We start from the raw sequence: 72,089 nt of genomic DNA, 5'->3' as shown, positions 1-72,089 counted from the left end.
GGTAATCGCCTTTCACTAGTCTGATGTTTGTGTTTCGTACTCATAAACCCACATCTCGTTTTGAGAATAACGTTTCTGACGATGTCATCGTGATCTTGATTTCGCAGCAAATTCAGATCTTTCGTTCATCGGTACCAACTTGTCTAGAACGGATCCACACATAGAATTCAAATCATTCAAAAGAGAGCTTTATTTTTCCCTAATCAGTCTACACTCATTTCACTTAATCGACGTTTTCGACAACCTATAAAGGCAACCAAGGAAGTGAGCCTCCAAAAAGTCCGCCGACGCCGCCACTATTACTGTTGCTTCTGTCGGAATGGAGGAGCGCTATATTTTAATATCCGAAACGCTGCGATGCAATCAATGTTCAATAGTGCCGAATGGCGGCTGCTTTCATGCACATTTTAATGAAATCGGATACATCAGTTGTTTTGGCGTAATACTCAACCGTTTGTCGGTAAATTAGCGACTAAGGCCTCCGATTAAATGTAAATGCGATTCTCGATTTAAAGTATGTTTTCTTCGGTAAACTTTTGTATGTTTTCCTTTAATCGAATATATCTGGCGTTCTCGGTGGGAAATGTGTTTTTTTCATCAGAAAACGCTTTTGTTGCCCAATATGTTTTCAACAACTGACGAAAGTAGTGTAATGGCGGCACATCTATCGAATATTTTGTTCATTGTCGGCACAATTAACTGAACGATATGTACCCTTGCGGTCACTTAGCTTTGAAGCTCTTACTGGAAGTTGAATCGAAATGAATGGAAATGGAAAATGAATGGAAATACTTTTTGAATATTCGAACGGAAGTAAGGCTCTATTGAGCGACATATCGTGGAAACATAGATTTTCTGATCTTGGCACATTGAACAATCGCCATTAACCTACCTGAATTGTATGTGTCTTACTCATGGAACCACATTTCGCCTCCAGTACTCCAGGATCTGACAATCGGCTAAAGTCTTGAGAATTTCGTCTCTGATAATGTCAAAGCGGTCCTGGATTTGCATGACATTCAGAACCATTAGCTCCAACTTGTTTATAACGGATCCACAAATAATTGCGTTTTGAAAAGAGGTTTATTTTTCCCTGATTAGTCCACAGTTATTTCGTTCTATCGACGTTTTCGACAGCCTGTGAAATCAATCGAGGAAGCAAGCCTCCAAACAGGCCGCCACCACTGATGCTACTGTTCCTTTTTTTATGGGAATGGAGGAGCGCTATGTTTTAATATCCGGAACGCTGTGATGCAATCAATGTTCAATAGTGCCGAATGGCGGCCGCTTTCATCTCCACTACGTCAGATGTTTTGGCATAATATTGCCCGAAAAACTCAACCTATTATCGTCAAATCAACGGATAAAGCCTCCGATTAAATGTATATACGATTCTCGATTGAAAGAATGTTTTCTTCGGTAAACTTTTGTATGTTTGCTCTAATTGAATGTATATGGAGTTCTCGATTGGAAATAAGTAATATGTTTTAAAAAACTGATGAATGTGGTTTAATGGCGGCGCATATATTGCTGCGGAATGGAGGAGCGCTATGTTTTAACATCCAAAACGCTGTGATGCAATCAATGTTCAATAGTGCCGAATGGCGAGTGCTTTCATCTACATTTTAATAAAATCTGATACTTAAGTTGCTTGGCGTAATATGCCCACGATTCTCGATTAAATGTATGTTTTCTTGAGTAAACTTTGATGTTTGTCTAATCAAATGTATATGGAATACTCGGTGGGAAAAATGTTTTTTTCTTTAAGAAATTGTAATGGCGGCACATCTTTCGAATCTACTGTTCATTGTCGGCACAATTGATTGAAATATATAAAACCTTGCGGTCATTTAGCTTTGATGCTTTTTCAGGAAGTTGGATCGAAATGTGTATGCACGGAAATCATTTTTGAATATTTGAACGGAAGCTAAGCTAGAGAAATGAGAGAAATGTCAGATCGGATCGTAAGTGTGCCATACACGCTCAATATAACTGTGTAAATGTATACCGAGAATTTGTAATCTTAAATCTTCCCGCTGAACCATTTAAATTTTTTTAAAGTACTACAGTCAATGGTCTTAATGATAATTTTGATCGTCATCTGTCATTTAGTTCGTTTACAGCACCATTAAAACAAGTTAATTTTTCTTGCTCGGCTATTTTTCATATGCATAATTCTATTGGTCAAAAATAATGTGTGAAATTTTGTGTTGGAAACGAAATTTCTTGTGCCGAAACGTAAAAAAAGTGGAAATACATTTGGTTACACGGGCGTATTAATGGTACGAGGCATTCAAAGACTCCCGACTCCCGACGATATGCCACATCAAGGACGACCTGATGACCCTACTGATGAAAAAATGGACAAAATAAAAGAAATCGTCATTTGACTTTGAGAGTGCCCGTGAATTGCATATCTCTCACGAGACCTTTCGTCATATTTTGGTTGATGATTCGGGCATGAGAAAAATTGCAGTACGACTGGTACTCAATTTTTATCAAAAATGTCATCGTTATCAAGTGGCTGAAGACATGCTTAAACGATCAAATTCTGATCCCACGTTCATCCAACGCATAACTACTGGTGATGAGACCATAATATAATTAAAGTTCGTCTACAAAAGTACAATATTGTTGCACAACAGTCAGATTTTTACAACATTTTGTTTCCTCGAGGTGTTTTTCGGAAAAACATTACATATGCGCGTTGTACTCATAAACCACCACCCCGTCTTCACCAATAATTTGTTTAATGCATCCTGGATCGAATTGGGTCTAGAAAATTAATTCTCTGAAGATGTCAACGCGATCCTGGTTTTGCAAGAAATTCATATCCACGGCACCAGCATGTCTAGAATCGATGTATGTAAAATGCATAATTGATAGCTTTCTGATGATTGATTCATTATTATCGGCCGTTTCTGTCATTTCATCGATGTTTTCGTCGTATTTTGACGACTAGTAACCGCAACTGAGAAAAAAGCTCATAATAGACCGCCACAGGTGCTACTGCCAGAATGATCAATCTGCCGACCGTTTTGTATCGTATACTTTTTTTTTAGTTTCGGTTTCGGTTTTTAAGATGAAGAAACAAACAAGAAGGTCAGCACTACGAACAATACGCATTCCATTTGATAATTAAACAGGACGATTATAGTTTTTTCGAGAGATGTAGCACATTCTGTGAGAAATGTCAACTACATCAGTCGTTTGATCGGTAGGTTTGAATTGACCTAACATGATATATCCTAAACCTCTTATAATTGTATTTACAGATATTGAATTTAGTCAAATCCGAAATGAGTTTCATAAAATAATTAATTCGTGATAATTCAACTGTTATTTTGCGCGAAGAAAAAAATCTCAGAAGGAAACGTGAATGATCAAAATTATTTAAGGGCGTATTCTTGTCTAGTAATTTGAAAAAAGCGAATCTTTTTTATCCAATTTAGACATTCAAGAAAACGCGAAAGATCTTTTCTAAAATCCTAATATTTACCGAGTTATAGCCATTTTTTTTATGCGGTATCTAATCTAGTACGACAAAACTTCTAACGCGTTTTTCTCGAAGCCAGTTTTTTCAAATTGCACACGATATCTCAAGTTTTACTGAACTGATTTATGCGAAATTTTGTGTGGATAAATCTTTATACATCTCTCTATCGAACGAACCAACAAAATAAATCAATTTTTTGATTTTATTATTTTTCAAAATTGAAATCGTTATAAAAAACATACATTTTTTTATCAGATTTGAGTCGTGTATATACCGTTGTGTTCGTCTCCACCCAAATTAGAATGATAGAATATTTTTAAGAATATTTAAATAAAAAGGAAGATTCGAAAAAATTGGTTGCGCATATATTTTGCAATGAAAATCATCAATCAGATAAATTTTACAGATCTGAACGATAACATACGATCTTTCTTAAAATATATTCGTTATTTTATTACCAACCAAAATATTCTAGAGAAATACTTTATATGACAGAACAAGGTTTGCCGGGTCAGCTATTGAAATATATATTATGGAATGATGGAACATAATTTTCATGCACAATATTTGCACACGCCAAAACATCATCCAACCATCCAACATCCAGATAGCAACCATTAGGCGGCGGCGGCGGCGTGGATCTTCAAAATTGCCTCTCTCAGGGTCAAGAGTTTATGTCATATTTTCCCAAATGGCCTTTTCAAGGCTAAAGGCGTATTATAAAAGATTGAAACCTCTAGAATTCAAGATAATATTATCATCACCGCCAAAACATCCCCGGCGAATGAACGTTCAAATACACAGCCTAAAAAAACAAACAACTAAAGAGAAGCCAAAAGAAATTGCGTAGAAATAAAATGAAAACTCAGAATCCAACGAAAATCCAGCAACACCATCGACAGCACCAGATAGGGGAGATGGGGGTAATACGGACATGTTAACAAGAACTTCAATTAGAGGCTGTCCACATACCACGTGGACAACTTTATGGGGGTAGGGGTTACGAAAATGTCCACACTTGTCCACGGTGAGGGGGGTAGGGGTATAGCTAATGTCCACTAGGAAATCGAAGAAAATACAATCACATCTATATTTGAAAATCTATTAATTCTGTTTTGATATTCAAGAATTTTCAAACTACCCGATCATTCTTGTTCTGCGTATTTAGCAATAAAATGTTTGAGCTGCCTGATGTTTTTTTCAAATACTTGGCAATGTGGTAGAATTCGTGGTTTTCGAAGATACTTAAAATGAAATTGCCACGGAAATAATTAATAATTTAGCAATTTGGTGTCAGAGAACGAATCATCAAGCAGATCTATAGATCTATAAGGTTGATCCCATGTATACGAGTCGTGGCAGTTCAACTCCGGGAATTGCAAAATAAAACCTAAGCTTACGTAATAGCTACCTTTTAACACAAAAGGTCGATTCCAACGATGCTATCAGGAGTGAAAGTAGCCTCGATAGTTCGACGCAGTTTAATCTTCATCGCAACTTTCTCGAGTTCCTCAACGCTTTGAGTTGAGTTTTTTTTTGGAAACAATAGAAAGTCGCAGTGACGATATCGGGACTCTAGGGTGGATGGGGCAAGTCTTATACGAAAAAACCTTTTTTTGAATAAAATCTCTCACAATAAGGGAGGAATGGGTCGGCACGTTGTTCTGATGCAAGATTAAGCTGTATCCGAACCACAAACGCCTCAAGACATCAGCAAAAAAAAATCTAGTAATTTTTTGGTGTAGGAGGTCGATATTTGCGTCGGTGCGTGAGATGGCCGTCATCATTCTCTTTGTTTTGTTCAAGGTTTGATGTCAGAGGATTTTTTTTCATTTCAAGATAAATCATGCAAAATGTGTACTCTAGCTGCAAACCATGACTTTGTACCAAAATTGTATAAAATTGTCGAAAAAATGATCAGAATGGTTGGATGATGTATATAGAGTAGGGTATAATAACTATCTTCGTTTATAAGATTGGAAATTTTTATTTTATTGTTTTGTTCATGAGCGAAACACACATAAATCACATAAATTATCGATTGGGGTTTAGACTGGTACATAAGCAGGGTAATCCAGAATCTTAAGCCACATTCCAATAAATCATGTAAAGGATTTCTGATTTCTATGGAATAATGCTTCATTTTGTTGGAATAACCAATCATCACGGTGGTTTCAATGCAGAAACGGCAGCGAATGATTCAGGAATACTTCCTTGAACTCCTGACTTCTCATTCATGTGAGCGGAAAAGTAATTCGAAACAGTCCTATTTGAGGAAGTTCTTCCCAAAATTATTTCCGTAATTTTTTTTTATTAATGAAGAAACAAAATCTAACATGAAACAAACTTGAAGCGGAATAAGGGTGCAATCGATGTATTTACTTGGTAATTTTTAATTTAAAAATATCCAAGAATGTCCACGTGGACAACAGGGGAAGGGGTCTGGTCAATGTCCACGAAGGGGGAGGGAGGAGACTATATGGAGAGCCCCTTATATCTTTGGAAATTAATGTTTCCCAAAACTCAAATGCAGTTTCTTGCAATTTAATATACTGTTTTTTGACCTAATCGGCCAAATGTTTTACAACAGACCGAAACGTACAACTTTTTTTTTTCGATGCGATGGAAATATGGTGAGGGGAATATGGACAGGTTTGTAATATACGAAGCGTAGAAGTTTATCGTTCGTGAGAGAAATAATTTTATTCAACCGAGGCCTGAACTCATCACGAATATCCGTTAAATGATGAAAAAAATTGAATTAATCCACTACTAGGTATTGTGCTTTTCTGCAGTATAAACGGACAGACCCTCAACTATTTTGCTATTAGTTCCAGTCAGTTTCTAGACAGCCCATCTTTGGCGATTTGATTTCCGTTTACAGACGCAGAACATTCTGTATGAATTGATTAAACATACTTTTTACAGTCCATCTCATTCCCACTGGCAACTGTCCGTTTGACCTCACCAGCGATATACCTAATATCGCTTCTCTGTTAACTCACAATCCGAAATATAACCATCAGCGAATTGAATTTTGATATTGAACCACTCAAAATGCCAAATATCGAAGCCGCTAAAATGACATTCACACGCGGAACCATTTATGATTTTCGGTTTTTGTTCCCCTTTCCCACTTTTGATCAATATTTCCCTCTCCCACTTTTGATCAATATTCATTCCCATAGGGTGGTTTAAATATTATTGAATAACATGAAGAAGGTATTCTCTTTAACAGAAATCTGAATTAAAATGTAACTATACTAATCAACCACTTGTTCATTTTACCCCCACTGTCCGTATTACCTGCATTTCCCCTACACTATTGAATAGTATATTTATTTTGAAACGAATGGCTGCCGGATATTCTGCTATTCAGCCTCGAAGCTGTCCGTTTAATCACCATGATACACCCCTATTCTGTATTTCGATGGATTAGCAAGATTTCGAACGACTTTATAAAATCCCATTCTGTATTCCGTTCGAGTTATTTTTTTGCAATTCGTTCGATTCGTTTATCTTCGAAATAATACGAACGAACGAAATAATGGTTTCAAATGAAAATGCATATCCGGCGGAATGCAGAATCGGGGTGATTAACTTGCATACAATTCATTCCGTTTTCACCATGAAGTGGTGTTCGTTATCAGGCCCAATGTAGACGAATTTCGTGCCAACTCGACCAGATGTTGGCATGACCCTCTCAGAAGCTAATGAAACTTTCTGGGTGTGAAGACCTTTCCTAATTAAGCAACTTGGCATGCTTAGTTTTCCGAAAATTTGTCTATATTAACATATGACCAAATAATTTTGACCATTCTTTTTGTAAAATTTTTTACTCGAAAATGGTAAGTTCTACCAAAAAGTCTGTCTAATCTATGGAAGAGTTTTAGGAAAATAACTGAATTTTCAAAAAAATACTGAAAAAATATTTTTTGAAATTCTACACTGAAAAAAATGAGTTAAAAAACTAAAAGTCGATTTTTTCAAAATGGTCATCTCTGATTTTGATGAAATGGTAGATAAATAAGTGCCCTACAACTCTTCCATACATTGCAACTTGTGCATATTGAAGCCAGAAAAAATTTCTAACAAAATTTTTTACAATATTTTATTGAAATTAAGTTTATTTCTTCTTTCGGTGCAGAAAGCCATCCCAAAATAAAAAAATAAATAATAATAATAAAAATGTTGAATGAGTGTTTTAGAGATCTTTATTTCAATACAAATATAATAAAACTTATGACATTTTTTGGCATTAAATTTATTTTTATTCATCCGATCTTATACCATGTAAATGTTAACTTATATTCTAAGAGATACAATCATCATATATTTCCTATTTTTTCACAGGGTCCTTTCCCGTGGGAGGTGGCAATGAAATGCCATTCTTCTTCTAGTCCGTAAACTTTTTTGAAATTACACAGACTGGCGAAATTCTTTTTGTTTTTGTAGTGTGCTGTCGATGGAGCGGACATGAAAGTCATTTAGTAAAATCGATTATTTTTCTGACAAATTCCATCAATTTTTCTATAAACAACTGCATAGCCACAGTGTCGTGTGTTAAAACTTCTGAAATAACTCTAAAGCTTACGTTTTCTAGTTTACCTTCTTTTTTGTAGTATATTTCAAATGAATAGTTGCTTGCGAGTTATTCCAGTGATAACCTTGTGCCGCATTTTGAATTATAAATGAATAATTCTCTGAAAAATTACTATTATTTTTCCTTGCGTCAAAGATTCTTTTTTTATTTCGCAAAAAATCAGACTGCTGTTTGTAAATAAAGTCATGCTCTATGAGTTTGTCTACTTTATCCAAGAAATACGGCACAAATTCAACGATTAGTTTTGAAATCGTTCATTGAAACCAGCCATTTGTTGAGAAACGATCTCTTCTTTTGCGCTGTCCTCTAATAGAAGAGTTGTTTCTTCATAAATTGATGATTTGGAAAGACAATCCAAACAACACTAGAGCTTTATGATTGAGCAGTTAAACAAAATGACAAATGTATGTAAAGGCAAGTGAACTTGAGGAACTATTCAATCACGCGAAAACAATATCGGGAACACAAAAAATTCATTGCTTTATTTCTGTAAATGAAAAAAAATCGCAGCTGAAAGGTTTTCAATTTCAGTAGATGACTCTAGAATCTTTAAAATGTTAGATAAAAAAAAATAGGAAAGACATGATGATTGTATCTCTTAGAATATAAGTTGACATGTACATGGTATAAGATCAGATGAATAAAAATGAATTTAATGTCTCAATATGTCATAAGTTTTATTACATTTGATTTGAAATAAAGATTTCTAAAACACTCATTCAACATTTTTATTATTATTTTTTTTGGTTGGCTTTTTGCACTGCAAAAAGAAATAAACTTAATTTCAATAAATAAAATATTGAAAACATTTTTGTTAGAATTTTTTTTTGCCTTAAATATGCACAAGTTGCAACGTATGGAAGATTTCTAGGGCACATATTCTACCATTTATCTACCATTTCATCAAAATCTGAGATGACCATTTTGAGAAAATCAACTTTTAGTTTTAAAAATGTTTTTTTTCAGTGTGGGATTTCAAAAAAATTCTTTTCGGTATTTGAAAATACCGAATTATTTTCCTAAATCTCTTGCATAGATCACTTTTTTTGCAGGAGTTTCCGAGTAAAAAAAATGGTCAAAAATATTTGGCCCTTTCCATATGTTAGTCTAGATAACTTTTCTGAAAACTAAGTATGCCAAGTTGCTTAATTAGGTTAGGTCTTCACGCCCAGAAAGTTTCATTAAGTTCTGAGAGTGTCATGCCAATCCCATAAACGAGTTGGCGTGAAATCCGTTTGTATCGACCTGCTGGTGACCGGTTCACCGTTCCGATCCATACTGTATGACAAAACTGAAATTTCAAATCACAAGACGAATGAAATCCAATATTGTCAAAACACAAGGTTGTATTTTCTAAATCAACGAATGGATGACCCTGCTTCAATACTTAACTTACTTGGAGCAGTGAAATTCGAGAGAAGAAATTTCAATCCAGGTTTAATACCACAAATAAAAGTTTCAATCTATATTGACTTAGAATAAGAATGGGAGAAATATGAAGTCGAAATCGCTCTCCAACCAATAGTTTGAAGTATCAATGCTGAACATAGTATTGCACGCGCCACAAAAGGAGATATTGAACATATAAACAAAACTAACCACTAGCATTTTCGTTGCATTCGTTTTCACCGGTTAATATATAATTATAGATGACTCGGGCCAGAACAAAAATATATTTGTAAGAAACGCCTCGCACTTGATGAGTGATTGAATGAAATCTAACGAAAACATCATCGCTCGCGCTTGTTTTGATCGATGATGACTAGAATGATTTTGATAAAACAAGTTAACGATGAGATGTATCTGAATTTTAAAGAGAGTTGAAAAATTGTTGATGTATTTGTTAAGAGTATCGTTTTGAGAGAGGAGTACTTACGATTCTCTGATTTTCTCCCATTCGTTGCATGTACGAGTGCACTGTTTCCCATTTTCCTTCTTCATTTCACATTTGCCAAACAAGTTGCCACTCCATCCACCAGAAGCGAACGGGAGGATACAGAAACTCGGAGAAAAACAAAACAGGTCGTTAAAATGAAATAGTAATATTGTATAAATGAGATAGAAAATGATTTTTTTTCTGGTTTTGCGCCGCTCGCAGACCTCGGACCTCCGCCAGCCGCCTTTTGTTGCAAGCCGAATCGTACCGCTTTCAGGGTCCGGAGTGTGGCGGTGTCTTTTGATATGTCGGCAAAGTTCAAACGGCACCGTTGTTTACATAATAGTGGTCTTTTGATACGGAAACAATAGACTGACAGGATGAAAGAAACCGCTCCAGTAACAGCTGTACGAAATCGCTCTCGCGCTCTGTCTGTCTCTTCCTCTCGGGTCTTGATTCGTTTTTTTTTCTTCTTCTCGTTATTGCCTTCTGTTGGATACTTCGCGTTTTGCTCGTTTTTCACCGTGAGTTCTACTTTTCCCCCCGTGATGATGATAGCCAAGAAACTCGTACTACGCCAGAAAACACGCACAAACCCGCAGGGTCGAGTTTGATGTTATTTATGTTATGAGAAGTTTCCTTTTGTGCCAATTGTGAAGAGCAGATGTGATGATAAAAAATGCATCTAAGTCGGAAGACAGTTTTGGTCTGCTTTTGGACATCAGGTGTATCACGATCGCGCTTAATAATTAATTGAATGATTAACCATTTTTAGTATTACTAAATCTCTGGTTCTTACTTGCATTGAATGAGTTGTGGTTGAGATTTCCGGATGTGAACTTATTTCTCATTTATTTCATAGTCAAGGGTAAGGTTCCACAAGAATGTGTCCAGGATATCATCATGGTTGTAGTCCTGAGTTTTATTCTACTATCTTCAATAACTTTGAACACACTTTGGAATTGTAAACCAACGTGAATCGTGAACGTTAACACCTTAACTCATAAATTTTTGCATTCACGAGCTACACCACCAATATAATGACATAAAATACATCGCGCTACATTTCCGCAATCAGCAAAATCCCCCATTATGCCACCCCATTATTAGGATTCAACATTTCAGTAATAGTATTTTTATTACGAATCTCCCATCGAATAACTTTCGCAGCGTGCGTAATAAAATAAAGCTTTTATCATTGGGCTTTGATGCGCACCGCCCGAATTCGATCATCAGCATTATGAGCTGCGCATAAAAACAAAGTGCATAAGCATGAAATTGATGCACCTTTTCGGACGAGGTTTCCAGCAGACTGCGAGAGACAGATACGACCGACGGAACGCTGTGATGATGATAGCTTATTCTAGCTCGTCCAGTTTCGATCTGGGAAGACCGTGGCGAGATCGCGCTCGCGCTAACGTAATGAAGTCAGCTCAAATCTTATATTTATTGACGCTGATGGATTGGATTATGGCAAAACATATTACGTTTTTATTATACTAAATATATTTTAAATGTTCATAATCTGGAGTGTAATGTGTTTTTGATGTAATTTTTATTCAAATTTAATGTTCTTATCGAGGAGCAAGATTTTCGCTTGCCGTCCTTTGTTCCACCGCTACGAGTGTTTCCCCGCAGCCCATGTTGTACAAGGCGTCCTGGGATGGGTACGATTTAAGAAGATAAAATACGGTAGTCAACCAGCCGTCTCATCGTAGATTAAGGCCATTATCATCAGGGGTTTAATGCGGACCACGAAATAACGACATCAACCTAATTTGGGATTTATGTGCGTCTGTTAATTTGATAGTAGCTCAATCAAAAAAGTTCTAGTAATTATCACTGTTTTCACACGTTTTCATTCATCCAGGTTGACATATTCATGATTCCCACCACATTCAACTGTTTGTGATAAAGATTTGTAAACCCAATTTAAACAAAAAATATCCTTGTAATAGCCATTCCATGCCAAATTCCATAGTGGTTCTCAGATTCTAGTGAAAATTGATTATTCGATATATTGATTATTCTTATATTGATTATCGCAAAACATTTGACCCGTATTTTTTTATTTTTTCATTAGAGTGACCATTTTCTTTTTAGGGTTGTCCGAAAAATCAACTTTTTCCTCTTTTTTCCAAAAATGACTTTTTTCAAAAATTCATAACTTTTGAACTACTAAACCGATTCAGATGATCGACATATCAAATTAAAGCCAACCACCTGTTTTTTTTGAAAAAATACTATACCTGCACAAAATCCTAATTCTGCTCTCGTTATTATTGATTGTATTAGTTTTTTATTGATTTCATAGTCTCGGGACCAAAGGCGCTATTTTTTTTCTGGAAAGCTGAGGATTTTTCACATAAAATATGTCGAAACCCGAGAGGTGTTTTTTTTCGTTTTTGAGTTATGATTTTTCAAAGTTAACCGGTGGTTGTATAAATCAATGTTTCCTCTTTTTTCCAACACAAAAATTCATAACTTTTGATCTACTGGACCGATTCAGATGATCGATACAAAAAATTAAAGCCAATTAGATAGTATTTTTTGAAAAATATTAGACTTGCGAAAAAAAATGGATTTCGATTTCGTAATTATTTAATTATAGGCGAAGTATATCTGTATTGGCAAATATCGTGTCGTAATTATTTGCATTCAATATGGAATATATATGGAAGAAACAGAACAATGTCAAATTCATAACGTAAAATAATGAAACTTCATTTGTTTCTATGAACGTGGAGTAGTGATAATGGCACATGGAAATATCACTTTTATCCGTCTTTTTCGATGTGATTTCACAAATATTCATTGCACACTATCACATTAGCCTTATATTCAGCGGGAACTCTAAAAAAAATGTACGTTTCTAATTGATAAATTACTTCCTGAAAATAGCATTTTCACATGGATGCGGTGGGTAATCAAAGATAAACACAACAACTGACGTTACTATTTAAGAAATAGTTATGGCAGCGCATGCTATGTCGCTCGTAACTCTACAATCTTCATTACCATCATTTTCCAGTACATTGGTTTACATGGTGTCGGGACCAAGGATGCTATATATTTTTATATTTTTTCTTGAAAGCTGAGGTTTTTACATAACATATCCAAAAATCAGAGATGTGTTATTTTTCGTTTTTATGTTATGATTTTTCAAAGTTAACATGTTTTCAGTCTTCGTTCAATATTTCTATGCGACTAAACTAGATGTATGCGACTAGAATTCAATAATTTGGCAGATGTGGGATTTTTTCAAAAAAGGCTAGCTAATTGGCTTCAATTTGATATATCGAACATCTGAATCGGTAGTTCGAAGGTAATAATTTTTTTGAAAAAAGTCATTTTTGGAAAGAAAGTGAAAAATGATTTTTTGGACCATCAGTTAACTTTGAGAAATCCTAACTCAACAACCTTTTTTTTCTCTCTGGTTTCGACGTATGTTATCTGAAAAATCCTCAGCTTTTCAGAAAAAATATAAAAAATACAGCGCCCTTAATCCCGAGACCATGAAAACAATAAAAAACGAATACAATCAGTAATAACAAGAACAAAGTTCAAATTTTCTGCAGGTATAGTATATTTTCAAAAAAGACCAGGTGATTGGTTATTTTGATATGTCGATCATCTGAATCGGTTTAGTAGTTCAAAAATTATGAATTTTTGAAAAAAGTCGAAAAAATTGATTTTTCGGACAATCCTAAAATGGAAATGGGCACCATACTTGAAGAACAAAAAAAATACGGGTCTAATGTTTTGCGATAAAGGACAAAACTATCACTTTTGACGAAAATCTGAGAACCACTATATCGGTTTGGCATGGAATGGCTGATAATGTCCTTCGGTAATTAATGAAGAAGGTTCAGAACAATATGTTTTGAGCATTCAAACATCATGTGGGCTATTATTTTTGTCGATCCTTTTACGATCAGGAACTGCCTTTTTGCATAGTATTCTCAGTAGTTATCCTCCATTATTATCATTTAAATCTTTTATATATGTCGACACCACATCTTCGGTGTCCCATTGTCATTATTAATGACAGTATCCCTTCTCTTTTACAGTAATGTGGTGCCGACATCAGAAAGTTCGAATTCACATTGTCACACAACATTGTCGCCTTTACACGATCATTATTATCTCCTCTATTCTGCACGTCGAATGTCGTGAGATGGATTAAGGGGGTATTTTAGTGTAGAGGTACGAATTTCGGACGTGGAGCTAACAAAAAAAAAAAAAAAAATAAAGAATATTTTTACTATTCATTATATCATTCTTTCATCTATCTTCTAACAATAAAATAGAAATTGAACCTCGGACAAGTCAAAAACATGTTTTTTTTGACAAAATGGTCGTTTGAAGAAAAAACGGCAGTTTTTAACGTTTTTTCTTACGTTTCCCGTTTTTTTTGAAAATAGTAAAATTTAGAAAATATGATTTTTTTTTATTGGTTCATGCGATAGAGAGATTAATAGAGGAACTGGTACAAATTCGGTACCCCGTGGGTAATTTGATACCCACACGGATCTCCGGCGGTAATGAGCGCACTCTGGTGGTGAATAAAAAAAAGTACTCTAGTAATGTAGTAACAAACGTCAGATGCCAAAAACCCAAAATATCTGTGTTTTTTTTTTAAATAAGCACTTAATTAAAAAGTTTTGTTGTTTTTGAAATCTCAAAAATTTTTCATGTGCGTCTGTTGAAAACTCATTAAAAATCGAATAGTGAGCCGATTTTAAATATTAAAGCTGATCCAGATCAATAAATTGATGTTCTTTAACGAATTCGAGTAAGTGTATCGAGATTTTAATCACAAATTTCATACATTTCATTCCAAAGTGAAAATTCGGTATGCGGGTAATTTGACACCCTAATGTAAACATAGTGTTGATGATACACTATGCTAAGTATTGCATGCCCATGCAGCAAAATTTTACTTTACTTTACTTTTTTAGTTAGAAATAAATCGAGATGAAATTTGTTCACTTTTTAATGAAAAAAGCCTTTTTTTTTGTTCCTCTTTGTTTTGTAAAATTGCATGCTTTTTCGTCAAAGCTGATTTAATTTACGTAAGATAGTGTACTTTACTTCTATTTTGTATGAAAATGTAAAAGAATACATTTTTCAGTGATTTCAGGACGATTCTTTAAATTTGAAAAAAAAAATAAAAAAATGGGGTGCCAAATTTATACCCAGGAATCTCGGGTATTTGAGTTGTTTCACTTCTATGCTCAAAGCTTCGAGCCAAATCAAGATTTTTGAAATCGGTTTGCGGGGAAATGTCCGCAAAAGATCCCTAGGTTTCGATGATTATTTTAACAATGAATTGAAAAAACTCGCTCTAAAAACAAATGCTCTCCTAGTATCTTGGATATTTTTCTTTCCGCTTGGAAGCTATCCGAGGTGGTGTATATCCTCAAACCGGATAAAGATTTCAGAAATCCGTCAAGCTATTGTCACCGTTGGTTCCGAGCGTAATTTGAGCTCCACCTAAGTTCGAAAAAATATATAATGAACTTCAATTTATTCCAAACCACCGGTTACCGGTGAACAGTCTTCCATGTTTCACAAAAAACACTGCGTCCGGAGAATAAACATGTCCACGCTGCTGTTCACAGTTTTGTGTTTGAGTACAAACATGATTTTTTTCGTACCTATGTTAGAAAATGTGACATGTTTGTATTCGTGGTATGTTTGGACAAACGATGTTTAATCCCAATGTTTCACATGATGTTCGAACATGGTGTACAGTTTCTCTTGCATTTTCACCCCGAGCACCGGCAGTGCGTAGAGTAGAAGAAGCGAATCGGACACCACACCACCCCCACTCAACGCGTGGTGTGTTGGTATGTTGACATGGGTAAAAATGCTTTCCTTTCATGACAATGGGTGCTTCATCAAAAATATTGGGCAAATAAAATAAACCTCTTTTTCTGTTCTGAACAAAATAAACATCGATTGATATGAGAGTATTTCACATTTGATATCATTATTTAGTGCACGCAACAATTTATATATTGAATTCATGTAACATTCGCTATTATTAGCTATTTGAACAAGTACTAAAACTGAATTATTCAGTATTCCACGAAGAAATGTTTTGGGATGACTAATTTCTTTCCGTGTATGAAAAGAAACGAAACGAAAGCAATGAATACTGCGACATCGGGTGATATGTTTGTACATGATGTTCTTGAATTATAAACATCGTGTTTGTTTTCACATGTCTATGTTTGTGTATCATTGTTCATGTTGGGGATAGACACTCAACACTAGCGAGAATCATGTTCGAATTAAAACAAAAACATGGAATTTTCACATCGCGTGGACATGTGTAAGTGTTTTTCGGAAGACTGCCGGTGAATATTCAACTCACAAACGGTTTCAGTCTCAGGTAAACAATACCCATCGAGATTCAATACACACCGCTAATGAACTTACTGCTATCGCACAAGGCTACCAACTAAGCAAAAAAAAATTCCCCACAAACACGAAAAACAGAAAGATCGGTAATGCAATGCTGGAAAATGATTTCAATTTCTTTAGAAAGTCGGTATTAAATAAATTGAGTTAATAGTATTTAAATGATACTGATGGTGGATAGAGATAATAAAAGATTATCCAGTGAAGAAAAAAAAGAAATTAAGCAACAATAGAAGATTTCTGTATTAAAATAAATATCAGACATACATCTATACATACGTAAACAGCAGGTTTGGTTAGGATGTGTACTACATGGGCTAAAAGGTCCCGGGATTTTTCAACAGATGTAACCCGAAGTATGATTCTCAAATTTGCGGAATCACTGAACAAGAACCTGAAGTTAAATGTAAACCTGAGTTAAATGTAAATGAGAAGTAAATCTATATATATATATATATATATATATATATATATATATATATATATATATATATATATATATATATATATATATATATATATATATAAATGGATTTCTATCTGTTTGATTCTTATGGACTCGGAAATAACTGAACCAATCGATATGAAAATGGGTATGTAGGGGTTTTTGGGGCCTGGGAAGTGTAGATTGTTGTTGGTTCCGTTTCCGATCCTGACTTCCCTAGTCCAGCCAATAATCTTCCGGATGAAATTCCGTCCGCAGTCTTCTATATCACACTCTAGAATTATCTGCCCAAGGTAAGATAGACAAACATACACCGTAAATCCAAAGAGTACGCTTTCGTGTTTATTTAAACCCTACATCCCTCTCTTTCTTTAAATAACAAGTTCAGTAGGTAAGATAATCCTTGAAATGGATAGGCTCAGATCTGTTTCTTTTCGACGTACTAGCTAGCTCATTAGAATCCGCAGGAATACCTATTATGCTTTCATCATTTATGGAATCGTCATTATTCACTGGTAGAGTCTCGGAAGAATTGTTCGATACATTAGTATGCGGCAGCTTCTTCAAATGTGCTGCACTTCTTCTAAATTCCTTCCCAGTCTCCTTTGAACGGATTACAACATCCGTGCCACTTTTTCTGACTACATCAAATTCTTCTGTACTAAAATCAGCATTCAACTTATTTTCTTTCCTCACACGTTTTGCCAATACCTGATCCCCTACCTCTATATCACTCTTTCGAGCTCTTCGCTTCTCTTCTGCATATACCCTTCCCTTCTCTTTTTCAACAACATCACGATCTCTCACTTCGTCATATTCTGGAGAGGTAGCAAGAATAGTTGGTAATTTTGTACGCATTCGGCGACCAAACATCAGTTCAGATGGCGATTTTCCTGTCGTTGTGTGATTAGCTGCGTGATACATGAGTAAATACTGTCGCAACTCTCGACGCCAATCCTTCCCAAGTTCTTGTGCTATGCGTAATCGCTTGAGAATGGACCGATTTTGCCGCTCCACTTCACCATTCATTTGTGGCCAATACGGAATTGAATGGACTAAACGTATACCATACTCATCACAAAAGTTGCGAAACTCGTCAGAACTGAATTGTGGTCCATTATCCGCTCTAAGACTTTCAGGAATGCCATATCTAGAGAAAATAATCATTAACTCGTCAATAGTTGACGTTGTAGATATGTCGTTCATCTCAATCACTTCGAGATATCGGCTGAAGTAATCGACACAAACGAGCAAGTATTCCCCTTCCGGGAGCGGTCCAAGAAAATCGACAGCAATTTGTTTCCAAGCCCGTGTAGGAAGCTGCTTTATTATCATTGGTTCAGGTGGGTTTGGAGTTGTCACTAAAGTACAGCCCCTGCATTCTTTCACAAAACTTTCTACGTGTTGGTCCATTTTAGGCCACCATACACTAGCGCGGAGATGACCTTTCATAACCCTGATGCCGGGATGACCCTCATGAGCCAGATGAAGAACTCGCTGTTGAAGTTGCTGAGGAATCACTATTCGGTCCCCTCTTAAAAGGATATCACCTAACCTACACAACTCTGTAAATATCATTCGGAATGCCAAAGGTAGATCTACAGTCATCCCAGCATCCAACGCCTCAATGATTCGTTGAATTTGAGGGTCATTTTTGCTCGCACTTTCGATCTCGTCCCATTTTAATGCAATCGCTGAAACTGCTGAATTAGCTACTTCACGAACCATGAGTTCTTCTTCATCATCAAACGCTCTCGGTTGAATCGTTGATAGTCTGGAAAACACATCAGCTATATTCATTGCTCCGGAGATGTGTATGATGTTATATTGGAAACTTTGCAAACGAAGTACCCATCGCTCAATTCGAGCAAATGGACGAGAAACAGGTGAAAATAAGAATGTCAATGCTTTACAATCAGTCAAAAGATTGAACGTTCTGCCAATCAAATAAGCATGGAATCGTTCGACCCCCCATACTAAAGCCAGCGCCTCCTTCTCGGTCTGACAATACCGTCGTTCTATGTCTGTCAAAGATTTCGAAGCAAATGCTATAACTCGTGACACGTTCATCTTATCTGTTTGAATCAGGACAGCCCCTAATGCATGTGGACTAGCGTCAGTCATGACTGATGTATCATCTTCGACTCGATAAAATCCGAGACATCTGGCGTTTCCAATGTGGGTCTTGATATCGTTGAATGCTTTTTCTTCAGCTTCCCCCCAGACAAATTTTATTCCTTTTTGTGTCAACTTTCTGAGAGGTTCATCAATGGTAGCTAAATTGGGAACAAATTTTCCCATGTAGTTGGCTAGACCCAAGAAGCTTCTAACCTCGCTGTCATTGTTCGGTCGACGGAAACTCATAACAACATCCCTTTTACCTTTTGAGGGTAGAATACCTGTGGAGCTTATATGATATCCTAGGAAATCAAATTCAGTTACTCGAAAATGACATTTCTCTTGATTTTAAACTACACCGTGTTGAGCTAGCCTTTTCAGTACCTGAAATCGGATAAATTTGGAAAAAAAAAACAAAATCCATGTATGTATAACAGAAGGTTCATGTTTATTCAAATGAAAATCAATTGTGCATTATACCTTATCCAATCGCGCATCGTGTTCCTCGATTGTTTTTCCTTCTACTCCTACGTCATCGAGATACCAGTAAGCGCCCTCACAATCCGCTAGGATACCGTCCATGGTACGTTGGAAGATCTCAGGTGCAGAGACCAAACCAAAAGGAAGGCGCTTGAATTGATAGAGTCCACGGTGCGTGATGAAAGTCATAATGTTTTTGGACTTCTCATCGAGCTCTAATAGAAAAAAAGCATCTTTTATATCCAGAGTACTCCACACATTTCCTCTGCCTATTTTAGCCAAAACATCTTCAACAATGGGCATAGGATGGCGTTCTCTGATCACTGCTTGATTAACACGACGTAAGTCCACGCATAGCCGAATTTCACCGTTAGCCTTATTTGCGACTACTAATGGGGATACCCAAGTGGCAGGGCCTTTCTTCTCCTCGTGCCAGCAAATCATCAAGCTTCCTGTTGTCTCCGTTCTCCTGGGCAATTGGAATTCTACGCAGTGGTTGATAAATTGGGTTGACTTTTGGGTCCATTTCTATGTGCACCAGAACGCCTTTAATTTTTTGAAATGGTGCGTTAATTCCACTGACCACTTGCTTCACCTCTAGCCCAATTTTCAGGACACCTAATTGTTTAGATGTAGCATCTCCAAGCAAATTTCGTTGTCCCTTCGCTGTAACGAAGAATTCCGCGTCGACATGGCGCTCATCTACTTCCACGGTTACCTCGAAAGTCCCAAGAATTTCTAGCGGTTCATCGCTACCGTATGCCTTAAGGATTTTCTTGCTTCCTTTCGTACATTTATGTATTATTACGTTGCTCACTTTCAACATCTCCCATGATTCGGCAGTAACCAAGTTCACATCTGAACCGGAATCGACGAACATAACAACAGGTACCCTTCCAATGCGACACTTAATTTCATTTGTTCTATTTCCAGTGTGGAAGGTGTAGTACACTTTCTTGTCAGGGCAATCATCGGAGACTTCCTTTTCATGAGATGTAGCTTCGACTTCAACATCAATAGCTCTTACCTTTGAAGTGTCTGTACGCTGATGCTGCATGTGCCGCTTACGGCAAACCTTCTCAAAATGTCCTACAATCTGACACCGACGACATTTTTGACCTTTTGCCGGGCAATTTTCGGCCTTTGAGATGTGTCCAAATTTTCCACATGCATAGCAGAGAGTTCTCGATTCATTTCCACTTCCGTTCGTAGATGTTTTACCAAAAAAACGGTTAATCACTCGATCTTGCTTTCGTTCAGCCTTGCCACTGACGAACCTTTGTACCTTTCGAACTACCAATGTTCCAGCGTCACCATGAGAGCTTGAGTTACTGGTCATTTCCTTCTCCTGTATCCGCACACTTTCTAAGGATTCACCTAAGGCCTCAATGTCTGCTACTGACTGATATTTTTCTAAAATTTTCCGACGAAGTTCTTGTGATGTGCATCCCTCAATGATGACGTCAGTCAACATAATCTCCTCCAAAACACATCGTACTTCTCGACTGTGTTTTTCCAAACCACAATCTGACAGTTGTTGTCCTTGTTTTATGTTTCGTAGCTTATGCCTCTCCAATACGTTCTGACGACGTGGCTTGAAATATGAATCGAGTTTGTTTACTGCGTGATTGTACCACGGCTTCTCGAGCAGCACCATCGGAAAAGCTTCAGTACCTTCCAGATTCCGAAATACTTTCTGAAGTTGAGGTCCCCCTAAATGCAACATCTTCGATCGCATGAGCTTTTGATCCGTAATTTGATACGAATCGCAATAACACTCAAGAGCAAGCTTCCATTCCATCCACTCCTTTGCCAATTTGCTACTTTCAATCTGTTCACAGCGGAACATGGACAAAGGTCGGCTTTCATCCATCTAAAAATATATATACAAATAAAAACGTACTCCGTTAAATGCATATTACGTTTCTCTATTTATTTATTTAATACATAAGTGAAGCTTTATGGTGGTTAGATTTTCTCTTCAACCAACTTCGTCACAACTATTCCGGGCCCCCTAGCCAAAAGTACGGTCCCTAAACATGAGTATGGCCAAGCCATAATAATTCCACTCTCGGGCCCCCTAGCCTCGAGTACGGCCCCCTAGCCGTGAGTATGGCCAAGCCATAATAATTCCATTCTCGGGCCCCCTAGCCACGAGTACGGCCCCCTAGCCGTAAGTATGGCCAAGCCATTATAATTCCACTCTCGGGCCCCCTAGCCACGAGTACGGCCCCCTAGCCGTATATATGGCCTAGCCATAAATATTTCACTTTCGGGCCCCCTAGCCACGAGCACGACCTCCTCGTATGATCTAACCAAAATCTTCGGGCTCCCTAGCCGCGATTCATGGTAAAATTACGGGCACCAGCTAATATTCGACGTCACGTTTGGTCACATATCATTTTCTTTGCTATAGCTAAAAGTTAAATCTCTTTCGCCGAAATCACTTTTCCATTTTCATTTGCACACCTCTAACACCTCTCACCGCGAGAAAACGCATAAAAAACTATTCAAGGAGCACCCATACACAAAAAAACAGCGCTCAGCCACGAAACCATACTCTTTTCCTCCCGATGCTCGTGCAAAAAAACGCCATTTTGTTCCGCTTCGAAAATCACCGAATGAAAAATTCAACACTTCGTCCAACTGCAAATCGAAATGCCTATTAATATTTACCATAATCACTGGTTCCCTCGCTCGTCGCCAATTGTAGATTGTTGTTGGTTCCGTTTCCGATCCTGACTTCCCTAGTCCAGCCAATAATCTTCCGGATGAAATTCCGTCCGCAGTCTTCTATATCACACTCTAGAATTATCTGCCCAAGGTTTTTCTTCATCGTTCAAGGTAAGATAGACAAACATACACCGTAAATCCAAAGAGTACGCTTTCGTGTTTATTTAAACCCTACAGGAAGGTTTTCATGATAGTTTGAGACCCCTCTCCCCTCTATAAGGGGGTGCTGCCATGCAAATGAAACACAAATTTCTACATTACTCGAGAAATTATCAAGCAAATGCAACCAAATTTGGCATGTGAAGGTTTTAGGGTGCAATAAATGTTTTTATGGTGGTTGGATACTCCTCCCCCCTCTCTTAGGTGGGGGGGAGGGGATTGGTTTCTGCCATACAAATGAAACACAAATTACTGCATTACTCGAGAATTAATCAAGCAAATGTAACGAAATTTGGCATGTGAAGGTTTCAGGGTGCAATAAATGTTTTTATGGTGGTTAGACACTCCACCTCCTTCTTTAAGGGGGAGCTGCCATACTAATGAAACACAAACTTCTGTATTACTCGAGAATTAATCAAGCAAACGAAACCAAAAGTTATTGATAACAGAAAACAAAATAACAAAATAACAAAAACAAAAACAGCATTTTCAATCAAAGCATTATAATTTAATTTTATATCCATAGTTCTGTTTCACAATCTTTCGCCATCTTTCACACCGCTTAAATATTCTATCCTCCCAGAACATGTTTTCTTCCTCGTCGAAAACTGCTGCAAGCCATACATGTGAGAAACAGTTTGTAGCTCATAATACAGAATCCATTCCAAATCCCACTAGAAACTTAATCTCGTTGTAATTTCATAAATCCGTCAGACAACCTGGTTTCATTAAATTTTCAAGCATTGAGGGTAGAGATAAAAAAGTTAAGTTCAGCTTTGCGTCTAGAGAATTTAACTAAATATAAGATATATACAAGTGCGAATCGGAGAACTATGATGACAGTAAAGTTAGGAATGGAAACCAGTATATTTATTACGAATAATGTAAAGAGAACAAAAATCAAGAAAAATCAGGATAATTTTAGAAAAACCAGGATAAATTGAGTGTCCATCAGGATATCAGGGAGCGTTCTAAAAATCTGGGAAATCCTGAAAAATCAGGAAGGTTGGCATCTCTGCTTGTGACTGTTGTGACTAAAGGGCCTGGCTGGGTAAGGGAGTAAAAAGTGCCCTCAAACCAGCTGTATGGCAAATGTTGTATAAAGGGCGAACACGAAATTATTGCGACACATTCAACAGGGCATAACTTTTTTACCATCGGTTAAAAATCAACCAAATTTTGCACACTTTCTCATTGATGTGTATTGTCTACATGCTGTCAAACTCGAAGTCGAGTTTTTCGATTCAACGAAAATGGAGGTGAACCAACGCGAGTCGGGAGAACAAATTCTTTCCAAACACCTGGAATTTCCTGACCTGTCGCACCGGCAGTTGGGAAAAATGTTGAACATTCACCATTCAACCGTCTCCAGAGTGTTGAAGCGGTTCCAGGAGCGGTTGACGTTGGACCACGGCAAAGGAGCTGGAAGAAAACCGGGACCGGAGAACAAAAAGACGGAGGGATAGGTGAAGCGGACGATTAAAGCAAGTCCCAACGTCTCAAACCGTGATTTGGCTAAAAAGATCGGCATGTCGCAGAGCTACGTCCAGAATGCAAAGAAAAGAGCTGGACTACATACATACAAGGTACAGAACTTCCCAAACCGCGATGAGCGGCAACAATCGACGGCTAAAACTCGAGCACGGAAGCTCTACGAAAAGATGCTGACAAAATATGGCTGCTGTGTGATGGACGACGAAACGTATATAAAAGCCGATTTTAAGCAAATTCCGGGGTTGGAATTTTTCACCGGCAAGAGCAAGTTCGATGTGGACGACAAATTTAAGAAGAAGAAAATGTCGAGGTTCGCCTCCAAATATCTCGTTTGGCAGGCCATCTGCTCTTGCGGACTGAGGAGTGAGCCTTTCGTGAAAAAGGGCACAGTAAATGGCGAGATCTACAAATCTGAGTACCTCGAGAAGCGCCTTTTGTCGTTCTTGCAGCAGCACGACGAAGCTCCGCTATTTTGGCCAGATTTGGCATCATGCCACTATTCTAAAAGGGCCCTGGAGTGGTATGAGGCCAATTCTGTCCATTTTGTTCCAAAGGACATGAACCCGCCAAACTGTCCGGAGCCCGGTGGAGCAGTACTGGGCAATAATAAAGCGGGAACTTCAGAAGAACAAGAATACAGTCAAAGACTAGAAGGACATGTTAAGAAAATGGAAAAAAACTGAGAAACTGGTACCGGATGCCACTGTAAATACTTTGATGGAGGGCATCAAGCGAAAATGCGTTCAATTTTACACTCAAGGCTCCATCGATTTACTTTTCTTTTGATTTTTGAAGTAAATATATGTATAAAACTACCCTAAAATTTTGGTTTGATTCTAAACATTATAAGAAAATTGGCATGACATTTTCGGTGTTGCAATAATTTCGTGTTCGCCCTTTAGGATATTAAATAAGAAATTTTGGCGGTTTATTTGAACCCCTATGTGGTTTGACGTAGGATCTATAGTGAAAAACGTACTTTTTCGTTTATTTCTCGCCATCCTCAAGAGCTTCGAGATAAAAATTTGAACAAAAACTGAATGTGCAACTTACTACGGAGTATCAATAAAAATTATCAAAAAAAAAAATTTATCAAAAATTTTAGTACCAAAAAAGTATTGAAATTTTGAATTTTTTTTGACGTGGGACTACGTCTAACCGGAATATATGGAGGGTAAAATGAAAACCTAAACACAGAACATGCAGGAAAAAATGAAAGATTTCGAATGCTTATAACTCGAACATTTCGTACTGGATAGGAGAGATGTTTGCATCACTTGATAGGGAATATTTCTACGCATCTATCGCAACTAACAAAATGTTGTTTTTCATTAGATAAACAATTGAATAACTGTAAAATATTAGGCGTTATCTAAACGCCCTAACTGCATCGTTTTGATTGGCCCGATTTACGGTTTCCCTAACACAGCCATCAAAACCAAGCAGCCTAAGGGAAATCGGCATTGCAAATTCATACAAATCGGGGGTATTTTTGTTCCGATTGAAATGTGTTTACCTAACACAGACTTCAAAACCGAGGTTTCTGGGGAAATCGGCTCTGCAAATAAATGCAAACTGCGAGTACTTTTGTCCTCGCTTGCCTTTGTGCAGAGTGGAATATGTCTGTCCTAACATGATCTTCTAAACTTAGGAACCTGGGAAAATCGTGCAGACACTAAAAGCGAATGAACTTCCCAGTTTCAAGCAAATTCGAGATTCGAAAAGTATGTACACTTTTGGGATGTAAACTTCAGAGGGAAATGTAAAATAAAATAATCGTTTGATAATTTTTTTTGTCTTTATTGGAAAGATTTTCAGCCTTAGGCTGGTTCATCAAACGTTTGATAATTCTTCCGTACATATATTTTGTTCTAGTCATCATACCAAACGTAAAAGGTCCGTCATTAAATTTACTTGTAACGAAGAACAATCAATCACAATAAATGAATTGACTTTACACGGCATTTGTTCATTTTTTTCACTCACAGAGCAAATATATTGAACTCAATTGAATTTGGAAACTGTTTCATTCAATCAAGAATTTAATCAATACAAACGAATGATTGCTAAGCTAAGGTAGTTCCACGTGAACCTTGCGGTTATATCATAGATATAACCCACTAATTTTTGAATGCAGATATTCATTACTACTCTTATTCTTATTTAAATGTATTCCTACGGCTTTCATAGATATGTGTGATTTTTTCAGTGTTGCGTGATACAAATTTTTTTTTTTTATTTCCAAAGGGTCTGGCTGGGTATGGGAGTAAAAAGTGCCCTCAAACCAAATCACCAGTTGTATGGAAAATATTGTATAGAGTACTAAATAAAACATTTTGGCGGTAGTAACATATACTTGAGTCCTTATATGGTACACCATAGAATCTATGGTGAAAAATGCACCTTCTCTTTTTTTTCACGCCATTCTCAATAGCTTTGGAACAAAAACATGGTAAAAAATACTGAAAGTACATTTTACTAAGGCTTCATCAAAAAATCAAATATTAAAAAAAATAAATTAATTTTTATTTTAATTTTAAATTAATTTTTTTTTTATTCTGAGATTCAGTACTACTTTAGTTTGTATTCAAATTTCTTCCTACGTCTATTTTAGGTCTATGTGATTTTTTTTTCTGAATTTTTAGAGTGTTTTTCGCGGTACAAAAAAAAATTTTTTTCAGGCATTTCGAAATTTTGACAGAAATATTACTTTGAGATCCACTTTTGCTCTAATTTTTATTTAAATGTATTCGTATATGTTGTTTTTTCCACATGTAGCGTAATTTTTTCTTGAGGTTTTAAGAGAATTGCGCGAAAAAAAATGGTTTTTGGCCTTTGGGCATTTTTAGTTTATTTTGAATTTAAAGACCCAGTACTGCTCTGATATTTATTTATATTTTGTTTTTTTATAGGTCTAAATTTTGTCGGTATATTTAGAGCATTGCGCTGTACAAAGTTTTTTTTCTCATATCTTGAAATATATGAGATTATCTTTACATCGGATTTAAATTGTTTACCAAATTCATAGAAGTCAGCAGTGCGATAGAGCTCTGTGAGAAAAAATAAAGTCCTTGTGGAAAGATCATTCGGATTAATGATAAGAACACTTAAAAACATCCAAATTATTATGATTTTTTAAATTTTAATCTTACAATTGAAAACCACGAATACAATAAAATAATCGATTTCAAGAAAAAGGTTGTGTCTCGCAATGCTCTTAAACATTCAGGAAAAAATTCCACATGTTGAAAAAAAGACACATACGAACGCATTTAAATAAAAATTAGAGCAGAAGCGGGTCTCAAAGCTATATTTTTTTCAAAATTTCGAAATTCCAGAAAATATATTAAATTTTTTTGTACCGCATATTTAAATTTTTTCTTATAATTACATTTTTTGATGAAAAAATTGTTTTAAGATATTTATCGATATACCTTAGTAAGATGTACATTCATTATTTTTTCCATATTTTTGTCTCAAAGCTATTGAGAATGACCATAGATCCTATGGTGTACCATATAAGGACTCAAATATATGGTACTACTCAAATATATGGTGTTGACGTGGGACTACGTCTAACCGGAGTATATGGGGGGTAAAATGGAAACACAGAACATGCAGGAAAAAATGAAAGATTCCGAATGCTTATAACTCGAACATTTCTTACTGGATCGGAAAGATGTTTGCATCAACTGATAGGGAATATTTCTACGCATTTATCGCAATTAATAAAATGTTATTTTTCATAAGACAAACAATTGAATTACTGTAAAACGTTAAGCGTTATATAAACGTCCTAACTACCTCGTTTTGATTGGCCCGGTTAACGGTTTCCCCAACACAGCCATCAAAACCAACCAGCATTGGGGAAATCGGCATTGCAAATACATGAAAGTATGGGGATTTTTGTTCTCATCGAAACGTGTTCCCTAACACAGACTTCAAAACCAAGCAGCGTTGGAGAAATCGGCTTTGGTAATACATGAAAGTCGGGGGTATTTTTGTTCCGACTTAAATGTGTTTCCCTAACACGGACTTTAAAATCATTGAGCGAGGGGAAATTGGCATTGGCATACATGTAAGTCGTTGTCATTTTTGTTCCGACTATTATGTGTTTCCTTAACGTAGACTTCAAATCAATGGAGCGTGGGGAAATTTGCATTGCAAATTCAAGCAAGTCGGGAGTATTACTGTTTTGGCTGGAATATGTTTCCCTAACACAGACTTCAAATCCATGGAGCGTGGGGAAATTGGCATTGCAAATTCATGCAATTCGAGGGTATTTTTGTTCCGACTGAAATGTGTTTCCCTAAAAGCCCCCGCAGACTGCAGGCATTTGCATATGCGCACACTTCACCGATTCAGTATCGGCCGATAAAAAGTTCGATGGGCTTCCCGATTGCATTCAAACTGTTTTGTCGGCAAACTATCGGCCGTCTGTTTAATCAGTACTGGCTAGCTTTGACCTGCGGCCATACGACGATTGTCTATTGGTCGATTGTTCAATTCGCTCTCAATTTTGGAATCCGACATACGTGCCGTGCAAATCACTGAGAATGGGATGCACCCAATACTCTCGGATTCTGATTCTGTTGATTTTCCTTCTCCGTTGTCAAACGATGATTAAACAATATGCGTTCGACGTACATGTCAAAATCGAAACTGAGTACCTGAAGTTCATCAAACCAAGCAAATTCGCGGTTCGAGAAGTACGTACACTTGAGAGATGCAAACTTGTAATATAAAATAATCGTTTGATAATTCTTCCGTTCACATCTTTTGTCCTAGGCATCATACCAAACGTAAAAGAAATTAATTTTAAATTTACTTATAACGAAGAACATAATCTATCACAATGCGTGAATTGACCTTACATGGCATTTATTCAATCTTTTTACTCACAAACCGAATATATTGAATTCTGAAATTGGTTCATTCAATCAAAAATTCAATCAATACAAACAAATGATTGCTAAGCTATGGTAGTCCCACGTCAACTTTGCGGATATATCATAGATATAACCCACCCCTTTTTTTATTTAGTACTCTATACAATATTTTCCATACAGCTAGTGATTTGGTTTGAGGGCACTTTTTACTCCCTTACCCAGCCAGACCCTTTGGAAATATAAAAAAAAATGTTTTGTATCGCACAACACTGAAAATAAATCTGAAAAAAACACACATCTAAATAAGCCGTAGGAACACATTTAAATATGAATTAGAGTAGTACTGAATCTCTAAATCGCAAAATTTTTTTTTTCTAAATTTCAATATTTTTTTTAGTACTTCAATTTTTGATAAATTTTTTTTTGTTAATTTTTCTTGATACACCGTAGTAACATGCACATTTAGTATTTTTTTCAAATTTTTATCTCGAAGCTCTTGAGGATGGCGTGAAATAAACGAAAAAGTACGTTTTTCACTATAGATCCTGCGTCAAACCATATAGGGGTTCAAATAAACCGCCAAAATTCCTTATTTAATATCCTATACAATATTTGCTATACAGCTGGTGATTTGGTTTGGGGGCACTTTTTACTCCCTTACCCGGCCAGGCCCTTTACATTCTACTGCTCGTTTTACTCGTGAATTTTCGTTAACCTTGATAAACTACATTTTCAGTTCATTAATGGATGTATATAGGAATTAGAAATGTCCCGATCTGGTCAGGGATCATTTTGTCAAAAGGAGGTCTTCCGACCTGCGCTGGTGCATGCGTATTATATGTCATAGAAATCCAGGCTATGAATTTATTTGAAATTAGTTTCTCCAGGAACATTAGTGATATCGTAGTATACAAAATCATTTTCCATTTTCAGGATGGATTGGCTCTAAAACTGATAAATAAAACAAGCATAAAAACAAATAGAAACGCGCAAATTAATAAATTCAATCACGAGTGGTACTTCAAGTGCTTAATCATAGTGATTTAGAACAAAATTAACAACCCAACAAAACTTAAATATAAATGAATTGAGTATCCTTTCATTTCATTTTCTCCCACCCATTCCCGAGCCAAATATCGACGACGCCAAATAAATTCCTACTTCCGTATCATTGCCGTCGGAATTTACCACCAACCGGCGATCATCGTATTTCATACTCAGAGGGCGGAGGGCATTGCGTAGAGCATGGGCAATCCCAACCTTCACAACTCATCGCACAGTTGACACCGCGGAGACGGTCGGCCTACACGCCGAGATCCCAATGATCTCACCCATTATTAACAGGGCGTAATTGGCGGCAAAGATGATACGCGGAGTCAAAGAAAGCCGCAAAGGATCCAACGATTACGAGATTACGAGATGCAATGAACAGCGGACGAAGTACGGAAAACGGAAGAATTATGTTTATGGGCAAATCTCTCTCTCTCTCTCTCTCTCTCTCTCTCTCTCTCTCTCTCTTTCTTCCTCCGGTATGAAGCAAATCACAACCACAGGACAGTCCACGAGGCAGGTGGGGGAAAATGAGCACAACTTTCAAATGCTCCTTTTCTGATTGCACAGCCAAAACCAATACCATAAAGTGAAATCCTCTCGCACGGCAGCGATCGGAGATGCTTTCTCTCTCACGTGGTATACACGCGCACTCACACATCCCCGCCCGGGCCAACGTGAGAGCAGAATGATACGAGGGAGAAAATTTGGCCATGTGTACCTGCGCGGCGCAACTTCCAGCGTACCACTTCCAAGTGATCAGTCGTCGGAGTGAGATATACTGTGCGCTCTGCTTGAAGATCGGAGATCTTTGTTGTCAAAGATTTTTGGCTTTGATATAAGGCTTCGGAATTCGAGGTATTTTGGTGTTTTATCGAGTGGAACGCGTGCGAGACAGGTGATACGTGTGAAATGTGTTTGAACTGTTAGCAGGAAGTTTCGCCGCCTGGAGAAAGAAATATATACTCGCAGAAGGAAACAAACGGAGTTAAAAAAAACATTTTCATCAATTGCCGTGATGTTCCGCGGTTTTGATTAATTAGGTGTGAATCGAGTGCGCACACGGCTTGCGCGTTATTGGCGGCGTGTTTTTTTTTTGTTTTTCGACATTCGGGAATTTTTTCTCCATTTTGGCCTTTTATCTCCTATCACACAGCCGCCTTAAACTAGCTGATTGCTTGTCCCGATGGTGCGCGGCGGCGGGAGATGAAAGGAAGCAAGCGGATGTGCTAGCGGTTCGCGGTCGTTCAGAAGAAAGCAAGTGCCGGGAAGTGGTTCTGACTGCCCGGAGGAGTTTTGAGTTATATGTTATAGTGAGGAAAATAGTCTTATCTAGCGGGATGGCTATCCGATTTGCGATAATCGTTTATTGACGCGACAAACGTGACTGAGTGGGAAAGTGGCAGTTGTTGAAGAAGGTGATTCTGGGATGTCATGCTGGTAGGAAACAAGTAGTGTACGGGGATACGATCGATGGGAATGCAATGGATAAGAAACAACACAAATCGTTGGCAGGAAAAGCTTCGGGTATTATGAATTGTTGTGCAAATTGTGTGGTGTAGTTTCGCATCGTGGGATAAAATAGTACTAGTACTAAAGCAATTTTGGGAAGTATAGAAAAAAAAACCAAGAGGGCAAACATAACAGCGACATCAAAGAGTAAAGTGTACCAATGAATTGGCCAACTATAGCTGTAGTAGAAATAATAACAGAAGTAAATTCAGCTCGATCAAAGTGAGTTTTCCTGAAACGAAAATTAAATGTTCCTAACTATAAAGAAGTAGCTTGCGACATCAAAGGAAGAACGCTGGGCGGCAAGCGGCCAAGTCCAAACGATATTTTGTGTGAGCACGAGTGAGCGGGAGGGCGCACGCTGTTGTCTTCCAAGTGCTCTGCGCGCCTACGGTCTCTGCCCGAGGAGGTGACCACAGACGTGGAGGAGCAGTGTTTTGGTTTCATCATTCGGATCGTGAGCAACACCAGAACGGAGAACTGACGCGGTGCAAAATGCGAAGGAATGCGAGTGGAGCTTTATTTACGGTGAGTCTCGAAACAGTGCCGTTTCGTTTATGGTTTCAAATTGCAAGACAACGATCGGTTTACGCGCGTTCCTTGGGTGTAAGGGAGGGTGATTATGCACTGGACTTAGATGTGCCTGTTTTCGTTCTGTTCGTGTAGAACCGTAGAATTTTACGAATCTGCGGATTTCACTGTTTGTGAAAAGACATCCTCCCCGTAAATAATTAAAACGATTGAATATTTTTTGTACAATGGTTTCAATTACGATATTAATTTGTGTTAATAAAAAAGTACTGGTGTATACCGAAAAAAATGAATTTCGATTATTTTTTTATTGGCGATATGTCGCGGTATACCGTTTTGAGTCATTCCGAACATACTCAAATTCCGAACACTCCACTTCAAAAACTAAATTTATCGAACATCAATGATATAAATACAGTCAGGCTTTTTTTACGCGGGGGATATTAACCTTGTTAAAAAACCTCGTTAACACTAAACCTACCACGAGAGGTCAAATGACCCATTTTAAGCTTTGAGTCTAAATTTTCTTGCAAATTACCTTGTCACAACATAATTTGCCTACACTACTTTTCTAAAACCATACATCGAATGTATTTCCATTTGTTTACTCCTCTCTTGTTATTTTTTTTACTGAGAAATAAATGTAATCTGCCCTAACTACCGCAACGGGTCATTTGACCCTTGCAAACATTTTGAATGATATCAGAAAAATTTGTAAGTGTTGTTGTGATACAAAACCATTGCATTACACATTTTTGGTATTGCTTTACACTTTTTGTTGTATTTGTGAATGAATAGTGAATGATTAGAATTAATTGTATTGCTGACTATCCAAGCGAGCTAACATTAACCATTCCAAGTTTCAGTGCTATTTTACGTGTCAAAAATTGTAATATAATTATTTTGCTAATAATTGTTTCCTAAAAATGTTGAAATATACAGGAAATATACAGGAGAAATATATTATGTCACGTTTCTCAACAAAACTATATAAATCGAGTCATTGTTCACTAACTATTCATAAAGGGTCACTTGACCCGCTGTGGTAGGAATAGGTATACATGGAACATCGGTAGGTTTAGTGTTAATGGGGGAAATCCACGTAAAAAAATGCGTTAATTGGAAAATCCACGTAAAAAACCCGTAATTGAAAAATCCGCATTAATTGAAAGACCGCGGTAAAAAAAACGTGCAAAAAGACCTGGGTGTAATTGAATCATGAAAACCTCGATACTATTTAGGGTATACCCTTTTCAAAACTAAATTAACCGAACATCAATGTTTATTTGATGCCTATAAATGTGTATAACAACATTGTTCGGAATTTGAGTAAAAATGGTACCGTAAACCGGGGGCAAACTGATCACAATTTTCAGAAAAATGTAAATATTTCCGAAATGTTTTGTTTAAATTAAATCCAATTATTTTTAAAACCAGTACTGATGCCAAGGTCATAAATCGCAGTGAATTGTTTTGTTATAAAATTTCATCGAACGTTAGTTTGGAAAATCTTTATTGAAAAATTTCAAAACATACCCTTTGGGTGAAATCAATCTTTTTTTTTCTTTCTTATTTTCTAATGTAATATGTACGAAAATGTATAAACAAAATAACTGATTTCTTTACCTAATGTTATATAAATGATCATTCAAGCGTTTGAAGACACCTAATCTGATTAAATTCACCTGAAAGCGTAGTGGTGCATTCCTCATATCTCGGTCTAAAGTTTGAGCTGCAGGTCATTCGGAAACCGTCCGAGTCATCCTAAAGTGGGCATAAACCCTTGAAATGGTCACCAATGATCTAGTGTTGTGATGGGATTTGGTTCTGGTCATAAAGTGGTCACTTTCCTCGGAAACCTGATCCGGAACATATCCGAGTTACGTCAATGAGGGCATATAGGCTTGAATTCATCACAAATAAGCTAGTTTTGAAAAATCATGTGGTTTTATACTCGTAACTGACGGATTTTGTGTTGCTTTGTGTTCTGAAATTTATGGTCATTGAACTTGTTCCCGTCATATCTCCGGAACCAGTGGACCGATTCCGATAAAGCTTCAACGGGTTCTCAAACGTAACACAATGGGGTTTCAAATGAAACTTGTCGCGTCAAATTCGATTCAGGGGTCTGGTGAGTAAAAAAAGTTCTGTTTTATGGTGCTTTTTCGTGAAATTGATTTTTTCATTTATTTTAACAGTAACTGTAACTATCTGAATACCATTCCAACTCGTAAGGAATCAGCTGAGTGTGAATCAATATGTTTGGCGTCTAGAGATATTGTTTAGATGTGCTGAAAATATGTTACTTTACCATGATTAAAAATGGAAACGAAAATTCTGTTCGGAAAAACATAAATTTTTATGCAATTTAATAAGCGATTTCATGAAACCACTGACTTTTTTTGCGGTTTCATGAATAAAGCACACAACATTGAACGATGTTATAGTAAAATTAAGAAATTTTCTAACAAGAATCATCAGTTGGAGAATATTTTATGGTTAGATTGGCTTGTTGTTAGTCAAATACTTTCGTGTCGTGACGAAACATAAAAATGATCTTTCTCCTATGTTTTATCAACAATATATGAACGTAGATTCCATAATATATGATATAATCTTCCGGTTTGCTAGTATGCTAGTTGGTAGTATTGAATGCTAAAAAATATGGAAGCCCCATACGATATGGGCTTACCAGCGGAAGTCGAATATCGTATTCCGATGTCATTTTGAAATCGAGGATGATGACTTCCGGTTTGTTAAAAACGGATATAAAAGACCGGGAATGGCATGAAAGCCCACAATACGATCTTGAATGATAATGTTGACATATATACATGGGTGAGCGAAGAGGAATAAACAAAAAGAGTAATGTTTGATAGTGAAAGATAGGATTTAAGTGAGAGGGAGATAATGTTTGAGTGAAAAGAACTTAGCCTTAGAGCAACGTGTGTGGAGTTATACAAAGAAAGTGCACATACAAATGCACACGCAAACATATACGATCAGCGAATAACGATCAAAGTCAACATCAAAGTCAAAGTCATCTTCAACACGCAAACATAAACGTCCTTGCACAGGTATGTGCGCGGATGCATACAAAGAGTTTCTCAAAAGTTTTTGATAGCAGAATCAAATGGGTTCCTTCTGTGGTGAGTGCCACTCGATGAACCAGGATTGTGCTAGCCATTGATGGCAAGCGCCAGAGTGAACGTGTTAAACAATCACGATATAAAAACTGGAGGTCGGTTTGGGACCACCCCGACTTTTCCCGAATAAAGACATACCGTGTATTACAGGCAGTGCTGAAAATATTCACGTTCACGACATTCAAATTCAGCGAATTGCTGCCTTCCTTGTATTGATAACCTACTGCTCAAGCGAGAGTCGATAAATATGGAACAACACTGTCAATGAACCCCAGTGGATTGAACATCAACATCAGCTTGCCATGAAGTTCATTTCTCATTTGCACCTTCCTTTTCGTCATGGTATTCGTAAGGTCGAAAAAGAAGATCATTGCGTGTTAGTGAAAATCAAAGCATAAAATTCAATGTCACCAATTGAGAGTAAAATCGATTAATGGTAAAGGATGGCAATCCATCACACAAAATTCTTGTTTTTGGCGAGTTCGGCAATAGAATGTATAGAATAACTCTTGTTACGTTTTATGAATCTACTCACGATTGCCCGGAAATGACATACACCACCATTTATATGTGCAGTGGGTGACACGTTTTCAATAAAAATTCACTGCAAGCGATCAAGATCAACTTAACGTTCGTGATAATCACCTGAAATTATTGACAGTAATGGAAGTGCCTGAATGCAGGCTTTTCGAAATTCGTTCATGCTGTTTTCGATCAATATACCAGACAAAGCTCATGCGTCTCGACTCTTGTGTTATACTCATTATGACAGATATGGTGTTGAGTTTCAACAGAAGAGAATTCATCCGATACTGGGAAAAATCTAATTCCTTCATTCGTGAATAAATTTTGATAATTTGTGGCACTGATTACAGGTAACAGGAAGATTCAATTTATATAGTTTATTTAGATGAACATACCATGAACAATTAAAATTGCCTTTTTTTGCAATGTTTCACAATCTAAAAGAACATAGAACCCATTCTGCACACAGGTCAAATATATTTCTTCTCTGTTTTTGAAGGAATGAAAACGTAAAATGGCGCTAAAACGCTAAAATGAAGATAGAGGGAAAAATGTAACTAATACTATGAAATTATATTATGAAATTGTCAGCATCATGACACCTTTCATTTGACACTATTGAAAATTCAGTAGGAAGCACCGTTCCTGAGATACAAAGGAGCTTGCGTTAGGATCACCTTCCCCTATAGGATGGACTTTTGGAAGGGGAAGAGGAGATCTCATAGGAAAGTAAGAAGTATTCAGAGGAATAAAAAAACACAAAGGATAGTATATCGCTTGCTACAATTCGGTGAAATTCTTATTTAATACAACTTATTGATTGTGTGACGTGAGAACGCTTCGTGGAGACTGTTTATTCGCACAGAGCGCGTTGTCACGTTACAAAATGCATGCCGTCAAAATGCATGTTCTTGCGAGTTTTTTTTGAAAAACTGAGTATACAGGAATCTATGTTCATCTTTCATTGACAAATCATAGAATAAAGTTTATTTGTATGTTTTGAAACGGAACTGAAAATACATTAATCTTAGAGGCGAATGAACTTCAAAGTTTAAAGCCTCTTAAAAACAAAGAAAGAAGAAGAAGAAATACATTAATGTTCAAAAGTCGGAACCTGCAAAAAGACAGGTGTTGTCACGTCACAAAAGTAATGGGCTGGCAACAAGCGAATTGAACTGTAAAATATTCTCCAACTGAAGATTCTTGTAGGAAATTTTCTCAATTTCACTTTAAAATCGTTCACCATTTGGAAATCGTGTGATTTATACATGAAAGCGAGAAAAAACCTGTTTTTAGTGAGTCAAACCGTTGTCACGTCACGCTGGAATGGGTCAATACTTTTGCTTGCGAGATGTTAGCATGAGCAGAGCCGACACAGACTTCGTTATTTGCCCACATGGCCCAAATCGTAATGCATTGTTACAGCGCATGTGATCAAACAAAAAATTAAGTCCGATCGGATTCAGTCCCACATATCCCTGCGCATGCCACGGAACCGTTCGAATTTCCCAAAAAAATTGTTTATAATTCAACATGATGTTTGTTTATATTTCAACATGGTGTTTGTTGGCCCAAACGTGTATTTGTGGAGTTTATCTCTTGTAGACGCCCTGAGAAAATCAATCAATTTCCTTAGACATTCCAGATCTGTTACTCCTCACCCGTTTTCTGGAAATCGACCGAGTCATAATTATCCGAACGGAATGCTATTTTGCATAACGTAGTCCGTTCCATTCCAATCGAGTTTGTGAAAATGTCGCAACCTTGCCACTCATTTCGTCACAGATGACATAGAGCTCCGTATAATGGATTTTCGGGTGGATTAGACACGCTTCTGAAACAAAAATTATGAATGAAAATTAACTCTACATATCAAATATGCATTCTGTGTAACAAAGGAACATATACTCTGTAAGTGGGGGAAACATTGAACGAAAATTGTCCGCTTATCATGATTTCATAGTATGGATAAAGTTTTGGGAATGCAAGGAAAATTATAGAAAAAAGAGTTAAGTTATATTCAGAACTTTTGTCTTCTATGTATGTAAACGACATCGAGTAATAATTTTAATTCAAACTTTAATCACTTAAAATTGCTTTCGGGTCTGCCAATCTGATAAAGAGTGAATTGATCCGATCCGGTTCCAAATAGGCCGGTACATCTGGTCCATTGAAGTTGTCTGGCGTATCGTTAGTTTCTCAATTCATAAATGGGATCTAGCAGTTATGAACTTAGCCGTCCATCTTGAAAATGGCAAGCGTGTGTTTTCTACCAACGAGATAGCAATTGAACGAAATGAATAATGATTTCTTTATTTAATTTTTCTTTTTTACGACGAAAATATATTACTTTTTTATCATTACATTTAACTTTCATGAGATCGAACATGTCAGTTACGTTATTTAAATACATTAAATCAAGAAACATACAAACTTTCGTTCAAACTGTTCAAAGTTTGCCGGGTCAGCTAGTTTACCATAATAGCTTGAGAGGTCATACAAGTAATAATCGAGTTCTGTGCCAGTTGTCTGATGGTTAATTTGCAGCTATTGACCTACATCTGAAATAACAGCTTCTTTAGAGTATTCATGCCTAAACTCTCCCACGACATTGAATCAGTTTTAAATGCAAATTTTAATTCAAACTGTCAATCACAGCAATATTGCCTGTGTCTACAGCACATTTATCCTCATGTTTCAAATGTGATGGTGTCAAATAAAAATAAATTCAAAATCCTATTGCCCTCCTCAAAATTTCTGTAAATAAGAGATACATATGAATCTCCACGAAGAACAATTACATTCTACAAGAACTATCGGTCGTATGTGTTGTGCTACAATGACGTGATGTTTTTGATAGTCTTCAAAAATAAACGTGAAGATTTTTGTAATAGGATAATGTAGATTATCTAATAAATTGAATAATGAATTCTAAAGACCTAATTTTTCACTGGCGCTAAATCGTCAGCTCAGTGTTAATTGTTATTCTGTAAGCTTTTAAAAGTATTCCTAAAATCCAATCAAAACTGTTTGGCAATACAATGCTTCTACTCCGTTCGCAAGTGCGGTCACCCCTCTTTCAGAACAATTCATCGAACAGCGCGCATCATCCAAACCGCTTGAGCAACATGCGCTAACATCAGAGAACACTAGCGGCCTCACTTTTACATCAATGACAATCGTCGCCGCTACCGATCAGCGATATTAACAGCCGCAAATCTGCAACAAGATCACTAATTATTTCCTCGGACTCCACCAGCTCAACCGGTGGGGCGAGGTTGAGCTAGTGGGGCAGCCATCCAACAGTCGGCAGCAGCAGCCGCCAACCGACAATCGGAGCAAAAGAGCGAAAATAAGAGAAGAAATATCATTAATGATACAATAATAATAGTAAACTGTATCTGAAATTATACATAATTTAATAATAAGTGATGGTGGCGGTATCGCGCCTCTTTTGGCCGAGCCTATCAAATCCATTTTGCGGCCGGCCGCTTTGGCGGGGCCTTTGATGTTGCCTTCAAATGCTCGTTAACGCCAAGAAAGGGCTCGTTCATCATCCAGCCAAACATGGCCGGTCTCTCTGCAGGCAGGCAGTCAGGGTGGTGGCAGACACGCGTAGTAGTAGAGTGGATCTAACAATCCGCCTCGGCAGCACAGACACAGTTTTGTGGAAGCAGGCAAGACGGAATCCGTGGTCTGTTATCGAACAAAACCGCAAGCTAGGCGGGAATTAGTGGCAACTGCGGATGAGCTCGTGCCGAAGAACTCAAACTATCGTTTTTCGGTACCGTCCCTTGCACTACGCAGATACTTACGTATATGCGCATGCTACTCCATGATGGCGGAGATCTTTCTTTTGTACACCGAAGACAACCGATTGCCCCCCGATCGGCACCATACGCGTGCGCCCAGATTAATCGCATTATAATTGCCGGCGTGTTCGCCGTCTATAATTATAATGTGATTTGAATAATTTTTCCATCTAACAGCTGCCAGATTTTCATTTAACATTCTTCGGGTGCTCTTCACGCGCCCGTTGCGATTCTGTGCGCTGGATTTGGAGAGTTTACCACTCAGATCTAACTCTGCTTCCACGATACGCTATGATTTCCTCTCCTTTTATTGTGATCTCTTGGCCCCAATTCCTCAATCTTCAAACGATAATGGCGGTCGAGCCACGATTGAAACGACAGGTCGCAAATACTGCGCATCTCTTACCGACCAGGTCGCGTTCAAGATCAGAGTTTTTTTTTATTTTTACCGTAAAGGTTCTATCATGATTACGTTCCATTCTCAATATCAGAAATATGTGTCTATGTCAATTGCCAGATCTATTCAATCGTTTTCTAGTGGTTCTGTAAAGTTTTGACATCAGTCCCAGAGAGTGTTCCTCATTTCATTACGATGCGTCATGCGTTTTAAAAGATTTTCAGAATGAAAACCAAGAGTTCACAATTTGTAGAAAAAAAAATATGATGGAAAAAATGGTCGCTCAGATTTGACACGGTATGTCATAAATATGAAAATCACAAGAGAATTTGAATGGTTATAACCAAAATTAATTCTAGGTCATGTTTTGGCAGCCCGATTTATTATATTAAATGAGCTTAATAAGAACAGAAAACGTGCTACACACAAAAGACACATTGCAAATAAGTACGAGTTAAAGCTTCTCCCATATTTTGCTACATAGACGGCCCAGACCGGAAAGGATATATATATTCACGTTTATGATCTCCTTTTTACTCTTAGAAAACACTTTCCAACTTCAGCTTATAATGAGATGTAATATGATCATACATTTATGCAGCAGCATCAGTGGCTATGTGGATAGCGTGGTCGTGCAAGACAGCATTGGTTCGATCCCCGTTGACATTGTTTGGACTTTTTTTTTTTGATACAATCTCAAGCTGACGTTCAGTCTGAGAGAAAGAGCTTTTGAGTTCAGTCTGAGACTTTTTAAAGCTTTTGAAAAAGGTGCTTCTATTTGTTCATTTCGCCCTTCAGCACACGAAAAAGCATTTTTTCTGCTAAAAATGAAATGTTTTCTGCCAACGCTAGTTTGGGTGTAGATTCGATTAGATTTGAGTTGTCTATATTTCGTTGTGTTTGTCGCCGTGAAAATCATCAAAAGCAAAAATGTGAGTTTCGAAAAATTCTATTAATACTATTAATTCTAATTTACGAACTCCGTCAAGAAAGAAGCGACGACGTTTTAAGCCAAGCATGAATCCAGCCAATTCTTGATACCCTGTTCTGTAGTGAAGCGTTTACCACTCAAAGTGTTCTGCATCGAACCAAACAAACGGTAGTCGGAAGGGCTCTTCTGCATTTAGGAACGTTCGGATCAGTCGTGGATCGCTCTGGCAGAGGCGGACACAACTGTCATGCGCGAAGTAAAAAAAAAAAAAAACAATCCAATCCTTCTTCTATCGGTATCCAGTCGAACTATCGTCGTTTCGTAGCACAGAGGTCGAGTACAGAGGTGACGCGTGAACAAGTGACCTATCTGTTCAATCAACAATGGAGTGCATGTTTTCTATCGTTTCCATCGGCTTCGTTCAGCAGAAAACATTGAACCTCAAATATCATTTTACGGAAGGCAGCGTATGGGTAGTAGTGATCACTTCATACATAGTGGATTGCGTTTTCCCTGTTGCACTTGAAGATGCAAAAGGTGTTTGAACCTAGTAGTAATTACTGTTTATTTCACAGTGTTGTGTTGTAGTAAAGTGTAGCCATCAGATTACATTCTTCACGGTGGAGAAGTTTCAGTCAAGCGGAAAACTAAAAAATTACAAATAAATTACCTTCAATAATTTCTTATCCATGCTACAATATTTTTTAATTTTTTTTCTGAGATTGTCTACCTGCCCTATGAACAGTTTGAACAGGTGGACGACATGTCACTGGTTGAGTAGCAAAGTTGCCCGGAAGAGCCCATTTATCAGCAAACAAAAATAAAGAGGGCACTTTTTTGTTAACATATTTTTTCGATGCAAATTGATTTTTTTTTCATTAGGTAATACTTTTCCTCTGTATTCCATAAGTGAAATTTAAAAAGAACATAAAAAAATAAGATGACTAAAGACTACAAATAAATGAAAGAAAATCAAAAAATGGATGAGGTGGCCACTTTTTTCATATTAGTGAATATTGCATGATTCGTAATAAAGTTAGCATTTTCATGATGAATAACTTAATATAATAAACTAATCAGATTTAAAACATGGGATCAAGTGAGACACATTGATGAGTTTGTAACTTGTTTAGCATGCGTGTAAATATTAATGAAATTTCGACCGAAACTAGCGGAGCATATAGAGTTTACGTTGGCAGAACTTCATCACAAAATGTTAAACGGTTATCAAGCTGGCATCGGAGCAAGAACAGATCAGCCAAAAAGCATGTTCGCCACCGTGGAAATTCCGACTGCGTGCCACAAAAGGGTTTGTCACTTGGGAATTCTTTATTTGACGGCGTGTCGGGTTTTGAAGACATTCACTAAAACCCGGACGAACCAGCGGCAGTCAAGTAGCGCAGGAAACCGAAGATAGCTGACCTGGTGATGGTCAGGAATGTATTGAGTCTGTTCAAGCGTCGTCTGAATCTTTCGACTCGCGATGCGGTGAAGTAGGCGGATGCTTCCATTAAAAAACATTGGAGGAGTTGGGTTTGGGTTTGGCAGGTCATCTGTTGGTACAGCCGTACATTATGACATTATGGTCTCACGGAGGGGAGACGTCTGTGTTAGATTTATACAGAGATGACAATGTTGTTTTTCTACTAAAAGGTGGCAATTCATCGAACTCGTGAGAACTTCGCTCAATTGAGAAATTTTGAACTATTCTCAAGGCTGAACTCTGTGAAACACCTAATGTCATTTGTAAGTGTTAGAGAACGAGCTGGCTTCGAAAAAATAGTGGATGGTACTATCGAAAAAAATATGAGAACAAGCTCATGCTGAAAAATGGGGAATCATGATCTTGACAAGATGTTAGTATAGTTCAGTGTATACGAACAAAAACAATTTATCACTACTTCGAGGCCGTACATCATGTTTAAAACTTCCATAGATTTTCCAAAGTAAATCACAAGTGTTCTGGTATGAATACGAGACTTTTCGGAATTCTCGGAAAAATCATAAAAACACCATCAACATTATTGCGTGGCAAGGTTGATGAAAGACTGCTCATAGCGCTAATGTTCTTGATTACCAGTTGAAAATTGTGGCAAAAAATCCACACATATTTTTCATTACCTTGTTTGTATTGTCATCAACAAGAGCATTCTCGTGTTCAAAGTTCGAACAGTAATCTCAAAGATGCCACCATTCCAAACAGCATATCCTTACTTTGCATTATGCTTCCCCTTTTTTCGATACATCACTGTTGCAATTTGGGCCGACACCGCAGGTGATCGTGCAGCGTTCTTGTTTATAAAATTGCGATACCTTATCCCACTTGCTTCCCTCTCCGAGCATGTTCTGATTACGCCGGCTGACGGCCTCTTGTCCAGATATACAGCGGAGAATGCACTCTCAACAGGTGCATCGTGTTCCGCTTTTTGTTTTCATTCTGATGCAAACCAATTTCAGCCCCTCCAACTCTCTGTTCTCTGCTCGTGTTTGCCTTCCCGCTATCTGTTTGAAGACTATGAATTTGCAAAAATATTCGGCGGTTGCGAGTTCCTTCCTCTTCTCTTTCGCCTCTCTCCTCAATTCCACTCCCGATGATCCAGCATCCTGCAGCAGCAGCAGCAGCAGTTTGAGTCCCGCGAATTATGACCAAAATGAAACATAAAAACCTGCGAGTAACGCGATGCTTTCCTTGTAATCTTTTATTTATTGTATTATATTTGCACTTTCTTATTCCGATCGTTTCCCGGGCGGCTTGCTTTTTGGAACCCCCGCAATCCCCGTATCCGCTGAAGGAAACATGCAGTTCAAGTGTTCCGACACAACAACACCGCAAGCACCGCGCACAGTTCGGGATGCACATTCCGATGCGGCAAGTCGCGATCGCGAGCAGACAGCCAGAAAAAGGGCCTCATTGAGACGAGACAGGAAGACGAATGCAAATGAGTGGGATTCAAGAGATGAAATCAATTTCCCTTTGAAATTTCAACAAGTCAAGGCAGCTTCAATCCGGAGCGATTTGTGGACGGTCGGTAAAATGTGATGAGACGGAAACATTTCTCCAAGATGTTTTCAATGTAAAATCACTGATACACTTAGAACCTGTTATCTCTCTTCGTAAACCCATTACTTCACATTAATCCCCACTATACTGCTTACCGTGTTCAGCAAAGACACTGAAGGCGGCAAAGTAGTGCGTCTACTCGAGCGGATCCTTTGATCTTGTTCGTGTTTTTTTTCTCCTTTCGCGTTTCATCTCAACACCTCAGAGAGGGCAGACGGAGTGAAGATTCCGCATTAGTCCTATTGCTGAGTACTGCCGCCGCCGTCGTCGACGACAATCGCTATGGTGTCGCCTCTGCTATCACTACCGACGCCGCCGCACTTCTAGACAGATGATTAATGGTTGTGACGGTGAGTTTAATCCTGTATGAAACCAGACCCTTATTATCCAGCCGCAAAAAAAAAACACTTTGAAATGGCGTGTTTTAGGTTTGGTATCCAAAGGGAGCTACCGAGAGCTACCCAGGTTAAATAGATGTTTCAATTAGCTGTTACTTTTCATGCAGCAATCAATTTGTCCAACGGAAGGCTCAATGGCGACTTTCCTCCTGCATATGCACGAGAGCGCGTTATTGCCACATTCCACTTTTCCTCTATCAAGTGTTTGCGCGAAAGACAGCAGCGTCGCGTACTGCATCGATACCTCGGAAGGTTGTTTGCTGCTGAAGACGTCTGTAGGCTCACAAACAGCAAATAGCTGCGAGATACCGCCGCTGCTGGCTGGCCGGGCTGTAGGAGCGGCGGCATCGGTGTGTTGTTGTTGCTTGTGCATACAAACAACTTCTCTACCGTGTGTAGAGCCCTTTTGCTTGGAGGGGTCTCCGACGCCGCTTCTTCTTTTGTCCAATGCCGCGTGACTAGCGAGATTTACAAGCTTTCGTGTATAACATGGGTCGGAACACAAATATCTACTTATGTTATGTTGGGCGGCCGCGTTTCCTCTGATCCCACGTAGCATGTCAAGATAGTAATTTTTTTCTCGTTTTGTTTCGTTAACTGGAGGGGGTTTCCCCCGAAGGGGTTTGAATCAGTGGCGGGAAATTCGAAAAACAAATCTTGGTAAAAATAGCCCGCCAAAAATTGTTCAGCGCGTTGTTTGTCAACGCGACCTGATAATATACAGGGAGTGACAGCATTCATCTCTGATAGACAAGGGAGCATGAAACTTGGAAAGTTGTCTCGGGATCAACGGGTTAGTCGATGAGCAGGCTCTACCAGCATTTGAAGAGGTTCACATTATGTACACACTATACTCAAAACGCCTAGCGCAAAATGTAAGGAATATTATGTCGATCATCAAAGTATGACAATAAATCGTAATTTATCGTAAGAGATCAACATTTTTTATTTATTCATTTTTTTATACTAACCATCTTGCTCACTGTGCTCCTCGTCGTCTCGTACCAGCCGAATTCCCGTTGAACACCATTTTAAAAGGATAAAGCCTGTCCTCGTTAAATTTCGGACACTTTTCTTTCAGTGTAGTTTATGAAATATTTCACTAATCAATAAAATATTTCACTTACATGACAGCTGAAACCCTCCTCTTTATTTCGATGTCCAACATGTTTATATTCTTCTTCAGTTTGGTAAAATGGCGTCGAATCAAGTGGAAGTACGCAAACGCATTTTGCGCGAACGGCAGCAAAATCCAACACTGTCGGTACGCGATCTCGCCAAAAAGCTAAAACTGCCGAAGAGTACCATGTTTAGTTTGTGCAAATCGTTTAACCAACGCTTAACTGTGGATCGGAAGGTTGGAAGCGGAACAAATCGAAAAGTATGCTCCCGACAGATGGACCGAAAGGTGATTGCCATTATTGAGAAACATCCCAACCTTTCAGTTAGAAATGTGGCTCGAAATTTTGGAAAATCCAAATCATATGTACAAAAAGTGAAGCAGAGGCATGGACTGAAGGCGTACAAAGTGAAAAAGGTGCCCAATCGTGATAATAAGCCAAATTCCACTGCATAAAAGGTGCTCTACACCCAGTTCTTGCAAAAATGTTCATGAACCATAATGGACGATGAAACTTATGTTCTCGAAGATTTCAAACAGCTTCCGGGTCTCGCTTTTTATACTGCAATGCGAAGGAATTCCGTAACCGATTGTTTCCGGACCAAGAAGCAGTCTTAATTCCTCAAAAAGTACTTGGTTTGACAGGCCATATGCAGTTGTGGCCGAAAATCCAAATCTTTCGTGTCTACCGGCACTATCAACAAAGATGTCTACGAGAAGGAGTGTCTCCAGAAGCGGTTGCTACCATTCATAAGAAGCCACGACTAGTTTTGGCCAGATTTGGCTTCTTGTCACTATGCAAAATCCATCCTGGAATGGTATAATGCACATGAGGTCAAATATGTGCCAAAAACAGCAAATCCACCGAACTGTCCAGAACTTCGCCCAGTGGAAAAGTACTGGCTCTGAAGACTATTCGAAACTAAGAAGAAAGCGAATGGCATTAATGATTTCAAGAGGAGATGGAAAAGCGCCGCCGCCAGCATATCTGAGAATACTGTACGGAACCTAATGGCAGATGTTCCCAAGAAAGTTCGTAAATTTTACAGACAACGTAATTAACATCGTAGTAAGCTTTCCTTGTTTTTGATATAAGTCTATTTTACTGAAACAAACAATCGATATTGTTGTATTACGTGAATTTGTGTTTTACTGGCACTATCTCGGTGTCCGAAATTTTACGTGGACAGGCTTTATTTGGTTTTAGACGCATTGGTTTTCAGTCCAATTCTCTCTGCTTGGTGCTCAAGTCTGGTGTAATGTTCAACTACCGTCTCAAATGTTCTGCCGATAATGTCTACGTCATCAGCGAAACAAATGAATTGACTGGATCTATTGGAAATCGTACCAACCAAGTTGAATGTGTCAAAATACCCTCTAGCGCAATGTTGAACAGCAGGCAAGAGAGACCATCACCTTGGCGGAGCCCCCTGCGGGGCTCGAATGTGTCAAATAATCTACTCGATATTCGTACACAGCACTGTATTTTATCCATCGTTGCCTTATCCAGTCTTGTAGGCTTCCCAGGGAAGCCGTTTTCGTCCATGATTCTCCATAGCTCTTTTCGGGTTATTGAATCATATGCGACTTCAAAGTCGATGAATAGATGATGCGTCGGGACTCTATACTCACGGCATTTCTGGAGGATTAGCGCAAGGTGAATTTGATCAGTAGTTGTCTGACCTTCGATAAAGCCGGCCTGATAACTGCCCACGAATCTGTTTGTATATTGAATATTTTAGGTCGGATTACGGTTCACAGTTTCCTATTTTGGTCGGATTTTTGTAGGTCCTAAAAATAAACTATTTTCCGAATATCTGGATGGAAATTCAGACTGCTTCAATTCCACTGGTCACCTAAGTGGCAGGCAGTATTTGTGCACTATTTTAATTCGTAAAAAATACAGTAGAAACGAAACAGTCCAATATGGGTAGTCCGGAAAGTTCGTATCGCCGCAGATGATGACCAAAGCAAGAGTAGTGGGTAGGTTACGACAGTTTTGGACGAAAATCTGGGGGTTATTGAAATGAACCAAAATGATACTATAAATAGTCGACAGCGACAGCTGATTTCTGCTGAATCGTGAAGTCAGAGATACCAGGTTTGATGACATGTCTTCATTTTGAAGACATTTGACTTACTGTGAAGACATTTTGGAGACATGAAAAGTGTGAAGATATTTCAGTATGACAGTGTATGTGAATTTATGAGAGATATTATTTCTTCAAAATTTTAACTAAATATTGTCAAAAGAAGTCTCAGAGTCAATTTCACATGAATTACAATAAGATTCTGATTGAGTACTAAAGATGACTTAAGAATTAGAAACTTATTGTATTTTGTAAAGAAGTGAGATTTTTTCCATGTGGTTCTATAGTTAAGAAACACTGGAATTTTAGTTTTTTTTTATTGTTTCGCGCCTAAACACAACAATAAAGTTCAAATGGCCAGTCTTTTAACTGAAGATAGTTATTATATCTTTCACAATATACTTCGATCCAACCGACTTCTTTTATATTTCTGTAAACTCAGAAAAAATGAGTAGTTCTATAGTTGTGAAACGCGGTGTATAATAAATTCAACAACAAAGTGAGAAGTTGTGGAGAATTTCAAGTGGTCTGAATACATATTGTCTTATTAAACATTAGTTCATTTGCACTCGAGAATTCGAATGATTGTGACATTGTTTTTTTTATTATTTTGGGGCTCTACTATACAATAGATAACCTAGGTTTTCCGGTTACACACCGTTTCAATAACAATAAAAAGTTTTATGGATATGGTTTGAATTACAACCAAAACTTCAAAGCTGAAATAAACACATTGAGTTATCACAGTTCCATTTTCAATCAATCAAAGGTATATCAAGCCAATTATAATTTTAAAAAAAATGTCCGAAATGTTGCTTGAACGGCACAAAAGGATTTTTTTTGCATCTAACCGTTGTGGGGGACGAAAAATAGATTCACTACGAAAATCCAAAACGCAAAAGATCATATGTATAGCCCGGCCAACCAGGAACATCAACTCCGAATCCTAATATCCACGGTACCGGAGTAATGTGATCAACAGGGTGTGATCCACGATGAGCTGTTCAAATATTGTCAAACAATCAATGGAAACTGCTACAGGCAACAATTGATCCGTTACAAGCGTGTTATTGGTGAAAAATATTCAAATTATGCGACCAGTCACGAGTCGATAATATTTCATCATCACAACGTTTGGTCTCATGTTGCTGTTCGAGTTATAAACTATTTGTGAAATAGCGCATGAGAAATTTTGGCTCTCCCGCTTTATAGGCCAGGCCTTATCCCTTCCGACTACCATTTGGTCGGTATTCAATTAGACCGGACTATGTAACAAAATGAGAAAAAATGAGTTAATAGTAGCAAACAGTCAAGAATTTCTTAACCTACATTCTGCATTTATCAGATCACACTTATGTTTCCTACAGCCAGGTTTATGGCTTTGACTGCATACTATTATAAGCAAAAACTTATAATAGTGTGCAGTCAAAGTGGACCAAATGCATACGACCATAGCGATTAGAGAACGAATATTGGATTTCTGCGCATCAGCAGAGTTTTCCCTTTGGCCTTCAGTTAACACGGGAAAGTAACTCGTATTAAAACGCAATATATATGCTTTTCAGACAATTCATAGTTATTGAAAATTTGATTTAATATTTTATTATATTTTGTTCAGACAGAGTGGACCAAGTTCCAGAGAGTGAAAAGTTGTACTTACCATATTTTTTATGGTCGATTTAAAATTCCACCGTTATTCTTTAATGACTGCAGTTATCCTATTTCAAAATATCGCTAACCCGTTTGTCGTAGAAACATATTTTTTGAAAATCAAGAATTGTACTTGAAAATACATACTAATCGATTATTTAAATAAGTAAAATACTGTTTGAAGCCATAAAACTGGTTTGTTTTATTTCATAGGTTTAGTGGGGGAAATTCTACTGAATAAATGATATGATTTTATCATATTACAGTTCATTCATAGTAAGCCAAGTCCCTGAATAATATGTTTTTTTTCAGTCAGTACAGTTCAGTCAAGACCAAGTACACATAGCCAGTCGCAAAACCCTCTTGATTGACTTTAAAGAGGTTCTTTTTTGTCATAACACCATTATACGACCTTGTTAAGGTGAAGGTGGAAGCTAGCCACAAATGGCTGCCACAATGTCTTTCTCATTTCACGATGGCTTCCCGGAACATCATTTTAGCAAAATTAAAATGCATGTCGACATGCTGATTCGGTCCATGCTTTGAAATTTCGAAACTGTTTTAACAGATCGCAGGTTTGTTGCCAATGTGAGCAATTAAAAATACACTCTCATGAAATATGATGAGATTTATAGAAATCGCATCAACCGTTTACACTAGCGTGAACTTCTATAATGAATATATTCATATTTTCGGTGAATTTATTCACCTGAAGTAGAACTGCATCCAACTTAAGTGATTTCTCACCAGTGAGAAATTCACAAGCGTTTACATATGGTGAATTTGTTCAAGTTATATATACCTCGAATAAGTGTATCATATTTATTCTCACCCGTTTACACCTATTTTCACGTGAATAAATCCATCTATAGCTATAGATCTCCCTAATGTAAACCCGCCATTAGATCAGAACCATTGAAAAAGAAGTGTTCACTTTGTAGAATGAAAAGTCCTTGTACGCGCGAATTCATTGATATAAGCCTCTTGAAGCAAACAAAATAGAACAATCGCTGCACGTACCGAGAACCTCGTTTACCACAACCCTATACACGCGATGAACAATGCACCCACTGCATTTGAAGTTTTTCTCCCGTCGCAAGATGCAATCCAACCGCCGAAAAGTCAGCCTCGACCTCTATTTTCCCGGCACACGGACACCTCGAGCGAAAGAGAGCGCGACTGTTATACTTTGCGGCGAAATTCCTTTAATCTTTCGTTTGTTAGGTTTTTTTGCCGCGTTCTCCAGCTGCGCAGAGCGCGCAGTTTTGTGCTTTTGGTCGATCTTTATTATCTGCTTGAATCTGCCTGAACTGTGGGCTACGGCTGCGGATTTATGCTGTTTATGTTTGTCAGTGCAACTTGGGACAGCAGGTATCAATATCCTTCTCGTGTGTGTGTGTGTGTGTGTTTGAAAGTAGGAGCACGAGGAAGCGCGCCTACAAATCATAAGAAGATAGTTGTGTTGGCAATTTTCACGCAGCCGTAAATCACCACCGGTCGCGCGTCTCCTGTTGCTGCCACACTTGGTCACCTGGCGTGGAAGCCGCTTTTCGGGGCGATTGTCCCGCAGCAACAGTTTCTGTTCGCCGTGGTTCGCCGAAAAAGCCGTGGCGCGCGGAACCACATACCGAACGAGATGCCAAAGCCGCGATCACGGGGGAACGCAAGTCGGCGGAAAGATCAACCTTGCGCCGCTACCGTCGTCGCTGTCGTCCACACGGTGTGCAGACTGGTTGATGAGGCGCGAAGCGGTCTCGATCAGCTAAGGGACCGGTTTTTTGATGGCGTTAATCAACTTGCGTAACGATGGGGCGTCGCCGTTTTATCAAAAAACCCGGCGCGTATAAATATATTTCATTTTTATTTTGACATAAACATTCGGTGTTTCGGTTTGGTTTTGTTCTGTGCGCTCCGGTAAATTATTCCGCCGCTTTTAGGTTTGAATCCTGCCGCGGACAAGCGCCCCAATACAGTTCGCGCAATATTTGAAGGTTTATGGCTTCAAACAACCTTCCTATCACATGATAACGAAGAACGCCAAACATTGGCAGAAAGGGAACTGAAATCTGTTTACGATCCAGATTTTCTGGTTGATCGCGACCGATGGTCCGGTTCGCTCTCCCGTCGGGAGAACAAAAGCGGGACAGATCGGCAATACGTGATTTACGGCCCCATACCTGGCGTCTGCTCGTTGAACAGCCCTAGCAACTACCATCGTTGAACTCGTTGCAAGCGGTGCTCCCCCTGGGGTAGATAATTAATTGGTAAGCAGTTTTGTGACGGCGTCGGAAGCCAATGCTTTGTCAAAGAGTGCCGACTAGCGGAGAGGGGAAATAAACTGGTACTCCGTGGGATCTCGCAGACAGTGAGAATCTCGTGTACCGAAGAACAACAAACAGACGGAAGAGTGGCCCCATTGGTCCTAAATAAACAAATTCCATGAACTAGGTGTGAAATGTCGGGCTCCGTTGACATGGACTCTAAACGAATGTTCAGAGGAAACACTCAATAATTCAGCGGTGTTTTCCCGCCACAACAAGACCTTGTATGCGATCGACGGTCGGTTTGTGGTTGAGAAAATGCGCTTTGTTTGGAAATACTACCATTAGTATGTCGGGTGCGAAGTGCGAAGGGGATGAAAGGGGGCCTTGTGTGAACTCCGTCAGCGGTTCAAGTGGGAAAATCTCGCTCAAAAACGGCGAGTTGAGAAAACAACCACCACAGTTGATAAGCTGAGAGAATTGGAAAAACAGTGAGCGAAAGATGAGAGAAAATGATGGTCAACAGAGTTGCCAGATTGTTATACTGAATGTCAAGTTGCTCAAGTTTGTAATTTTGACGTACGATGCTTAGTATTGACTGAAAGATACAGACACTGATATCTCAAATGGACGATAAATAACAATCAACACTACTACAATCGGTTAGAGCAAAACCTGCGTCCGAAAAATATCGGGAGCGAAGGCAGCTACCCGGTCCAATGCTCCGAGAATGACGGAAAGAGAAAGAGCACCATTTAATGGACAACAACAAGAGCCAAGAGGAAAATATCTCATACATATAAATTGTCGGCATAATTTGTTTGATGTCACGGAGTGGAGCTCCTTGCTCGCGTTTTGATCAAAGATTCCGCCGAACAGTGTTTACGTTTTTTTTCACTGCTTCTTTCACGGATTCTTCTTTTATTTTGTTCTGATTTTGCTCCCCCCCGTGTTCGTTCGTTTAGCACACCTTTGCGGGATTTCCGCGGTTTACGGTTTACGCTGCGAGGACCGGTGAATGAATGCTGTTTTGTTTCGAATGTTATTTTGAACATGATACGTGGAGCACTAACTTATTGTGGCCGAGTGTACGATGTCTCCCCGAGGCTCAGCGCCTAGCTCAAACGCGCTGTGCTGTGCTTACTGCTTGTGCGTGTTGGGATTTTTGGCTAACGATTATGTACGCGAGCGTATTACAGTACCCGTTCGATTTTAGCTCGGTTCGTTCTTGAGTTTTATTTTTATTTTTAAAATGTATTTTCTATTGTACCAACAGTACACGGTGCGCGTTGCGTTTAAAATGAAACTCGATTTCAGTTTCAGATTTCAGTTTCCATCAATTTTTCATTTCTGTCGCAAAGTTCTTAAGCCTTCGTTTGGCATATTTCCAATATTTATCAATTGATGAAATGTTCTTTTTTATGAAATTTCCGCTTTGTCACGGTACCTCGATATCACCTCGGATGTTGTGACATCTAGCAAAATCTTGTCAAAAATTCACAGGTCCTTCTTGTGCTATTATGTACATTGGAGTCGCTTTTTACGCGGGGGATTTTTACGCGTAAGTTCTAAAATGCGCGTAAAAATAAACCGGGTAAATTTCAAAATCAGAATTATTTTTACTTTTTTTATTTTTTTTGTATGCTGTTATCATGATATCTGTATCTTCTTTTATTTCTCAGCTACTAATCAGTTTTACAATACCAAGTTATTTTGTGAAAAGTCACACCAATAAGCACATTAAATTTGTTGGCGGTTGATACGTGCTGCGTAAAAAAAACCGCGTAAATTTCAAAATCCGCGTAAAAAAAAACTGCGTAAATTCCGAATTTCATGTAAAAAAACCGCGTAAATTCAGAAATCCGCGTAAAAATTAACCGCGTAAATTCCAAAAACCGCGTAAAAAGCCGCGTAAAATAAAACCGCGTATAAAAAACCACGTAAAAAGCGACTTCAGTGTACAGTAAAATACCCTTCTTCATGCTCTCCAGTTCGAACATTTTTGACTCTACAGTCATGATTGTAACGCAAATTTCGGGTTCTTGTCCACAGTTGCAAATTTTAGCCAGATCAATTACTTCTAAGAAAATTTATTCCAAGGTTATCACGACATCAAGCACGTTGGTTGGTTGTGCGAGGTGTATCTGGTCGTCAGATCGAATTTAGAAAACTCTCTTCGGGCCCGAGGTAGACAACCCAATGTGGCGGTTATAAATGTATTGGCTCGGTTAGACCTTGATTACATGTCCCAAATATATGTTTTCCTCAAAGCTATCGATCTTCGTATGTGATTGTCCCTATATCCTTATACCCTCCTTTTCTTCTTTTGCGACTACCTTTGCTATAAACAGTAGAATAAGTTGAAATGTAAATACACTATAGATATACGAATATATTTAATAATTGAGTTTGATGATTACCATTTTTCCAATCTCCTCATATCTCATCCTTGTCCTGGAAAAAAATATCACCCTTCTAAACTCGAGTCAACCGCGAGTAATTAGTTTTCTCCCTTACTAACCATAGAATGAGGAAATTGTTTATATATAGTTATAAAAACATAGCTAAGAATTAGACTCCTTAACACATTGCGGGCCGCTCACGAGATTTCTCGTGTTTCACGTTCCGTCTGTTACGGATGGATCACGAAATGACCAGTGTTTTCTACACTTGAAGGTTAAATCCTTGGTTTCCCAAGAATCTAACAAGGCCTACCGCAGCCTCGCCTTCGTCTCATCCACATCGAAGGAAATGATCTCATTCGTGTAATCCGAACAAATGAAACGTTCAAGTTTGCCCCAAAAGTGGAGCCGATCTGGCGTAGTGGTAACATCCATGCCTCTCACGCTAAAGGTCACGAGTTCAATTCTCACTCCCAACATTCTTCCAAAAATGGAAGTAAAAGTGACGAACCAGCCAAATGAGTTGAAAGTCATTATAATACAGATAAAAAAAAAAAGTTTGCCCCAAAACGTGCGGTTTAATGTGTTAAAATTATGTAACTGAGCCTGTAAAAATAAACGAATTAATAAAAAAAGAGAATTTATCAGCGATAATGATAACTAAATTTGTCGTGCACATGTCCTAGGATCTAGGCAGTGTTGCCATATTTTCATCTGTACCGGAAGGGGTAAAAATCTTTGTACTTTTTCGTTCAAAAATCTGTACCATCGAAAATATTCGTTGCAGAGAAAAAATCTGTTTTATTAGCATGAAAAAATAGTCATGTGTTTTCCACTGAATATTACATCTACTTCCTAACTACAAATGGTCAGTGTTCAGTCGGACCGGACAAGTAACATGATTATGATTTCTAGTAAATCGAACTTTAAGTTTGAAGCTGTGGGGTGTTAGTAAAGGATGTGTCACATCAAATTGCATCACGGAAAAAACGCTGTAGAAATTTAATTTTTAGGAATTATATCTTCAGCTTTCGCTTATAATCAGATAAGAGTGTATAGATCACGTTGGCCATGCTTCACTGTCAATTTTTCGTAAATTTGGAAAAATGTCGTCGAACGAAAAAGAGCGTCGTGAATTAATCCTGTGCACTCATTTCGAGAATCCGGAGTTGTCACATCGGGACATCGGTAAGATGCTGGGAATCGTCCAATCCACGGTCAGCAGAGTACTAAAACGATACTTCGAGAACCTAACCATCGACCGGAAGGTGAAGAACGGCAAAAATGGATGCTCCGTCAGTGAAAAAGATCACAAGCGCGTAGTTAAGCAGTTTAGACGTGATCCGAGAAGTTCGGTCCGGGATGTCGCCAATAAGCTGAATTTGTCAAGTTCATTCGTCCAGCGGACCAAGCAGCGGGAGGGCCTGCGTACATACAAGGTTCAGAAGGCTCCTAACCGCGACGAAAGGCAAAACATGGTGGGGAAGACGCGAGCCCGGAAGCTGTACACCGAAATGCTGACGAAGCCGCATTGCCTGGTAATGGACGACGAAACCTACGTCAAAGCGGACTTTCGTCAGCTGCCGGGCCTGTTGTTCTTCTCCGCAGAGGACAAATTCAGCGTTCCGGAGGAGATTCGCTAGCAGAAACTATCCAAGTTTGCCAAAAAGTACATGGTGTAGCAAGCGATCTGCTCTTGCGGAAAGCGGAGCGCCCCCTTCGTGATGACCGGCACGGTAAACGGGCAGGTTTACATTAAGGAGTGCCCACAGAAGCGCTTACTACCACTATTGAAGCAGCACGAGGGCCCGACCATCTTCTGGCCGGATCTCGGTTCGTGCCACTATTCAAAGGACGTGTTGGAGTGGTACGAAGCCAACGGGGTCACCTTCGTGCCAAAGGAAATGAACCCGCCCAACGCGCCGGAGCTTCGCCCAATAGAGAAATATTGGGCGATTATGAAGCAGGCCCTCCGGAAGAACCCAAAAGTTGTCAAATCGGAGGCGGACTTCAAGAGAAAATGGATTTCTGTTCAAAAAAAACGATAACCTGACGTTGTACAGAACCTTATGGACGGGGTAAAGAGGAAGGTGCGAGCATACGGGCTTGGGCTCGAAGTATGAATAAAAAGAAAATGCCAAAAGTTGTTTAATAGTTTTTATTTTACTGTCTAAAATTTTCAAAAGTTTCGGTCTACTGGGCGAATTTCTACAGCGTTTTTTCCGTGATGCAATTTGATGTGACACACCCTTTAGCTTTCAATAATTTTCCCCAATTGGTTTTCTACAGCACTTGGTTACTCTTGAACAAGGTCGTGCAATTATGATATTACAAAAAAACATTTTCAAGGTCAATCAAGAGGTTTTTACGACTGACCATGTGTACTTGGTCCATTCTGACTGAACAATTTGATGATGACATCATATAATTTATTCAGTACGCAGTAGAAACGAATTTTAAACAGCAGACTCTCCTCCACTAAACCTATACAATAAAAACCGGTTATATGGCTTGAAACAGTATTTTACTTATTTAAAATAATCCATAAGTATGTACTTGAAAATGTGTAATTCTTGATTATTATTAAAAATATATTTTAACGACAAACAGGTTAGCGTGATTTTGAAGAAGAGTACTTGCAGTCAATGAGGCATAGTGAGATCGTTAGAGACAAGGCATCGAAGCGCCGGAAATGCGAGCCGGCATTCAATTTTTTTTCCAGCATCCCTGCAAGTGTTTGTTTTCTGAAACAGTGGTTTTCCGGAGCAATTTCACTTTTAGGGCACGGAAGCTCGATCAGTTCTACGAAAAAAGCTGCAACAAATATTCTTAAAAAATGTTTGCTTTCACAACCGATTGTGCCTTACAGAGATTTTTTCGCGGAGCAATTTCATATTTTGGCACGGTATTCATTCCCCATAATAAAAACCCTAAAACGCTTCCAATACTTCTTTGATGCTTTTAAGATTGGGAATGTTTCTGGGATGTAACATTGCAGCAGCCTCGAGGATCCAATCATCGTAAACAAATCTCTGCCTCACCTATTTTACCAACTTCACGTGTTATTAATTTATCACTCCCGAAAATCTGTACCTATCTGTATATTTGATCAAAAATCTGTAATTCGTACCGTACAGAATCTGTACTGTAAACTCGAAAAAATATGTACCCTTCCAGATAAACCTGTACGAGTGGCAACACTCGTCTTAGGGCCGTTGTTTTGTAGAACTTTTGACCTGGAAGCTACTCTAAATCCGCCTTCACGAGCATTTTGTCGTCTATAAGTAAGCATCTTTGGAACTGCGTTGAAATCTAGCTGAACAGTTTCCGAGCGTGTTTTCTGGTAACTGGATTCTGCTGTAGCGTCGGATTTGGATGTTTGCTGTCACGAAAATGACGTAATTTTCTAGCAGATAGATTATCTGAATAGAAGTTTTTGATGACATAGCCATTCAAGAGTATATGGTTTACTCCGGTTGTTCTCAATAACTTCAAACGCGGCTGCCGATCAGATGATCAGATGCTTGATGATCCATTCTTACCACAGTTTCCCGCTCACGAAAACATTTGAGGACGTACACGGTAGAGGTTGCAATTTCAACAATTTTTGGAAAACAAAACACACTTTCAGAAAAATGATATCAATACACAGAACTAGGGCGCTGCTATAAGTTGAGCAGTAATACCCAATTCTTCGCGTCAAGGCTGCATTTTTTCCGATTGTTTTCATCACATAAATGGAAAAAATGGTATGAATCGAAAGTACAATCTCCATGGACACTTTTTTTGGCTTGGCGGTGGCATACCTGGAGAAACAAGTCAATCCTGGAAAAAACTTCTTGTATCAAACTATCTGTGGTTGCTGTGAACTTACAGAAGTTTGTTAGTAATGGAACGTATTGTGGCGGAACATCGATCGTCATTTTTCCATTTGATCTATAACAAATTATTCACAATTTCGCTTACCAGGTGTGCGAGTTGAAATTTTCCTTTTTTTTTAGATGAAAGAAATCCATAATTTTCAGAGAATCTCAATATATTTTTATTCGAAGTAATCATCGTTTGATTCTATACATTTCGCCCAAAACAATTCAACGACCCATTTTTGCATTTTTATATTAGGTGAAGTGCTGATCTGAAAGTACACGGCTTTACTGCCCATGTTTGTATATGAGACGTAAACGACAAAATGAACAAAAACGACTTTTTCGCTGTTTCGCATTCTACACAATGTAATACGTTTGCTCAACATACAAACAAACATGTTTTGTTCGAAAACATTTGAACAATTTTGAAAAAACGTTTCCGAAAAATCACTGTTTGTCCGCATAACAGACGTAGTTCCATACAGCTTTCATACATCGTTCGACAATCAACAATTGTCAGTATTATGTGCTATAAGCTAAATCTATGTTTGGATCACATTCTTTGTAGAGTCCAAACATGTCTGTCACGATAGTGTCCTATTATTTAGTGTTTCCTAATAGATTAGAGGCGAATGAACTGAAAAGTTTAAAACTTCTATAATTCATCACGTTCGTTCCTAATAGATGAATATAAAAAACCATTGAATATATAATTACTATTTTCTGTACACGATGAACAAAGATAAGCAATTGTGTTTTTAAATGTTATAATTACCTAAATTTCTGCATTTGAATCTTCAAGTAGATAATGAAACAATCAGATTAGTTGTAAAATTATTAGTTCTTAGCATTATAACTCCACGGATTCAACATTGAATTATTCCACATACCTAGCATTTACTCATACCGTTGGAGTAAGTCACTCCACCATCTGTATGCGATTGATCGTGATATCCGTAAATCATGTTGCTAAAATTACCAACATTTTAGATTGACTTTACAAATTCAATTAATTGAAAAACACGAACCTGCTGTTCTTATCATATCCCAGAGTATTCTTCAGAAAAATAAGTACAATCATAGACTCGCAACAAATCAAGAGCACCTTTTCCAGACCTTTCACTAAATTTCTTCCAAACCTTTTTGATTTTATTCGATAACAACTGGAACTACCGACGGAGACGTTTTGACAATTATCGGAATTGTAAATACTAACGCTTCAAACAGAGCAACCTTTTAAATACGTCTAGCCATGCGAACAAATGTTCATTGAAACGATTGATTGTCCGCATAAATAGACGCAAGTGTTTTCCAAATGGAAAAAATATGTTATAATCCGCAAAATCACCTCACCGAGCATCTTCTTCCGGCCGAAACGATTTGGTTCTGCAGTGGATAGGCTGGCTTCAACAGGTGGAAGCGATGATTTTTCTTCTACGCGTGCCTTCACCCGACTGGAGCAGTCTACATACAGTTTCTGGATTCGCCTTTTGTGCAAGCTTTAAAGAGCTTAATTTAGGAGCTCTTATACTAATGATAATCCATACCTCGTCAGCTTCGTTAAAAAAGGTTCTAGGAATGTTTCTTATCCCGCTTAATTCAACAAAGTGTTTCATAGTTAACCGTTTAGTTTTTCGTCTTCTGTTGATCATACGTATAATATTTCTCTCTCACTTTTCCCATTTTTTAAATGCAGAATCACAAAATTTCTAATTTCAACTGATATTTGTTTCGTTTTCGTTATTTTGCATACAATCTTCGTTGAAAAGTCAACTCTTTTGGCTCGTATGTTGATGCTCGAGTATCAATCGACTGACAGATTAATTAACTTAACTTGGACATGGATGTCAAAACAGAAAAAATATCACGTTTCACATCACCGGTGCCACTATTTCGCGTGTGTTTTGGTAAAGTTTTTGAACAAATTTTTTTTTGCTCATTATGTTTTTAACGAAGAAATTGCATTTGTTATCAGTTTCAAAATTCGGTTGGTTGTAGTATGTGTTAACTCCACACAAAGTAAGTACTATTTTGGAAGTTTAATTTGGCTTCTGATGGACTTATAAATTCCCCGCATTTCCTCGCAAAACTATTTTAATGAAAATGTTCCTCAAAGTGTCTCTTATCACTCAGCACTTGAATTTTTCACCCGAAATTCCCCTTTTTGGATTTTTTCTCAACATTAACCCGAAATGTTAATTAGAAATAATTGTTATTTGAAATTGTGCCTTTTCATTAATAATGTGAATATTTTTTGTGGATATGGCCTCCCAGTTATGTAATAAGAATTTGTTCGATTATTTAAGAACAACTGGGCAGGATATAACACCCTCAACACCCGTAAGGAATTCATTATACGACTTCGTTATAGGAAAGCCAAATTTAACCAACATTTCGTCAATTTTGCAAGCGCTTCTACGAAAGAAAATTGGGAGATTTGATAGTAAATTAGTGGAGAAATGGGGCTCTGCAAACAATATGGTGGACCGATTTTCAAATTGAGAAGATACATGGCTGATGTTAGAATTTGTAATTCCTTCAAAAACTGGTAATTGTAGTATTTTCTTATTATAAATGGTGTTTTACACACGAGAAAAACTGAAAATTTTGAACTTTGCCCCCTTGCCCCCTTTTTTTGTTTTTTGGTGAAACAGAGTTGAAAAATGAACTCAGCGTATCCGAAAACCCCGGTTTACCAAAAATTCGATTTTTAGCTCAAAAATCTGAGTTTTGACCGCCTAAATTTTCTTAGGGACCACTATGCGCCGTATCGGATTCACTAGAATGGAGAAGTGAATTTGAGAAAAAATATGAAGTTTAAATACCTTGTGAAATTGAAACCATTTGAAAAGAGTAACATAAAAAATGTAATTTAAATGCGATTCAACATGAAAAATTATGTACAACATTCCATCTTAGGGCTTTTCTGGAGATATAACCAATTTAATAAAATTGAAATCATGTTTGTGAAATGTTAGAAAATACTACTGCTGAATATTACGACTAAGGTTGCGACATCGTATAGAAATTTCAGTAATATTATTGGTCATACGATAATGAAAATTGGGATTTTGGGAAGCCTCCATCATAAGAACCAAGTTAAAAAAAAACGGAGTGTGAATTCAGTTGTTTATTTATTATTTCATTACACATATACTAAAATCTGAACAATACTTTCAAATTGTGCAAGTTTATTTCATGATTCATTTCATCGCCGAATTGGTAAAAACAATATTTTTTTCAATTATAAAGCTCATTTTTGGTTAAATGGATACGTCAATAAATAAAACATACGCTTTTGTATCGAAGAGAATCCTCGTGCTATTGCCAAAACACAAACATCCTGAAAAGGTCACTAGTTTTGGGGCTCATTGTGAAAATTGAATAGATCCTGTATATTTTTGTTCACATGCTCACATGGAAATCCAGAGTGAAAGAAAACACGAAATTATCCTTTATATGTGCGCAATGTTGCACTTGATTGAGCTAGTAATTCATGAATTTCTGAGCAATCTAATATTGTTAATGAGTTCTAAAATAAAAGTATGAGCGGTATTTGAAACAGCAGGAAAGAATATTGACGCAGTCACGAAGTTGAAAACATGCCCCTCGGTGAAGCCCCGGTGCACTACGCGTGAGCGGATCGGTTCGATGCAACAAAACTCCGGTAGCGGCATCCGTATCGAAAAGCGTCATAACCATAATAAAATTTGCACCCGGTCTTGAGCCCGAATAAAGCGTGAAAGCAGAAGCTGGAGTAAAAAGAATTAAAGGCGGTATATCGTCATTACCAATCAGCCCCGAGGAGCAACAGCAGCAGTAGCAGAAGCAGCAGGTGCAGGTGCGGTTGCGTTCGAAGTGGAGCTGCCCAACAAGAACAGCAAGAAACCCCGAAGACCATTAGTGGTGTCATGCCGCAAGCCGACAACGATGACACCGTCCGATTCTGGAGCTCGCTGGCTCGGCTGGCTCGTACAACATCCCCAGTGGTGACCAGTAGCAATCGTTCCGCCGCAACCCAGAGGAAACCTACGAGGAGAGAGATGGATAACAAAACACAAAGTGCCGCCTTTTGGCCTGTTGTTGTTGTCGTTGTTGTTGCTCCTGTTGGTGGCTTCGATGTGTCGCTTCTTATTTATCTCCCTCTCGTTCCACATCTGTACACAGTGCTGCTTTGTGGTTTGATTACAATTTCAACGTGCTTTACGCCCGGTGTTTCGCTTTCCTTGCCTTCAGGGAAACAGTTCATCAGCATGAAATTATGAAAATTAATCAGAGGAAAACGAATGAAACTGAAAATGGGAAGACACTCGTCGTGGTGTTGAATCTGGTTTTCCATTAGCAAGCGTAAGATAATGTAACGCCCGGTAATGACATGATTTTCCGACGGCTTACATGACACATTTGTGCGGTACGGTCGAAGATTGCATAATCTTGGAGCTGCGTTTTTTCTCTCCAGAGGATACGTCAAATTAGTGCACATTTCGATACTTTGTTCCAAACCTGGAGCGGTGACTGAAACCACCTGGGTGCGAGCTGTTAATGCGCATCCAATTCCGACACGGTGGAAGAAGACATCACGTTCCACGCGGATATCAATGACGGCGGCGGCTTCACCAAAGTGAACCACATCAAACAAATCGATCGGGTTCGTCGCCTGACGTCGTCAAAATCTCCGACACCGATCGATGATTGATGTCTTTCGTTTGCTTTTTTTTTTGTTTTTACTGTTTTCCCCTCCCGTCGTTGTCCCCCGTCCACCATCATCTGGACACAAATTATTTTATGACAGTTTGATTAATTTTATGATCTCTCTCTCTCTCTCGCTCTCGTTGCAGGCGGCGGCAGTGGCGTGTCTGATTGTGGCACATTTCATCTCGCCATGTCGATGCCGAGCGGCTGCCGCAGCGGCAATGGGTAACACCGCCGGCGGTAGCCATAGACAGCGGATGGCAAATATTTCCATCGAAAGCAACTCGATTCAGCGATCAGTCGGCGAAACAGAAGCGTTGGATGGGTCGGACCTATCATCGGTGGCGTCTGTGGCTGACAGCCACGGTGAACAAGGTGGCGCCACGGGTATTGGTGGTGGTGGCAATCATCAGCCTCCGACTAGTGCATCTGTTCAGAAGGAATTGAAGCGGGTGTTTCTCTCTAATCGGACGGTTACCTGCAACGACGGATCTCAGGCTGGGTTTTATCTCAGAAAATCGCCTGGATCCAGGCGATGGGTAGTATTCTTCGAGGGAGGTTGGCACTGTTATGATCATAAATCATGCCGAGCGAGGTGGCTAAAGCTGAGACATCTGATGACTTCGGCACAGTGGCCCGAGACGAGAGATGGTGAGTAATTTGAGTTTGATAGCAATCTAACAATTTTCACTCACACGAAGATTCAATTTTTTTTTTCCAGTTGGTGGTCTGCTTTCTCCACTTCCATCGGAGAATCCATATTGGTACAATGCTAACCACGTATTCGTGCCATACTGCAGCAGTGATTCCTGGAGCGGAACCAAGGTCCAACCGGACACGCGCGATGGATTGCGCTTCATGGGTTCGCTTATTGTGCGGCAGGTTATGGCCGATTTGATTCCACTCGGGCTCGGACACTCGCAGGGGGCCGACCTGCTGATGGCGGGTTCCTCAGCCGGGGGTCTCGGGGTTATGTTGAATTTGGATAAAGTACGACACTTCCTACAGAATGAAAAAGGTGAGATTTTTTTTCACATTTTCTCGAGCGGTACGAAAATAAACGAACGCTCTGTTTTCCAAGGTCTCAAAGTGAATGTACGAGGCGTTAGCGACTCCGGATGGTTCCTGGATCGGGAACCATACACACCTGGAGCGGTAGCAGCTTCGGAAGCAGTTCGCCAGGGTTGGAAAATGTGGGATGGAGCATTGCCACAAGCCTGCGTTGCCGAACATCCGAATGAGCCCTGGCGGTGTTATTTCGGTCATCGATTGTACAACACATTGCGATGTAAGTTGCATACTGAAGTATTCCGCCAATCAACGCGAAACCATTATCATTTCATATTTTTGATTTAGCTGCAACTTTGACAACTTTTTCAGCACTAGGTATGATGGAATTTTACGTTTTTTTTTAGTTTTTTGACACTAGAATCAAAATTGCTTAGAAACTACGTCAGTCTGCCACTACGGTTCCAGCCAATCTAAATTTCCGGATCAATTACTGTTTCTAAATCACAAAATTTTAAAAAAATCCCAAATTGTCAGAATTAATTTTTTTTGTTTTTTTTCTTGTAATACTGATGATCGATTAGAAGAAAAATAGTTTGTTTCCTTATGGAGCAATAGTAAATATAATCAATGTTCGTAGACCAAGAAGAATTTTTATACCGTCGTCATGTTCGAATGAGAATGAGAATGAAGCTAAAATTTCTGCTGATGGAACTAGCTGCATAAAAAGCTGGTGGCACTCCAGGGAGGACATAAATGGGAGGGTGTGGTGTGTGTATCAGTATCATTATTCCTTGCGATCATTTCTAGGGTACTTCTTCTTCTTCATTAGGAGCATTGAACCATTGCAAGCATTAGTTTGATCTACTGTAGTACACTTCAGTTTTCTATATATGCACAGTCAGTTCGTTCCATTACTCAGGAAATATATGGTCGGTGTTTAGTCAGAGAGGACCAAGTCGCAAGTGAAAATTTCGAGTTATTGATTACATTTGATTAAGCATTATATAAGCTACATATCACATTTATCAGATTTAGAAAATCACGCATACAGCAAGAATAGGGTAAATTATCTTGGTTTGTCCAGTCGAAAATATGATCATGGTTTGCCCACTTTTTTGAATGCTCTAATTCAGCGCTCCTGTGTCAAATAAGGCCTTCGAATGTTTCGAAACATATAAATGAAATTGCCTTTTACATGATTTATAGTAGTTTGATAGTATATTTTTACGAAATCACATGTTTTAAAGGATTATAAAATACACCTTCTATTTGTGTCAATGCGCCCCTCATTCGAGCTAACTTTTAATCGATCACCAGATGATTATTTGGCACGTATTCAGACCTTTTCTGGATTACAACACTTATAAATATTGTAAACATCATGCTTGCTCACCATTTGTATCGGATTTACATAGCTAAACCATTAAATTAACGCTTTTTGATGAACTCAATTCTGATCATGAGTTGTCCAATTCAATAATGTTGTTTTGTCCACATGATTTCTATGGCAACCGCTTGGCGCGCTGCAGTTTGTTTATGTTTGTTTATGGTGTGCTTCGCGCATAGCAGAAGTATGATTTTTCTGTGTTGATTGTGTTGAGGTGAACACTTCTAAAATGCCCAAGAAAAGGCAATATTCTGACGAAAGCCTAAATTATGAATGAATCAATATGATGACAGTAAACTCAAGCAATGATAAATGCAACATCTAATTGTGAATTCGAATGTTTTCATTCAAAAATGGAGATTTCTAAAACCGGACAAACCATGATCATTTTTTTGGGCAAACCATGATCAGAGGTGGTTAAACCATGATCATAGTTCTTCTTTAAGGAAAATCGTTAAAAAACATAAAAATTTGAATAATTTCAACACCTTATGGTAGTATTAGCAACTAGAGACTTGGGGCTTTTCAACAAACCCAAACTCGTATCGATTATGTGTGATTTTCATGAAGAAAAATCGATTTGCATTTACTAGTTGCGTAAAAACACCCCAAATTGGACAAACCAAGATCATTTACCCTAATTGATCGAAATTGTTATGATTGATCAACGATAACCCCTCATAGTATGCAGTCAGAACGGACTATGTATCATTTACCATGGCGAAATGGCCGTATATCATGTGCAGACAGAGTGGACTATGTGTCAATCATTTGTATATTGAATTTAAACAGTTTCCAAGCGCCGAATTCAAGCCAACAAAACTTTTTCTTGAAGCTAATAAGTACCTTTTTGAAATGTGCTTGAACCCGTTAGTAAAAAATGTGCACATTCTGAGTATATTAAAAAATAAACATGGTACACTCTGACTGAACAAATCAGTGAAAAATGCTGGTCTTTAGTGTGAATGTTCGCAAAATTTACTATTTCAGAGCGCGATTTAGACTGTAGCGATGAAATGAATTCGAATTCTACGATCCTATAGATGAATATTGTCTAAGATGATTGAAAATGGGAAGTTTATGCTTTAACATGTTTTCCGTGCAATCATATTCATGCCTGTAATAGATTGCAGAGCTACTATGCTGAACGCATCCAAATGTTTATGCAGTTTCAACCTCACACTCCTTCTCGCTCTAATTTTCATAACAGAATGGCACACTTTGACTCACAACTGTTAGTTGATTGAGAAATATTTCGAAAATTTTCAGTCATATTGAACCAAATCATAAAAAAATGCTTCATTTGGTTCAGTCAGAGTGGGCCATGTACGTATAGGCCAAATAAGCCAAATAAGAGCCTTTCTTGGCATGATACTTGATGTTTTTTTACAATTATCATACGTCAAAGTATTGGCAGAGAGTAGCTAACATTTCTGAGAACAATATTGAACGAAAAAATTAAATGCTTTGAAAATTGCAGAGCACTTTGGGGAATTGTTTTGAGCTCTGATTTAAGGAGGATGTAGAAAATCCACAAAATGGCTCAAGCCCGACAAAATTAGTTGAAGAGCCTAATCTTGCTGAGAGATTGGCTTTTTCATTACCTTCTATACCTCAGTGACCAGGCACCCAGTATAGATTAACATCGTTAGTAGCAGCTGCAGTAACGGACAAAACATTAGGGCCACTGATCAAGCAAAGAAGAAAGTGACAAAACTATGAGAAAAAATATCCAATCCAATGCTGAAATCTATTTATAATAATTCATTTGCATTGCTCGAAAAAAAAAAACATCTGTAGTTAAAACAATAGTCATTTATTAAAAATGCGTTTCAAGCATACTTAACATCTAAGATGACGCGACATAAATTAAGACCGATTTTAAAATTCATCGTAAAAAAAATAAAAACTTGAAAATTCATACCGTGAATAGTTTCTAGGGTTAGTACTTGGTCGTGTAACCTTTGTTACGCATCACTTCACGCATCCGGTTCGGCATGGATTCCACCAGCTTCTGGCACTTGGTGACCGGGATGGCGTACCAACAAGCTTGGATCCTATCCCACAGTTGCTGCTGATTCTTCGACTTCTTCGTGTACACCAACCTCTTCACGATCTCCCATAGGTTCTCTATAGGGTTCAGCACCAACGATTGCGCTGGCCACTCCATGACGTCGACTTTGGTATCGTGGAACCACTTTTTGACGGTCTTGGCGGTGGGCTTCGAATAGTTATCCTGTATGTACTGCCATTTCAGCGGTATCTCCCACTCGGCGTGTGGAAGCATAACATCCCTTAGGATTTGAGCGTAGAGGTACTGATCCATGACGTTATCCACCCAGTACAGGAGGCGAACCCAGTACCAGGAGAAGTACCTCCCACACCACAATGTTCCCTCCCCCATGCTTGATTGTTTTCGTGGTTTACTATGGCATGTAAGCGCAGTCTATTAGGTGATGGACCCGAGTATTTCCGTCCGAGCCGATGAAGTTTTCTTCCGTTTCATCCGACCACAGTATATTTCGCCATTGCTTTTCCTTCTCAGGATCGATCCAATCGGTGTGGTCTTTCGCAAACTTCGGCCTCGTCTTCAGATGCTTTGGCATTAGCATCGGGACCTCCCGGGTGCTTTAACGCCTAGCCTGTGCTCCACCAGACGCCGCTTAACTGTCCGGGAACTCACGGATAAGTTCAGTTCGTCCCGGATCTTTTTCGGATTTTTGGCGATCGTGGAGGGCATTAAACACGAAGGTTTTGGATCATCCGAAGTACTCTGCGATTTCGTGTTGACTGCTGCCTGCCTTGAACATTTTGTGCTCGTTGACTGCAACTAGAACTCGAGAATTAAAACCTTACATACTTCTTGTTTACATGATAAATACTTACCAGGATCCGAAAAACACAAAATACAACCGAGAAACAATCAATTTTCTTCAAAATTCGGTCGAAACTCGAAACAGCCGAAACGAGGAACTGATCCTAAATTTTGACGCACCGGTTTTCAACTTTTGACAGCTATCAGTGCACCTTGCTAAAACGGGTTGCTTTGATTGCGTTAAACTTGCGGCAGATCCCTGCTACGGCCTATCTCTCTCTATGTGCTCAGATGATGCCAACATCTCAGGATTCAAAACTTTCAAATTACCTGCACTTGAGCTGACAGAGCTGTCAGTAGGATACAAAAAGGGGTTCAAAACCGCATACATCTCAGCTGTTTTGTTCTCGAGATGTTGGCACCAAAACATGGCCGTCTAGGACGGGGCTGACTTGCGGGTTTAGAAATTGTGATACTAGTATAAGTGTTCGCCGCTAGGTTTCGCATATAGTCTATTTGAATTGGCATTTAAAATTAATTTGTTTTTTTTTTGCATTTAGGTGGTCTTAATGTTTTGTCCGACACAGTAGTTGATTTAAGGATAGAATACTAGAGCTAACTTTGACTGACATGTGTATGCCTTCAATGCATCAAGGGGGGATCCCTGTCTGGAAGGTCGAAAAATAATGAATTTTCGTGATTTTTTTCGGATGTTAGAACATTGCCAAAATGGCGGCCATTTTTGTTAAAAATGAGTTATATTTTTTATGAAAAATCGCTGTTTAGAAGCTCATAGAGAATCGAAAAAAAATTAAGCCAAATCGATCGAGTAGATCCTGAGATATCAATACCACTAGCTGAAAGAACATGCTTTCGAGAAAAGCGCGTTTAAAAATTCGTACAGCAATACTATATCCCTTGAGGTGATCTCATACTTTTGGCTGTAACTTTCCAACGAAATCAAATATCGAAAAATCCTTTCAGGACAACATTTCTGAGGGCATAAGCTTCTCAAGATTGCAAAAAAGAATCTATTTGTTTCAACCTTCCAGACCGGGGTCCCCCTTAATAGACTAATTTCATGTCAACTCGGCTGGCCATTGGCAGCATCATCTCAGATTGCAGTGATAGTGACTTTATACAGAAAATTTTGGAGTTTTCAAAACTACCTTTCCGTTGTTTTATATTTGTCTCATAGGTAGGTGTGGAATGAGTTTTCTTAGGGTCAAAACGCATTAATATGCTACTCTGAGACGACGAAACCTGATCGATTTTATTCCCTGTTCGTTGCAACTGAACTGTTCGCATAAGGAATGATTTCAGGAGTGTGATAGATTGACAAACAAACTGTACTTATCAATTGTGGGCTAAACTCTATTATGTATGGTTCTACTTATCCTACCCAAAATTGACTTTATGTTACACAATATAAAGTTCCATTAGCTACAATGTTGAATGGCTTGGAAATAAAAATACTACAGAAACAATCAATATAGTGACTTGAGAAAAGTTGTCAGAAAAGCCAATAGCTTCGCTTCATGCACTATTAAAAATTGGGTTGAAAACAAATTTGATAAAAACCTGCAAGTTATCCAACATCTATCAACATCTATCAAACTATCACTTGTTGACGAATGATTGTGTAAGAAAATTAGATTCAGATTTATTCTCAATATTTTCAAACTTTTTTTTCTCGGTGTATATTATTTTGATAACTGATACACAACTTCGACAAAGACACCATATCGATCTATTAATAGCGATTATGTTTATACTAAATTTATGAAATATAAAATATTATGATACCAAAATGGTATGTTTGATCTAAATAAATACTTTACTTTAACAAAGATGTACAGAATAGCATTAAGTTTTTGGGTAATGGTTTTAACAGAAATTTGAAAAAGGTGTAAATTTTAAAATGCCATAAAGAATCTTTGCCATTTGCCTAGGATCAAACTTCTTTCATTTGTTGGAGACAATATAGGCTTTATTGTGTCAAAATTTAGAATTGGAAAATGTAGTTATTTTCAAGTGGTTTTCGACAAAAAAAAGTTTATTTTGCAGTGTGTACTTATTCTAGAACCGCAAAATTTCAATCTACTTTTGCGTTATAGTTTATTTTCTGAAATGATACCATTTTTGCATAAGCCCTTTTCTCAAATTACTCGTGATCGTATTTAAAAAATAATACCGTAACATAGCATCGTTGCCGAACAATTTGACAAAGTTTCAGCTGAATAAAAATTATGAAATTGAAATATTCTTCTAAAATTCGTGTTAATTTGACTTATGTATTATTTTATCTATCAACAGCTCCCCTCTTTGTGTTTCAATGGTTATTCGATGAGGCTCAGATGCGGGCGGATCACGTCGGTGCCCCCGTTACCCCCCAGCAGTGGGATTACATACACGACATGGGAGGCGCCTTGCGGGAATCGCTGAACAATGTTACGGCAGTATTCGCACCATCCTGTATCGGTCATTCGGTGTTGACAAAACGTGATTGGTTGAGCATCAAAATTGACGACATCAGTTTGGCCGATGCGTTGCGTTGTTGGGAACAGTCGGATGCTAAAGACAGACAGATTCAGAGGCGACAATCGAACAAAAATCCCCAAAACCCCCAGAAGTTGCGAAGAAAACACAATGGAGCCAGACGTAACAAACAACAACAGCAACAAAATGGTACAATGGGCGCGGACGATTTCGAGCGGGAGCAGCAGCCGAGGCAAAAGTTGACCAAAGAAGAACGCGAACGAAGACGCCAGGAGCGACGGGAGCGAGAGAATCAGCGGAAATTGAATAGACTAAATCGGAAGATCGGTAAAGACGGCGAACGAAACCAGACTCGTCAGCAGCAACAAATCGAACAATCCCTATCAACGAAAGTTCCTAGAATAGAGCGATCACCAAATAGTATCGGTAACCATAGTAATAATCTTAGCAGTAATGTCAATCCTAAGAACCCGCGCCCGAAACAACAGAACGGTCAACATCGGTTGCGGAATCAAAACAAAAAGCGGTTAAATCACAAGAACCGTAACCGGAAGCAAAAACCGAACAATCGGAAGCAGAACATGAACGCTTTCGTGCAAGCCCTGGATATTGCGGAACCAAAGAAATGCTCTCTGAGGTTGCTGGAACGGTGCAGCTGGCCCCAGTGCAACCACTCCTGCCCAACGCTCACGAATCCACTGACGGGCGAGGAAATGAAGTTCCTCGAGCTGCTGGCATCGTTCGGGTTGGATATGGAAGCGGTAGCGACAGCTCTTGGGGTCGACATGCAAACTCTGAACAACATGGATCAGGCGGAGCTAGTGAACTTACTGACGCAACAGGTCACGTAGCTTGGCTGCAGTGATGCCGTCGGATGTTTGTAAATAACCGGACAAATTAAAGCTAGAAGAGTAATTTATAATTTATTTGCCTTGCCTACAATGGCACACCAGACATTTAATTGAATTCAAATGAATTTTAATGTTTGAGCAAGATGTGTTTCTAAGTTCTAAATTTGAAACGACCAGCCGGTGTTATTCCGGATGGATCGTTTCTTCCCACGATTCGGCCAATGTTTTGATTCAGAAACGCAGCTCACTTTTGTTGAGATTAATCGTTCGTAGTATGTGTAAATATTTAATATTAGGGAAGCCGAGAAGCAAATCACCCCAGACTGAATCATATGTTAACAATATTTATTTCAATAGCATAAGGCAGATTGTAAAATATTTGAATCCCGCGAGAAATGCTCATAATTTCCGAGATGGAATAGCGACAATTGACCCAGTATTTAGAGCACCACTAGACTAGAAATGGTACCCAGGCAGTACTTTTGTATCATATAATTTTATAGCGAGAATAGCACTAAAGCCGAACGACAGATGTATTTATTTCGAATACCTGAACAATTAGACTGTAAATACTGTATCCGATAAGAAACTCGAAATGTCTACCTCACCGATTACTAGCGTCACTGCGTAGTAGTAGTATCGAATCACTCGAATAGCAAATGAACACAGGATTAAAACTGATCGAAACAAGTAACAAACTGCAAGAGAATCATATTTTGTACCTGCAATTAGTCATAGTAATAGAGAAAGAACGAAACTAGTAGAAGAGAATCTTAATTTAAAAGCTCACCCCTTCGCAGTGGCCTCTATAGGGAGCCCACCATAGAAGTATCGTATTTTGTTATGATTGTTTACCTTCTTCTGGACAAAATTACCTAGCTCGTAAGGGTTAAGAACGTTTCATTCACCGCCACTGATAGTAAAAGAGGATGCTATTGTAATTGTAAATATTTATTTATATATTATTAACCGGACAGAGAACGTCTCTGAAATTCACAATTCTTCAATCAGTATTATGATGCTGAGAAAGCCAAGTGAAGATATATCAACAACAATGAATAAAACAGTTTTAAATTTTAGCTTGGATGGTGTATTCTTTTGAGTTGTGCCCCTTAGTCTTGTCCGTTTTCTCTACACTTCCTAGAATATTTGTTTGGAAATTTGATTCCGATTCTTTACATTTACTTGAGATGTCCTGCGATTTATCAATTCTTCAACTCTACAACGCTCTATGCGAATCTTCCATTATATGGAACAGTGATGCAATGTGGAATGTGCCACAATGTAGCTCAAGGTGCTATACCTAGTCGACGACGAAAATTGATTGTTTGCTGAGTTGTGAAGTGTCGACATCTGTCAA

The 72,089-nt window shown here is 38.3% G+C and overlaps 1 protein-coding gene across 1 annotated transcript; it reads left to right on the top strand.

Annotated features, from left to right (window-relative positions):
• The first annotated feature begins 30,537 nt into the window (after positions 1-30,537).
• On the top strand, positions 30,538-71,774 carry LOC129767527 (palmitoleoyl-protein carboxylesterase NOTUM). Its single transcript, XM_055768521.1, has 5 exons — positions 30,538-31,812; positions 62,313-62,817; positions 62,888-63,184; positions 63,248-63,454; positions 69,696-71,774. The coding sequence occupies exons 1-5, from the start codon at positions 31,780-31,782 to the stop codon at positions 70,727-70,729; spliced, it is 2,076 nt and encodes a 691-aa protein (XP_055624496.1). The 5' UTR covers positions 30,538-31,779; the 3' UTR covers positions 70,730-71,774.
• Positions 71,775-72,089: the final 315 nt, after the last annotated feature.

Source organism: Toxorhynchites rutilus, chromosome 2 (genome assembly GCF_029784135.1).
Source record: "Toxorhynchites rutilus septentrionalis strain SRP chromosome 2, ASM2978413v1, whole genome shotgun sequence".
Taxonomy (NCBI): Eukaryota; Metazoa; Arthropoda; class Insecta; order Diptera; family Culicidae; genus Toxorhynchites; species Toxorhynchites rutilus.
The sequence above is the reverse complement of the archived record's forward strand: the minus strand, read 5'-3'. Positions and strand labels throughout refer to the sequence as shown.

Bases quoted from the DNA above. Each gene is read 5' to 3' on its own strand.
- LOC129767527 (XM_055768521.1), top strand. From the start codon at position 31,780: ATGCGAAGGAATGCGAGTGGAGCTTTATTTACG. The intron at 31,813-62,312 runs GTGAGTCTCGAA...CTCTCGTTGCAG, and splicing joins CGAGTGGAGCTTTATTTACG to GCGGCGGCAGTGGCGTGTCT. The intron at 62,818-62,887 runs GTGAGTAATTTG...TTTTTTTTCCAG, and splicing joins GTGGCCCGAGACGAGAGATG to TTGGTGGTCTGCTTTCTCCA.